This window comes from Typha latifolia, chromosome 3 (genome assembly GCF_019914945.1).
Source record: "Typha latifolia isolate L0001 chromosome 3, TyphaL0001v2, whole genome shotgun sequence".
Classification (NCBI taxonomy): Eukaryota; Viridiplantae; Streptophyta; class Magnoliopsida; order Poales; family Typhaceae; genus Typha; species Typha latifolia.
The window spans coordinates 9,269,449-9,325,090 of record NC_133088.1 but is presented as its reverse complement, the minus strand read 5'-3'; the positions used below and the strand labels follow the sequence as shown (position 1 = coordinate 9,325,090).

The window sequence follows — 55,642 nt, the reverse complement described above, 5'->3', positions numbered from 1 at the left end:
AAATAAAATATAATAAAAGGCTAAATACTAAATAAATAAATATATATATATAATTATAATTATAAATAAACATTTAAATATAGATAAAAATCTAATTATAACTAAGTTGTGGTTCTCACTCTATCCTAATTAATTAAGGATTATGTAGTCTTTACTTTATAAAATAATAAATAAATAAGCCTAGTATTTCATAAGTTACAAAAAAATGTATAATAAATTATTAGAATTGCATTAAATGTATATCATATGAATATTAGTATACGTCTATAAATCTAATAATTATAATTTACGAATCTATCTATAAATCTAATATAAACATAAATAAATAAATAAAGATAATATTACCTATATTTATGTTTAATAGCTTGTAAAATAATTAATCATTAATTATACTAATTATAATTAATAAAAATCATATTGATGAATATATATTATTAAAATAATATATTGCATTAAATAAGAAAAGAGATAGCTAAATAAAATAAAAAATATAAAGAAGACCACTACGGCCCATCACTACCACACGGCTAGCCTCGGCTCAGCACTAACAGCTATAGTGTTAGGCCTAGCCCAGCACTATAGCAGTTAGAGGGAGAAGAATCCAGGAAGAAAAAGAAAAGACGAAGAAAGAGAAGAGAGGAAGAGAAGAAGAGAAGAGAAAGATGAGGGGAGGGAAGGAGGAGCCAGGCCAGCGGGGGGGCTCGGCAGTCAGCGACCGACCTCTCGCCGACAGCTCAATTCTGGCGAACCCAAGAGAGAGAGAGAGAGAGAGAGAGAGAGAGAGAGAGAGAGAGAGAGAGAGAGAGAGAGCTCACCTTGGTGGTGATTGCAAGAAGGGAAGAGAGAGGAGACTAAGAGAGAGAAAGAGACCAAAGAGAGAAAAATTGAGAGAGAGATAAAGAGAGAGAGAGAGAGGCGTTAGGGAGGGAGCTACGGCTACGGTGGGGTACGCTGCGTGGTGCCCCCATAGCCTACCATGGCAGGTGAGAAAATTTTCGCACATGCTAGGCTTTGGCTTGGGCACTAAACCGGCCACAACGTGGCTAGTCGCATCGTGCTCAAAATACAATTTTTTTTAGGGCTAGGTTGTTTCAGTATTATAGTAATTCTTTCCATCATTTCATTCACTTTATATCACATTAAAAATAATTGTTACACTATTATTCTAGAATACAAGTAAACATAGGAATAATTCCTAGAATACAACCATCATTTTAGTAATAACAAATTTGTTTTTGCAATCTCTATTCCTCCCTATTCCTCCATATTCTCGATGTCAACAAGGTGGAATAAGGGTGGAAGAAGCATAACTATTCTAATTTTAATACCAGAAGAAATGAGCTAATACAACTATATGTTATTCTAATATGTAGTTCAATACTGTTATAAGGAGTAATAATTATATTTAATGTAACGCTACCGCACGGCACGGGCACATGCACGCCCACGTGCCCACACGGCTCACGCGATAGGACAGGCGGGGCTCGTCATGTACAGATACACTCCTGTGCACATATAATCATGACATCATAAAATAATATCTGCTAACATATCCATGCTCACATAATCCAACACCAAATAAATCATACTATTAACCAAATAAACCTGTTAACATATGAATATTCATGTCCACAATAATATACACTAGCTCACAATAATATACAAACCATCAAGATACTACTAAACAACTGATACACGAATACACTATAATTTGACATATATTATATAAATTATTATCTAATACAATAAAGTACAAATATAATAAATAACGATACAACTCAATTTCTATACAAATTATCATCTATACTGTCTCGTATCTATAACTCACATCATCAATCTAAAATATCTTCTCAGGATATCTCAAGTCGCTATCACGTACCACATATCTGAGAGGGTTAGAAAATAAATAGAGTCAGGAACAAAAGGCTCAGTGAATAAACCTTACCCCGAATTAGTGATGCCAAACAAAGAGTAAATTATATACTAGATAATATGAATCAGAATGAGCATCATGTTATAAATGAGTATATGAATGTATCCTCAATAATATATAAATGAAAAGAAGATAACATATCATAACTAATAAAAGTATATAATCCTCGATAATGAATAAATAAATCATCATATCATACTATCATCATAACTCTCTCTCAAATATAACACATGATGCATGCCAACCATGACCATGCTATTGTACCAAATGCAACCATATATGATGTATATTGACCACTCGATAATCAGGTAATCAGATGATAATGAAATCATATGTATTTCTCAACATCCCAATCATCAATATCAGCTCTATATGCCATCAGATAATAATGAAATCCACGAGGCCTCAAATTAGGGGATTGAGAGTCTGAAAATGTTTAAGTAACATAAAGTTAGTTATTTATCCGATTATAATCCATTCGAGTATAATATGATATTTTATTAGGTTTAAAATTGATTAGATTCATAGGATAAATTTAATTGTGATAATATTAATATGCTATTACCATAATTCATATTTATTTAATAAAAATCCTAGTTTGCTAATTATAGAATACCAAATAAGTATATAGTAATTTATCTCTTTTTTGTAAATAACCAAAGACGACTATATATATGACTTAATAAAGATATAATTAAAAAAATATTATTATTAATGCTTATTTTGTAATACCTACTCTTATTTAATTAATCATAAATTATACGCAAAATAGTTATTATCCTATTATACAAAAATAATATGCAAGTCTAGTATTTCATTTTATACAAACTATTAGACAACAATAATATACTAAAAATAGTTATATAAAATATAAATATAAATGTAAGATTATAATCAACAAGACTACATATATTAATCTAATAAATAATAAATAAACTATAAATAAATTTATAGGCAATATTTATAATTATAGTTAATAAATTATTATACTAAAAATACTTAGTAAAATTATATTAGTGAGTGTAAATTATCAAAATAATTAATTATCTAAATAGACTAATTTACCTAATATTAGAAAATAATTATATAATTAATATTAAAAAACAATAATCCTCTTTGCTATAGTGATGGGCCAAGCCCAGCACAGTTGCAGCAAGAGGAGGGACCGAGAATGGAGAAGAAGAAGAAAGGAAGGAGAAAGAAAGAAAGAAAGAAAGAAGAAGAAAGGAAAAGAAGAGTAGAGAAGAAGAAAAGAAAGGGAGGAGGACTTGGCGCTGGCGAGAAGGGCACCGGCTACTGGTTGCCAGCTAGCGGCCGACCTCTCGCCAGCGGCTCAGCTCCGACGAGCCCGAGCCCAAGAGTGCAAGCGCGCATGCGCAAGAGAGAGAGAGAGAGAGAGAGAGAGAGAGAGAGAGAGAGAGAGAGAGAGAGAGAGAGAGGGAGGAAGCTCATCGCTTTAGTGGCGACTACAGACCGACGTCAGCACGAGGGGAGAGAGAGAGATTGAAAAAGAGAGAAAGAGAAAGAGAGATTTAGAGGGAAAGAGAGGTGGTGGCGGCTGCGGCAGCCCTGGGGCCCACCGCAGCCAGTTGGCCGTAGACGCTAAGGAGTGCATGGCACCCAAATGCCGCACCCATTTGCATGGCACCCCAATGATCTGGACATAAGAAAATTGTGAAAATCTATGTGGTGGTAGCCACATAAGTTAGGGTTCTAATAACTCTAATTTCATATGAATATGACATTAGGATGAAAAGTTAAAGAAAAGAGTGGATGAAGGTCAGAATGTGCAGACTAGTAAATATCTAATGTTGCAGCAGTCATTGAAGGGTGGCAGGTGGCCAAAGGTGGTGGTGAACGACTGTAAGATAAGGTGGCTACTGAAGATGGTGGCCAGGGTTTGGAAGATTATAAGGCTTCTATGGTTACGATCTACTTTTAGAAAGATAAGGACGCTTTAATTGCTAATATGAAAAGATAAATACAAGCCAACTTATACCATCTAATCGCCACGCCCTCTAAGTGGAATGAAGCTAACTAGACCTTCTTGTGGTTGGGCGTGCCATAGTGCGTGAAAAACTGCTCCACTAGATAGGCCCAGTCAACAAGTCTCCTCTAGAAAATTTTGGAAAATCAAGCTTGACAGTCTGAGCTTGAATTTTAAAATATGGTATCAAGGGCCAAGTGACCTCGTGGTCGAGGCTGGTCAGGTGGGTCATAGGCCCACAGGTCCAGCTCATGCACTCAGGCTGCATGCGGGTTCGATTTAGCCCGATGGTGTGGGCCCACTAGGTCGTTCTAGTAGCCATCTAGCTCATACGCGGGTTTGGGGTCATACACATCGGTCCCAAACTGGTTTGCATGAGGAAGTCAAACTAGTTCGTGAAAATCTAGTCTGCCTAAAAAATAGTACACTTTATCATCCCATGTAAGTGTCGTAGTTCCAACCCTAAGGCTAAAGTTTGATTTTGGCCTAGGAGCACTACCACAGGTCGCTGTAGCCTTGGTGGCAGCTGGGCAAGGTGGTTGGTCGTTGACAATCGCCATTCGGTGGGTCTTCATGACAGCAAATAACAATGGAAGGCCGAAATAAAGCTCGAGCCCATGCTAGTTCCATAGCGGCCAGCGCATCGTCGACGGGTCCACCGGCTCCCAACTACTGCAAAAGGGACCCATGGCCCCACTATAGGGGAGCAATGGCGGAAGGAAGCCCCGACGAAGCCACCCCAACATTAGGGTAGCTTCCTATGGTGGTGGCTGTTGGATTTGACCACCCGACGATTGCTAGTGACTATAGTGGGCACTATAGGCTGGCAATCGACTTGAGGAAGCTAGCCATGGCTATCATTGGAAGTGGGAGTATTAGACTCACGACCACCAGCCGTAAGTTGGCTGCAGTAGTAGTGGCTATCGACGACGGTCTTCCGACCGCCTCCTGTTGCTAACCTAGCTCTAGTGTGTGGGTCCCATGGAAGGGACTGCATGTTGAAATCGCCGTCGATGGAGGCTGGATCGCTGTTAGTGGAAAGCACTAGGGTTTTCGCCCCTATCTTCTAGTGCAGGTGGGGAAGGCAACCACATCCCTTTTGGTGGCAGTTGTTCTGACATGACAACGACAGTTGTGAGGCTCTACTATGGTGGAGGGACTCCACCACGATCGGAGAACGGATTGAGGCTGCGAATTGGACCGACTCTTCCTCTCTTTCAAGGCTTCGATTTTCTTACTGCAAGAGGGCTTGCTTCGTGGTGGCCGGTGATGTTGGCGACGCGAGTTGGCTGTGCTGTGCTGGGCTGGGAGAACCACCGTCAAAGGCTTAGATCGAATCCTTGATTATAGTTTGGATCTCCTTCGATGATTCTCTCAACGAGTCAATGAACTCTATCAATATCTTCACCCATGCTGGTGGCTCATTGCTGGTAGTTACAGATGGTGGTGGTGTCGCTAGGCAGTTTTTGGTCCTCTATAGTTGCACCTTCCTCGTGCATCTTCTTCAATCTCGTGCTAATTATTGGCCAAGGAACCGTTATGGATCAGATTTGAAACATAAAAAAATTGTAAAAATTTATGTGGTGGTAGCTTCGTGAGTTAAAGTTCTAATGGCTCTAATTTCACATGAATCCAACATTAGGATGAAAAGTTAAAAAAAAAGAGTGGATGAAAATCGAGACGAGGCAAATTAATAAATATCCAATGTTATGACGGTCATCAAAGGGCGGCAAACAACCAAGGGTGATGGTGGACAGCCGTAAAGTAAGGTGGCTAGTGGAAGAAGATGGTGGCTAAGGTTTAAAAGATCAGAAGGCTATATGAAAAGATAAAACAAAAAAATTAATTTGGCTAAATTTAGATCCATTCAATGATTCTAATCAACACATGTCTACTGCTATTTACAAGAGTAAAAACCCTAGTGGATTGAATCACATGTGGATTTTTTATTTATTTAAAATTTAAAGTAATAAGTAACTATTCTAACTAACTTGACTCGACTTAATCCACGAAGTCGAATCATAACATCTACCTTATCCGATTTGAACGTCCCAATCCAATACCTCTCTATGTTGTTCCATTGCAACACGATACGTTCTAGTTCATTTGATTACAACATAATATCTCTCAAATTTTATCTAATTCCAACTTATTAAGCATGTTTTTACTTCTAGAATAAAAGTGAAATAGGTGTAACTATTCTAATTTTTAATACCAAAAGAAAAAAGTTAATACTAATATGTGCTATTCTAATATTTAGTTCAATACTAGCAATAAGAAGTAATAATTATATTTGATGTGACATAAAATTAATATTAAAATATTAAAAAATAAAAAAAATTGTATTGGAAATTTGTAATGTTTTAAACCAAATGACAAAAATATCCTTAAGTATCTGTTAAATAGTAATAGTAAATACTATTTTTTGAAATAATATTATTTTATTATAATTGTGGATTTAAAATACTCTATATACCCCCACTATGAGAAAATAACATACACTGGGGGGTAATACGAGGTTAAAAGTCTGCATTACCCTATAGCACTTCTTTATATCATCTAGTGCATGATTATTTTACATAGAGTGTGAGGTTATAAGTGCACATTCTATGTAAAATAATTATGTATTAGAGAAAATAAAAAGGCATTGGAGGATAACGCGGAGTTATAAGCTTGCACTTTATATAAAGTAATTATACACTAGAAGATATACAGAGGCACTATGAGAGTAATGCGAGATTATAAGCTCGCACTCTATGTTAAATACCTATATACTAAAAGATATAAATGGGCACTATGAGGTAACCCACATTCTATGTAAAATAATTAGACACTATAGGACATAATAAGACATTGTCGAATAATACGGGGTTATAACCCCACATTATATAAAATAATTATACACTAGAGGATATAAAATGGCACTACAAGATAATATGGGTTATTAAGCTCGCACTCTATATAAAATAGTTATACACTAGAGAAAATAAAATGACATTGCTAGGTAAAACAAAGTTATAAGCCTGCACTCCATATTAAATATCCATGTTATAAAGAAAATAAAGAGGAATTACAGAGTAATACAATATTATAAGCGGAATTATAAACTCACACCACGGAAAAGTGTGCAAGCTTAATACTTTTAATTTTAACAAAATTTACTAGCAAAAAAACAAAGATAGAATCTCAATTGTAGGTGAGATAACTAATGTTTAAAAGAAGAGATAGATGAGATATTAAATCTAAATTATAACTGAGATGACTAATATTTAAGAGAAGAGATAGTAGAGAAAGAGAATCTTAACTATAACTAAGGCAATGTGTAATTAAATATTGTCTAATCAAAATACAAAATAATAATTATAAGTTATTATAATATAAAAAATTTAAGTTGTATAAAATAAGATGAGAGTGTATATTGAATTATTATACCAGAATAATGTAAGTTATTGTTTGTTACTTACACTAGAATAAGGATTATTCTAGAATAAACTTATTCTCATTCCACAAATGGACAAGACTGAGCATTGATTCTGCCAGTGTTCATTAGCACTTCACATCTAACGTAAGAGTTAGCATCTTACGTCTTAAAACGTAACATATTTGAGCAGTAAGTTTGGGGGTCGACCTACTCAAGTATTTTAGTTCATAAGGAGGCCACTTTAAAGAGGCCTAGTTTGGTCATAAACTCTGTATTGAAGATAGTCAAGATACCTGAATGTGAAATTTAACCATATGAGTACAAGTTACCACTTTTTGACGGTGCATACTGTTACACTGCTATACTTGTGATATCCATTTTCAACTATGCATACATTTTACAACTTACTATAATATAAATTGTACATCCAGAAAAGAATTCTTCAGCATTATACTATGAATTTAACTCGCAGCTTGCTTGTCATGCAACTTGGGAGGTGAAATGCATCACTATGAACATGTCTGTTCTGTTGTCATTATTCTGTGACAGTAACAGCCTGTTGGGGAATTCATCTTATGACAATGTACAAATAGAAGCAGAAGTTTTGCTTTTGGAATGCCCTCCAAGTTGGAGTATTAAGGATAAGAATTATTCCCAATGGAAGGATCAACCAGTGCACTCATGAACAAATCAATATGATTTTGCAAGCTATCATAACTTAGTTTCACATGCGCAAATTTTTTGATGTATGTGGGCTTTTAGTTGTTAGGTTGGCTTCATCATCAGTAATATGCTCATCTTAGAGGAATAACCTACGAGATCTCACCACACTACTCCATATGGTGCTAGTTTAGGTTCTCAGCAACTGAACCATTTCCAACACTAGTGGAGGAGCTCTCCAGCCCACCACTGGAAGAACACCCGCATGAACTGCTCGGATCTGTAAAACTGCTCTCTTTCTTTTGTTGTGACCATTGCTTTTCTTTCTTCCTGGTTGATGAAGAATCCTGAAATTATGATACGATGATATGTTAGTTTCTTCATTGTTCTCTGATCTATTGGTGGACTTGTTCTGTTGCAAGATTATCAGAGCCACAACTCTATTTGAGTAGGAATGGCACTAATGTCTGAAGTTAAAGAAGTACATCTTTAAGTCTTTTAACCTTTCTTCTCATGTGGGTCTTAAGTTTATGCAATCAAGAATATGAGTGCCAGGTGACCTTCATATCCTATACACAAGTGAAATTTGTACCTTATCATGTACTACTTTTGAATGAGAAGAGACCATAGATCCAGGAGTCTTTAGTTCCAATTCCGTTGCAACATCACCATAATCCTCGCATCTCTCTCCTAAGGTTGGCAGCTGATGAGTAGATGTATTGCTTCTCGAATCTTGTACACTAGCAGGGTGAGACATATTGCTGCTTGGACATAGCAGTGGATTGTGTTGGGTAAATGGCTGATCAAGATTGCAAGGCTGAGAATATGGCATATAAGTAGAACACTGGCTGGGAATGGACCCAGATCTCTGATTTTGGAAGAAAGGGTAAGGACGAAGATGTATAGGGACCGGACCTGAGGGAATCTGAACTGGTACTGGAAATGGATATGCAGGAGGTGGAGCCATTAGCACTGAAGGTTCCACCGCAGCCCAAGGGTACAACACCCTAAGCCTTTGCTGATATTGGACATTCAAATTGTCAATCTCAGATTTTATAGAGGCTTTCTCCTCTCTGAGCTCGTTCTTCTCTTGTGTCAACTACATGGTTACAGATTATTTGTAAGAATTGTGTTATCAAAATTTTTAAGAACTTATGCAGCTTAGAAGTATTCTAAGCTTAAGATGAGTTAACCTCGTGTGATTCCCCAGAAAGTGTAGCATATTCAGCTTTTAATCTGTTCACTTGACTAGTCAAGTCTTTGAGCATATGGACAGTATCAGCAAGGATGGTTGCTTTGTCATTCTTGGGTCTCTCTGGATCTGTTTCATTTCAGAAGTATAGCAAACTACGTTAGCTCATAATACAAAGGTATTTTTTTATGCAGTATTATTAAATTGACATATTGAAAAACAATGCAATACAACATTTAAAAATAGGGAATAGTATGTACAAGTGAGAATTTCCATAAGTTTTGGTAATCAATATAAATTAACAGTAATGAGCAGGAAGTCAGGAAGACAAAGATACCAACATTACACTAAGATTGAGATTTTAATTGTAATGCACTTCTTCAATTCACTAATAAAAATCTCTCCAACCTATTCATATATTTAGAATGCACATAAACAAGTGTCCTAGATAAATGAGAAAGTAAAATGAACTTATGGACATCATCAAGTTCATAAAGAACAATAAAAATGCAATCCTTTCCATCTATTTAGCTCCATATAATAAAAGATTTTATGTTAAATAAAGTATTAACATTTGGTTTAGTACTATTTCTGTGCCACATTTGGTATTTCTCTCCCTCTTTAAGGAACCTTCTTCAATAAGGTAGTTCATCCTTGGTTTCCTTTGAACTTATCTGAAGTAACTCAAATTGATTCTTATGTAACTTGCCATCTACAGATGCTACATCTAATATGTGCAGGATATACTCAATTCATTATTCTATATATTCTAGTAACCCCACTCATCCATCCCATTCTCTGGACTCACAGCTGCTGCATTTTCTTTTTTTCCTTAGTTGCTAAATATTCTTGTACTTTTCATGGTTTTCTTTCAATCTACATAAACCAACCTCACATCCCTCAGTTTTTAATGGGAAGAAAGAAGATATAAGATTTTACTTAAGTTGGTTTTCACTTAATACTATAGATGGTACATCTAGAAACACATGAAAGCAAATGGACCTTGGTGCATTAAAATAAGATCATTTACCTGTTCTTCCCAATATAGAAGACCATGTAAGCACAAAACTAGATCCATACTCATCATTGTCCAGACATTAACTTCCAAAATATAAGGTCACTAGATCGCAACTCTGACATTAATGCTCCAAAAAACAGAATTTTTTGACTGACCGTCAACCTTATATCAAGCTTGCAGATATTGGCTTTAGCTAAAGGTTGGTTGGCAATATAGTAGCTACTTCTTGATTGTGGGGTTTAGGTCCATGCAACAGAGGAAAAGCTGTACATAAAGTTCTTTAGATATGGCGTTGCAGAATGAATTGCATTAATTAAGGATTGCCATGCCAATACGCTATCAGCATGGCATGTGTCTGTTGGCATGCCTCAATGTGCCCACTGGGACACTGCCACATCTCTAGATAAGTTCCTTCATATTTTTATACATATTGTAGATTCTAATATATGCATTAAAAACTACCTTAGAGTTTTTATCGCTAGATAATATTGTAAAAGACCTATTTTTTAAAAGTATAGCAATAGTCATGTGGAAATAGATTTAACATTCATTAATTGATAATAGTTTATTACTTAAAAACAAAAGCTAGAGCAAACTGGGGTTCAAATTGAATCATGTGGAGTTAATTTAATAGGTTTCTACACCAAATTTGACCCAATTTGCATAAATTTGACATAATAATTTTAATTTTTTTTTAAATTTAGGGAAAACAATATTATCAAATAATTTCTAATAATGCTAAGATTTGAGCTCAAAATTATAACATTTGAGTTCAAATTAACTCATATGTTGTTAATCTAATGCTTTGGTACTTCCTACACCAATTTTGACCCAACTCCTAAAACCTCTAATTTAGGTTCCCTAGATAATTGAAAATGACCATTATTATGTGCTAAGCTACATCTAAACCTTTCGTTTAACTATATGGTGGGGATATCACTTTTCGTCACATTTATTCTCGTAGGCACAAAAGGGCTACACCCGTGGCCCCTTAACTTAACGAGAGTTATAACTAGCCACCTTCTAAGGCTATTTTTTTTTTGTCTTTTACTTTATTTTACCTATATAAAGGCTTGTGTAATCATCTTTTACTAATTAATGAACATTTTCAGAGTTTTCACATATTGAGTATTTGTTGGTGGATTCCAACATCGGTGGATTCTGAATACCCCGTTGGTGAATTCCCCGGGTTTAATTATTTTTCTGATACATTTAGTTAGGATCATTTCTTATTGCATTAGGTGTTTATTTTCATTAAAATAAAATTCATGTAGGTTGCGTTCGAACACAGGTGGAGTCGCGTTCGAACGCCATTGTGAACGCCCATGTTCGAACGTCTTGTGAACACTCGCGTTCAAACGCCTGTGTCGCGTTCGCAAATCCAGAGAAGGGGCTTTTTGAGTGCATTCGAACACGATCAGCCGCGTTCAAACGCGATCGGGCGCATTCAAACACGATCGGGCGCGTTCAAACGCGATTGACGGGAATCCTCTAGAATTAGGGTTTCATATTGTTTTAGAACATGTTGACTAGCCTCTATAAATATGTGGATGCCAACTTCATTATGCTATTGGATTCTTGATTTCTTGCCTCCTATCTTCTCTCTAGACTCCTCTCTCCTCCCTCTTCACCGTCCTTCCACATCTACCGTTGGCAAGGTTTCTCCTCACTTCTAATCTCCCTCGATTGTCGAGCCACCCTTCTTCTTTGGGATCTCGACCACTTCATTCCCTTCGTTTACTTCTCTTAATCACTTTCACAATCCACCTTCATCTCTATACCCATCCATAACCCTAACATCCACTCCACCCGTCACCACCACCATCACCATGTTATTCCATGTTTTCGTCTATGCTATAATTCGAATCTAATCTCCCTCGATTGTCGAGCCACCCCTCTTCTTTGGGATCTCGACCACTTCGTTCCCTTCGTCTACTTCTCTTAATCACTTTCACAATCCACCCTCATCTCTATACCCATCCATAACCCTAACATTCACTCCACCCGTCACCACCACCATCACCATGTTATTCCATGTTTTCGTCTATGCTATAATTCGAATCTGCGAAGGGCTTAAATACGAAAGTTGTAGTTCAGGAAGTTATGGATCCAACCCAATTGGTTTAGTAATGTTCTGACTACCAAAGAATATTTGACAAATATTTGACGAATATTTTTCCACGATTGCGCGGACTGAATCCTATAATAAATTCAAATCTTGAAGGAATCTTAGCGTAGCCCATCTTTGGTTTCAGATCCTTTCAATTTGGTATTAGAGCCTATCAATTAGTATCAGAGCTTATCATTTGATACCGGAGCCTATCAAATTGGTATCAGAGCCTATCATTTTCCTACTTCTTCTCAAATCTGCAATCGAGACGTTGTCCTATATTAGCCTTGGTATTAGAGCAGATCGTTTCTCGGTTTATGGACACTCCACTGCTTGGATTCTATGTCGCGCCACATCTTTTCTTTGTTAGATCAATCGCCCCACGAACACTGGATCGCTACGATATCCGTTGCCTAACAACATCAAGATTCGGATTCGAGTTACACGAGGAAATCACCCTCAACGAGGAAAACAAGAAACCATTACCATCACCAAATCTCCGCATGAAGTTATTATTTTCGTCCTTATCTTTTATCTAGCCGTTAGATAGCTATATCTTTCTAGGAGTAGATCATAACCGTAGAAACATCCAACTTTTCAAACCCTAGCCACCTCCTACCTCCAAGGCCACCCTACAATACGGCCATCTGTTAAGGACCGGACCGATATGGGGATGGGTTGGTTATTTGGATTGAAGGGAGATCTTAATGGTGGTGGAAAGGAAGGAGAAGATGATATGTGGATAGGATTATTGGCGAATAGAAATGGGAATAGGATGAAGGAAAAGAAGAGGTCGCTCCTAGAAGAAGTAGGGCCGCGACAGACGAGGAGGAAGGTCTAACCAATGAAGGTTAGGGGACGATGAGAAGTTAGGGCAAAAGGGATGAAGGGAAAGAGAGAGATATGAGAAGAAAATATGATTTCATAATATAACTCAATTAGGGTGCACTCAACAATACTTAGAGGCTAACCTTTGGACTCAAACAATAGAAATGAAATCCTAAAAACAAAGTGTTCTCGTCGCGGTGCATTCAAACGCGCTCGAGGCCATTCGAATGCGGATATTCTGTTCTCTGTAATTGCAAACATGTGCAAGCGTTCGAACGGGCTCGAGGTCATTCGAACACACAATTCTCGTTCTTTGTATTTGTGAACGCCTGTAGGTGTTTGCACAGTGCATTCGAACGTAGTCCTCGGCGTTCGAACGCCCCCTGACGAAAACTTATTTTTCTTCCAAAGCAACTTTATTTCTTTTGATACAACCTGATCCAGCTCTAGTTGTATCAATCCACCACACTTCTGTCACCTTAACCTCAATGTGAGAAATCCGGAAAGTGTTCCATGATGTCCTCCTCAGACTCCCATGTCGCCTCGTTGGAATGCCGTCTAAGCCACTCCACCAAGATCTCAATCTCTAGTCGACCTTCTCGATGGCGCCTCCGTCTTGCCGACACACGTATCGGCTCGTATGCGTGTATCTCCTACACTGGATCGGGTATCTGTGTGCTCATTATCTGATCCACCCCTACTCTCGCCCGCAGTAGCGATACATGAAATACAGGATGAACCCAAGATCCCTCCGGCAGCTCCAATCTGTACGCAACAAGTCCCACTCACTCCAACACGTGGAATTGTCCAAAATACAGATGCGCTAACTTGGGGTTGCGTATAGGTCGTAGGGTAACTTGCCAGTATGGCTAGGCTTATACAAATACAAGGTCCTCGACCTCAAACTCCAACTCCCGATGCCGGCGATCATATACTTGCTTCATGTGGTTCTGGACCGTTGTCATGTGCTCCCGTAACCTCCGTAGAACCACATCCCAATCTGCTAGTTCCATCTTTGTCTCTGTCCTCACAGCTGATACCTCGAGGTTATATGTCCTCAAGGTAGGTGATGATCTTGATGCGGACATCACTGATAGGACTCGATGGCATGTGTACCAGTGCAGGAGGCGCCGACAGTTGATAATCTCTCCTATAGGAATTTGGTTATGATTCTGATTTATTTAGGGTGTCTTTTGTTAATTTCCTATATAGGGTGTTTTGTGCTTAATCCCATTGTAAGTCTATATATAGACCCGTTATATTTTCTTTAGAAGTTAATGAAAGTTTATGTGATTTTGCTCTTTAGAGAATTTTGGTGTGAAACACCATTCCTTCCCTTCTTATTTTCCTCTCCCAACTTTCTCCACCATGTTTTGCATCATTTTGGTATCATAGCGAAGGATCCTAGTTTATGGACGTCTCTCCTCTTGGGTTCTACGCCGCTCCACATTTGTTCTTCGCACAACCAATCGCTCCACGAACATCGGTACGTCAAGAAATTCGACGCACGACGAGCAAGGAAATTACCGTCGATGAGGAATAAAAAGGGTGTTGTCATAGCGGAATCACCACCACGTAAGATTCCAAGTCCTTTGATATGAACCGGACCAGATCGAATCACATCAAAGGGAGATTAGGCTCAATGGATTGAGTCTAATTATCTTATTTGGTTATTTGGTTTAGTTAGAGTCTTAGTAGGTTAGGATTTTATTTAATTAGCCAAATCCAGCTCTACGTAGTTTCGGAAAAATATTCGCAGAATATTCTACACATATCCAAATAATATCAAACTAGATGGATAAGGTCATCAACCTCCAGATCTACAACTTTGATATTCATGACTTCTCCAGATTCAGAATCTATCAGCGACAAAACGAAAGCTTAATCCGAGAGTTAATCGAAGAAGATAAGGAAGACTAGTTTAGTTGGTTTGTTAGGGTTTTTAACTTAGTTGTTGATTTGTTAGGATTTGTTAGAGTTGTTTAATTTAGTTAATGAGTCCTTAGGGTGAGCCTCTATATATATATGTGGAGGAAACCCTAATTGAGTATGAAGAAGAATGCTATTGGATTATTAATTTCTTGCCTCCTATTTTCTCTCTAGACTTCTCCCTCCTCCCTCTTCACCATCCTTCCACTCTACCGTTGGTAAGGTTTCTCCTAACTTCTAATCTCCCTCGACTGTCGAGCCCCCCTCTTCTTTGGGATCTCGATCACTTCGTTCCCTTCGTCTATATCCCTTAATCACATCCACCATCCACCTTCATCTCCATACCCATCCATAACCCTAACATCCACTCCACCCGTCACTACCACCATCACCTACGTTATTCCGTGTTTTCATCCCTGTTACAATTCGAATCTGCAAAGGGCATAAATACGAAAGTTGTAGATCAGGAAGTTAATTGGTTTCGTAATTTTCTAACTACCGAAGAATATTTGACGAATATTTTCCCACGATCGCGCAGACTGATTCTTGTAATACATCCAGATCTTAAAGAAATCGTTGCGTAGCCTATCTTTAGTTCAAAAACTCATCATCCTTTAAAAAATTAATTATTGTTGCATTATTCAGTGATCTACTGCCTAGGTCCATCTTTATTTTCATTATATATTGAAAAAAGAATCAAATCAAATTTTCAGCGTTTCAAAATTTTGAAATTTCTATTTTTGGCTCTTAATTTTTGTTAGAATCCCAACCAATTCCTTATTTCCCTAAACTTCCCACCAAATTTTCTTTTTCTTCTCAACAGCCCATCTTTCCTAAACCTCTACCAAACTGTCTTTTTTTTTCTTCTCCCTCCAATATTTCCAATTTTCAAAATTTCCCCTCCCTAACTTGAAACCAACCCTTCAAATCAGCTCCAAGTCCAAACTCATTAGCCACCCAATCCAAACTCACTCAAACCCATTAACCCAAATACTTCCAACCCAACCCAACCCCATTAAACACATCAAACTTTAATCCAAAACCCAAAACCTATTAAACTAACTCCTCAACCTATTAGTCATCATCATCTCAACCCGTTAGCCATCTTCATCTCGAACCTCCCCTTCACCTCACACTGAACCCTAGCCCAATTCCTCGTCGCTGCTACCCCGACGCCGTCAAGTCCCTGACGACGTCGCCCCAATTCTACCCCGCCCCGACGACGCCGCCCCAACACCATCGCTCCACCCAACGACGTCGCCTCGACGCCGACGACGTCGCTAACAGGGCTTCTCGACAGCAACGCCCTCCTTCTCCGCCACCGACAACTACATTCTTCACCGACAACGACGCTTGTGCCTTGATCTCCCGTCACCTTCACTGAGATTGATTGCTACTGCCAAAGGGAGTGATCGCCATGCCTTGTTCCGCACCGTAGCTGACTGTGACCATCACCGTCGGACCGTCCGATCTCTCCACTATCTTAGGCATTGCTGCGACGCGTCGTCGACATTGTTGTTGGCCATTCATTGATGCTGACGGAAGGGACCTGCACCACAAGTAATTGTGGACGAAGAGAGGAGAAAGAAGAAGGGTGAAAAGAAAATTAATTAAATTCCAATTTTTTTCAAGATGGTCGGTACACGCTCTTTCCATCGTATTAAATACTTTTGGGCCATTCTTTTCTAGTATCATCTCTAAACTTTTATCAGTTCCTGCTGTCCACATATAGTGAGGGAGAGATTATATAAAAAACCTTATATGCTTTAGTCTAGATATTAAAAGCTAAACTGTGCCGAATAGAATATTAGTATTATGTTAATATTTGGAAAGAAATTTGAAGGGTTTGGCATTTATTAAATGTGACTTTTGTATAAAAACTATTAAATCTTGACATTAGTCTTTGAATCTCCTGATTAGAAATCTAAATTCAATTAAGTATTCACTTTTAAGATTTTCTTGATTGCATAGCATATCAACTCATATCATTTAGATCAAGACATTTGCATTTGGATTAAATTTGGGAGACGTCTGCATTCCACTAGGTTAGAACACTATTTAATTTTGTTTAAATTAGCAAGCATAAAATAAAATAAAAGCAACACCTAACCTATTCATTGCATATTAGTGTATGCTAACACGTAGAGGTAAGACTTATCTCCTCAGTGATTCTACTGAGTCCAGCAGTAGCATGGATCCCGAGCTTATTAAGAAGCTCGACGATATTATGGATCAACTAGGTACCTTAGCTCAACAAGTTAGAGATACTCAGGATATTTTGCTTGGGTATCAACGAGTGATCGATGAACGACTACATAAGGTAGAAAGACCCCGTGAGCACACCGCTCCTCAAAATAATTACCGCCTTGACCTTGAACATGGTGAATCTCCCACTCCTTTACCTCGTCAACACTTTGGAATAAACGAGATCTTGATGAACGGTACCTTCGAAGCATTAAAGTTGATGCTCCGATGTTTGATGATCGTTTAGATCCGCAATACTTCTTGGACTGGATCAAAGACATGAACCGTTACTTTAAATGGTATGATTTGTCGAAAATAGAAAGGTCAAGTTTGCTGCCATGAAATTGAATGGGCAAGCAAATCAATACTGGACCAACGTTGAGACTCTTCGTGAAATTAGGGGTGAGCTTCCAATTGAAATTTAGGTTGACATGAAAAATGAGCTAAAACGTAAATATCTCCCACCTTATTACCCTTAACTTCTAGACAGATGGAACCGACTTACCCAAGGGTTTAAATCAGCTAAGGATTACGTTGCAGCTTTTGATGAATTGCTAGTTCAGTGTAGCGTGATCAAATCGGAAACTCCTATGCAAATCTTGTCCAGATTTAGGATTGGCCTACGTGAAGATTTGAGAAGTGAACTTTTTGCCTATAACATTGATACTTTGGAAAAAGCTTGCAACTTAGTTCAAGGCTTAGACGAGTCTAGACCTAACCACATCTCAAGAAATTACGAAACAAGACATCAAATTCATAAATTCTCCACAAGTCCTCATCAAGCCAAACCTACCAATCAATCTTTTAATCGATCTACCCTAGCCCTTCACAATCTAAGGTAGAATACATGGGTAAGAGCGTCGAGAAAGACTTTTCTAAGATTAATCCTCAGGTCAAATGCTGTAAGTGTTAAGGCTATGGACATGTTGCTGCAAATTGTGCAAACCCATATAAAATAAGTTTAATTGAGGAACCATTCGAAGAAGACTCTGAACAAGACTTTGATGGATATATTCACCATGTAGATGGTGAAAAAGGAGATTTTGAAGACGAAGAGGAAAAAACTACTCTAGGATGCCTAAGGCAGATAGATTCCACAAGGTTACATGTTGTTAGATGTGCCCTCTCAACCTAAAGTCAATGATGATTGGAGGCGTAGCTCTATTTTCCGCACGTTCACAAAAATTGGAGGCAAAAATTGCAAAGTAATTGTGGATAGTAGGAGCTGCATAAATGTCGTGTCCTCCATTATTTCAAAACTAAACCTGAGAGCGTTTTTCCATCCTAATCCTTATAAGGTTTCGTGGATCAATTCAACCACGCTTAAGATAAAAGAGCGTTGTTTGGTTCCAATTGAATTCACGACTTAGAAAAATAGAATCTAGTGCGATGTATAGACCATGGATGTGGGTCAAATTATTCTTGAAAGGCCTTAGCTATTTGATAATGATGTGCATATTTATGGTCTTCAAATATATGCATGTTTGAACACGAGGGTAAGAAGATCAAAATTCTTCCATCGCAGCCTAGAAGTGGTAAGGTGGAAAAGAAGTCTGATCCCATCCACTCGGACAGTAAAGTCAACTTGATTAATGCGCGAAGCATTGAATGCGAGATGAGTAAAGGAACTCCTATTTTGATTCTTGCTGCTCGAGAAATTCTAAACGAGCCTAATAAATCGATTTCTTTTAAAGCCACTGCTGTGATTGAGGAATCCTTAGATATCTTTCTGGAGGATATCCCGGATAAATTGCCACCAATGAGAGATATTCAACATGTTATCAATTTCGTCTCGGGTGCATCTCTTCCTAACTTGCCTCATTATAGACTTAACCCAACTGAACATGCTGAACTCAAACGGCAAGTTGACAAATTATTGAGAAAAGGCGTTTTGAAGGAAAGCCTAAGTCCTTGCGCAGTTCCCGCATTGGTAACACCAAAGAAAGATAGAATTTGGCACATGTGCGTCGATAGCCGCACCATTAATCGAATAACGGTAAAATACCGTTTTCCCATTCCTCGTTTGGATGGCATGCTGGACATGATAGCAGGGGCCACGATCTTTTCAAAGATAAATTTAAAAAGTGGCTATCACCAAATTCGTATACGCCCTAGCGATGAATGGAAGACTGCGTTTAAAACAAAAGATGGGTTATATGAATGGATGGTTATGCCTTTTGGCTAGACTAATGCTCTGAGTACTTTTATGAGAGTGATACTCAAATATTACGACCTTTTATAGGATAATTTTTAGTCGTATATTTTGATGACATCCTTATCTATAGTCGATCTCGGGAGCAACATATAGATCATCTTCGTCAAATCTGCGCTGTCTTGAGGAGAGAGCAACTGTATGCAAACCTTAAGAAATGTACCTTTCTGACAAACAAAGTTGTTTTCTTGGGTTTCATTGTTTCATTCGAAGGAGTATCTACTGATCCTAATAAGGTCAAAGCTATTAATGAATGGCCTGAACCTCGTACCATAAGAGATGTGAGAAGTTTTCATAGGCTCGCTACCTTCTATCATCGGTTCATCAAGGGGTTTAGTACCATTATGGCTCCGATAACATAATGCCTCAAGAAAGATGAATTTGAGTGGTCAACAAGTGCCACTAAAGCTTTCACTGAAATCAAAGAAAACTATTGTATCAGATAGGGATGTGAAATTCACTAGCTATTTTTGGAAAACCCTATGGCATAAGATGGGAACCAAGCTTCAATATTCAACTGCTTTCCACCCACAAACTGACAGGCAAATTGAAGTAGTCAATAGGAGTAGGAGTTTAGGTAACCTTCTGAGAACTCTTGTTGGCGAGAATCTAAGAGACTGGGATCAAAAACTGCCATTTGCTGAATTTGCATTGCATATAATAATTATGTTAATAGATCAATAGGTCTAAGTCTAACTGAGGTAGTATATGGTTACAAACCTAGACAACCTATAGATCTCATTCCTATGTCCCATTATCATAGATTGTCTGAGTCTCATCTGCATTCGCATCACATATTCATGACTTGCATAAAGAAATTAGTAATAGAATTGCCCAAAATAATACTAATTATAAACTTCGAGCTGATTTAAGGAGATCCAAAGAATTTAATGTTGGAGACTTTGTGATGGTCCGGATACGTCCGGAACGGTTCTCATCTGGAACTGTCAAAAAGTTGCATGCACAAAGTGCCGAACCTTTTAAAATTCTCAAGAAAATTAATGATAATGCTTATGTTCTAGACCTCCCCAATGATTTCGGTATCAGTTCTACTTTTAATATTGAGGATCTAGTAGCTTTATAGTTCCAGATTTTACCCCAGATAACCCACTAGATACTGAGCCTACCAATGAGCCTATTTACGAGAGACCCTTTTTACCTCCACTTCCCAATATTCTACCTAACACAACAGACGAAATTGATAAAATTTGTGATGATGAGATTATTTCAACTAGAGAAGGTGGAACCCAACGGTATTTAGTACGTTGGAAAGGACGACCTACATCTGATGACACGTGGCTTGATCGCTATGATTTAAAGGTGCATCACCCTGATACCTTAGAGCAGTATGAGAGCTGCAGAGCAGCACACTCAACGGAATCGAATTCTCTTCCACCCCGGGAGAATGATGCGGACATCACTGATAAGACTCGATAGCATGTGTACCAGCGCAGGAGGCACCAACAGTTGATCCCTCATATAGGGATTTGGTTATGATTTTAATTTATTTAGGGTGTCTTTTGTTTATTTCCTATGTAGGGTGTTTTGTGCTTAATTTCATTGTAGGTCTATATATAGACCCGTATTTTCTTTGGAAGTTAATGAAAGTTTATGTGATTTTGCTCTCTAGAGAATTTTGGTGTGAAACCGTTTCTTAGGGTGGTGTGAAACCCCATGGCCGTCATTGTAGCCCCTCGAGCTCGAGCTCGATAATTGGCTTCCTCCGCCACTCATCACCATTCCACCGCCACGAGGACCAGCCAAGGGTTGACTGCTGACAACCCACGACCGAACCCAGCCGCCTCCCATGCAACCTGCGGCGACGCACCTAGGCTGAATTCCAAATTCAGCCCTAGAGTTAGGGTTAGGTTGGAGATGAAGCGCACAATTTTCAAGGCAGGCCAAATTTTCGCGAACCGGTTCGACCTTGTGCGAACCAGTTTGGAATCCATGAATATGACCCCGAGCATGAGTACGAACCTGAGGATGAATGGTGGAATGATCTGGTGGGCCCGCGTCATCAGACTAAACCGAACCTACATGCAGCCCAGGGTCGACATGAGTCGAACCTGTGGGCCTATGACCCACGAGACCAGCCTCGACCCCGAGGTCACTTCGCCCGCGATGATAGACCACATTTTGGGATCCAAGCTCGGACCGTCAAGCTTGATTTCCCAAAATTCTCAAGAGGAGATGTGCTAGACTTGACCTATCTAGCGAAGCAATTTTTCACATACCATGGCATTCCCGACCATCAGAAGGTCCAACTAACCTCATTCCACTTGGAGGGCGTGGCGATTAGATGGTACCAGTCAGCTGAGTGGACTCAACCATTCGAGTCTTGGTAAGACTTTGTGAATGCAACTTGTGCTCGGTTCGGTCTGACCCAGTACGAGGACTTTTAGGCCATGTTGACTAAGCTGACTCAGTCAACAACAATTCGAGCTTACTGGGAGGAGTTCGAGCGGATATGCAACCGAGTCACTAATTGGTCTGACTCAGCCCTAAAGAGTACCTTCATTAGTGAGCTCAGGCCTAAGCCCACAGCCCACTAGATACGACATCTGCCCCGACTCAGCCTACACCAACAGCTCAACCTAACTGGCAGATGATCACGCACCGCTTTGTGCCCAATGACTTGGAAAAATGGCGAAAAAAATGCTTGTGTTTTTCACTGTGATAACCGATTTACCCTCAGTAATAAATTCAAGCGACAGCCAGCCAACGTCATGTTCCTAGGCAGACTCGAGAAAGACGAACCTGAATCCACTGATTGGCACAAGTTGTATGAGTACAAGGACTAGTCACCTTGAGCACAAGTTGTATGAGTACAAGGACTAGTCACCTTGTATGAGCACAAGTTGTATAAGCACTAGTCACCTTGAGGACAAAGTGTCGTAAGCGTGATGGATTGTTACGAATTGTTACGATCCGACACATGGGTTAAGTCGAGTCAATTCAAGTAGAGTCAAGTTAATTACTTAGCTTTATCTTATTGTTTTGAATTTTAAATAAATTGAATAATCCGTATGTGGATCCGATTCGCTATGGATTTTACTCCTATAAATAGAGGTGGACATGTGTTGATAATTATTAATAGAAGAAATTTGAGTTTAGTCATGTTATTATTTTCGTCCTTATATTTTATCTAGCCGTTAGATCACTATATCTTTCTAAGAGTAGATCATAGCCGTAGAAACATCTTAACTTTCCAAACCCTAGCCACATCCTACCTCCAGCAGCCACCCTACAATACGGCCACCACCATCTTTGGCCGTCCGCCACCCTCCGACGACTGACGCAATGTCAGATATTTACTGTTCTGCCCTATCTGACCTTGTTCCACTGTTTTATTTTTAACTTTTCATCCCAACCTCCAATTTAGGTGAAATTAGAGTCATTAGAACCCGAACTCACGAGGCTACTACCTCTTAAAATTTCATAAATTTCTTACGTCCGGATCAGTCCAGATCTGGTTGGTAACACAAAGAGTTGGTGGCCAGAGAAGTTAATGACCTCAACACCGCCATCTCTATTGCTGAAAAACTTTCTGAGTATGAGTGGAAAAGCGATCATGTTGCCAAGCCAAAACCGCTGACATTTGGCAATGGCAATAGCCACGGCAATGGCAATGGCCACGGCAATGACAATGGCCACGGCAATGGCAATAGCCACGACAATGGCAGCCAAGAAGTCCGCAAAGAAGGTGCCAAGAAGACCTTCAAGGAATGGAACCAAGGGTCGACATACCAACCCCAAAATGCAAATATTTCATGCTATGTTTGCAGAGATAACCATTGGGCACACAACTGACCTAATTGAAAGAAATTGCACGCTATCTGACTCGCGGAGGAAGAGGATAGCGACGATGACAAGATGATTAGAGCCATTCAACTCATCAATGTCATCCAATGACAGACTTGGGATGGCAAGCCCCTTAAGGAGAAGGATCTAATGTGCATTGATATAAAGGTAAACAGTGAAGCCACTCAAGTGATGATCGACAACTACTCAATCCACAACTTCATGCCACTCGCGGAGGCCAAACAACTTGGCCTCAAGCTAGAGAAGTAAAATAACCAAGTAAAGGCTATAAACTCTAAGTCTTGCTCGATCTTAGGCATCCAAAGACGTCGAAATCCAACTTGGCGCATGGAGAGGGCAGACTAACATAACAGTGACAAACCTTGATGACTTCCAATTCATCGTCGATTTGGAGTTCCTTATTGCTACCAAAGTCATGCCAATGCCACATCTTGGAGCGGTGAGGATTTTGAACAAAGTTATGTCATGTGTCAGGCGAAACAACGAATGCCAAATTGCACAATACATTAATGGCAAGAAGCAACGAGGGTGTAGCTAAAGAACTACGAGCGCGCGACCAAGGCGGTCGCATATTAGGTGGGGGAGAATGTGATGCCCCATCAAAATTTTAGTTGAAACTAAAGTACTATGGCAATTCAAGGGCATCAGCAATGCAGTAGCAAAACCTGACTCAAAGAACACTACAGTATTTTGGTCAAACTCGATCTTATCCACTGCTAGACAGGCCTCAAACTTATCCATTGTCGGATCGATAAGGGCAAAAGATGACACCTTTTTGATCTTATCAATTTCCTTCTAAATATTTAGGAAAGATATTTGTTATGATAACTTAGTAACTAAGTTTTCTTTCCTATATAAAGGGCTTAAACGCGCTACTTGTATTTCATCTAAATTTTGAGTAAATAAAAAAAAGTGAGACTTCATCAAGATTAAGGGCATAAACGAGCCGAGCCTGAGCAAGCCGGCTCCAACTCAGGCTCAACTCGAAGTTAATTTTGAGCCTTATAATTCTGCTCAGGCTCGGCTTAGCTCAATTCAAGCCGAGCTCGACCTAAGCCTAACCAAGCCCGAGCCAAGCCCAAGCCGAGCCCGAGCAGAGCTTGAGCTTGATTAGAGGATGAGGCGGTGGCGGCGTGGACGGCGGCTTGCCGAAGGAGTAGAAGAAGGATGGAGTAGGAGGTGACGGCGAGGAAATGGTCAATGGAGGAGGAAACCGACAGAGTGGAGGAAGAAGAGGAGACCAATGCCGAGGAGATGATCGATGGAGGAGGAGCCGTGACGGTGACTTGCCGATGGAGGCCGACGGAGCAGGAGGTGTGGCGCGTAGGGTGAGGCTATGGGTGGTGGTCTGATGGATGAGGGTGAGGGTGAGGGTAGGGTAGGTGAGGGTGATGGGTAAGGGTAGGGAGGGTGAGGGTGGGGTTGGTGAAGGTGATGGGTGAGGGTGGGGTGGGTGAAGGTGATGGGTGAGGGTGGGGTGGGTGAGGGTTGTGATGGGTGGGTGAGGGTGATGGGTGGGTGACGGGTGATGGGTGAGAGTGGGGTGGGGTGGGGGACACGTGTCAATATATTCCTTTATGCCACGTGTCTTTAGTTGTAGTTAGTCAGGCTATCGAGCCTATCGAGCCGAGCCTGAGTGAGCCGGCTCTAGCTTAAGGCTCGGCTCGATATTAATTTTGAGCCAATTTCAACGGCTCGGGCTTAACTTGGCTCTGACTGAGCCGAGCCGGACTCGAATTTCAGCCGAGCCGAGCCCAAGCTGCTCGTCAAGCTTGACAACCCTAATCAAGATACCTCTTCTCTAAGTGTTAATAAAGGCTTTCTCTCTTTCTTTCTTCTATGCTGACTTTAATTCGAGGTGCAAAGAAATTAGAGTGTCATGCGAACTTGCCAAAACGCTCAAAAACGTTAAGTCTGTGAGAATAGGTAGAGTTTGAAACTATCAATCCACAATGGATGTCTGACAATATACCAAGATAAAGCTAAGTAGCCTATTTACAAAAAGTTAATCTTTTTAATGTTCTAGTGCATGTAAAGTATTCCACTTTATTCTTTTGTAGGACTGTAAATTGCAATACCTAGTGCCTTTCCCAACTCAACAAACTGTTCATTGAGTCGATCCCTCCTCATTTTTTCACGATCAGCTTTCTGAATCTTCCGAGCAGCAATGGAGTTCCATGGTTGGCATTCCACCCTTTGGCTAGAAAAGTTAGAAGTAAAGAAACAACAATGCTAAAGGGTTAAACCAAAAGTGAAGTACAAAATGGAAACAATATCCATTCAGATCAGCAAATAAAAGATAACAAAGAAACAACCATAATAATTTTCCTTTTTGGTTCCTCCATATGTAGGAAAGAATTCAAAGTAGAAATAACAAATATATGCTGATTGTTTAAATAAGAAAAGAAGCCTTATGCAGTGTTATCCAGCGCTGAGTAAGCCCCATTAGCATCTACCCTGTACTTTTGGAGGGTGACATGGGAAAATACATTTTACCCTGTTTTAGTTAGGTCGTCCAAATTGTCTCCCTAAATATTCATTTATGTCACTTGAACCCACTTAAATAACCTATGTGCAACCATTAATTTTTTCCAGCCAAATTTAATGGTGAAGATAATTTTTGTTAAAACTATCAAACTTTTAACCATTTTGCCCTTTATATTATCTCAGTTTGGAATATTTGCAATGTCCAATGTAAAAGTAAAGTGAATGTCTGGAATGGAAGAAGAATATGACAAGGACTTCCACCCAAAAAAAGTTTCCAACTAATTGTTGTAAAACAAGAAGGGTATTTTGGTCTTTTAATATTAAAATTACCATCTCTGAGGCGGTTGCATATAGGTTAAAGCTACAAAGGGTTTATATGGCACAAACAAAAGTTCAAATAGGCACTCTGAATTTTGGTCTAACCAGTGTAAGTTGTATTCCCCCCTAATAATATAAAATACTAATAGAGGTCAGCAGGGTAGATGCAACCTAAAGTGTAACATTAGATCAATGTTAAGCGGTAGTCAAGCTATGTATAGTGCATATGCAGTAGGTGGGGATATGTATACAGGCAAATATGCATCTCATATAGGTACATAAGTTCATAACTATATGTGAGGAAACTCAAGTAAATGAACAACTTCAAAGAACATGGAAGATAGATATTTGGATGTATTTGGTGACCAACTATTATGCAGTATAAGAGATTTTCCTAGAAAATGCAACCCTGTGAGGTTTGGCACTATGCGGATAGCCAAGTGATTACACAGGCACATGCAAACATAGATTGCATTACAAAATAGAGTCCCAAATTAGTTTGCAATTCTTGGTTTCTTAGTCTATAAGATGCAAAAAGAAATTGGAATAAATTCAAGAAATTAATTTTGGTTTTCGCACACTTTGTATCGACAGATAATAAACACAAAAATATATCAGTTGTTGCATTATATACCAGGAGAGGACCCTCTACTATCCATTGCTTGCCCTCTACCTTGTTTCATTCACCGACCAACATCATTAGCCCAACCTACTTTTGTCTACCAAACACAGTTAAATGGAAAGGAAGCTCATGATATCTAGCACAATTGAAAAGGGAGGGCAATTAGGACTTCTGATGTGATCATCACTTCTCATTAGACTGATAAGTTTCTTCGGTTATAAACAATTATTAATTACCCCAGCCTAAGATGCAGAGGTTACCATCACCATTTTGTATTCACACCAATTTGCTAGGATGTTAGATCGATTATTAACTTAATCAATCAATTCAACCTAAATTTGCTAGAGAAAGATCCTATCATGACTTGACTGAGTGTTTTTAGAACCCTTGTTGTTCTTGGTCAGATGAAGCTCCAGGTAGAACTGGCTCAACCTGATATGGTCCATAAAATTTGTATCATTCTTATCTTCTTAGGTTGGAGGTTTCAAACTTCAACTCTAGTACAAGCAAAAGGTTGCAAAACAATATTGGAGAACACATGATTGATCAGGTAGACTAAATAGCAGTGTAGCAATGCAATCAATTGAAGCACTAAACAATCACATTGTATTCTATTCAACAGTAAGCATGATAGAACCAAAGTTATTTTGAATTTGTTTAACCAGTAAATCTGTACTTTTTCAGTTGTAAAATGAGGCTAAGCTTGTTGGACTTTCAATGAAGAATGTGCCAAATATATTCCCGAGCTTCGAGAAAAAATGCTTTTGGTTGCAGAGATTTCAAGAATATCAAAAGAATTAATAGAAAACAGTGGGAAAGTTATGTTGGATCCTACCGATGTGATGGATAGTGTCTTAGCTTTTAGCCTTGCTTTCTTATTCAACTCAGACACCAATAGCTTTCTTTCTAATGCAGGAATGATGTTTGACAAGACAACAACAAATACTTGGAAATAAGGTGGAGGGAAAAAAACCAACTGTCTTCTCTCTCACTCACTGATCTCTCTCGTTTCTCTCTCGCTGCACACCGGCAAACCCTAGAACTTTCCTTCCACAGCCGAAAGCAGCGAAGGTGGCGACCAGTCTTTCCAACAGTGAAGCGGCAAACAACTGACGCCACTCTCTCTCTCTCTCCCTCTCTCTCTCTCTCTCCCGAGCTTAAATGTTCCCGATTTTCCCTAGCTTAATTTTTCAATTATATCTGCTACAGTATGCAGCTATAGGAATTAATTAAAAATTTAGAGTTAATTGCTACTGAATTAACATTACTGATTTTTATAAATTTTTTCTCAGTCTTGTATTATTAATTGGGGAATTACTAATTTCCTGCTCATTAAGTATATAATTTCTCATTAGAGGATTTTAAAATGTGATTCTAATTCATGTGAATAAACTAGAGTTATCACTAATCAGCAATTACTATTTCTATCGATTACTCTCTCCCTATTCAATGCAGTAAGTCAGTAATATTAGTTTTTAAAATGTGAGTAATTACTAATTAGTTATTAATGGAAGAAGTAAAAGTGTAAATTGTAGAACAGTAATTACCAATTACTAATTAGTTACTGATTATTGTCTTAGTGTTTTACTGTTCTTTACTTTTTAGTTTTACTAGAGGACTGAGGAACTGATTCTATACAGTAATTTTAGTTTTTTAAATGCGAGTTAAATAAAGGAATTAAAAAACAACATCTATGACTGAGTCAACATCATCTGAGTTTTTTGTGCCTATTAACTCTAATAATCCAAGGTGGCAATATGATACATTTAGTTAGGGTCTTTTCTTATTGCATTAGTTGTTTATTTTTATTAAAATAAAATTTATGTAGGTCGAGTTCGAATGCGGAAGAGGTCGCATTCAAACGCCCTTGCGAACGTCTGCATCAGGTTCGCAAAAACAGAGAACGCAAAAGGTGCGTTCAAATGCGGTCGGGTGCGTTTGAACGCCTGCATCGCATTCGCACATACAGAAAACGTCTTTTGGGCGTTCGAACGTGATCGGCGAGAATCTTTTAAAATTAGGGTTAATAATTATATTTTGGCTTATTAGCTAGCCTCTATAAAGGTATGAATGGCAGCCAAAATCATTATACTATTGGATTATTGATTTTTTGCCTCCTATCTTCTCTCTATTCTCTCTACCCTGATCTCCCTCCTCCTTCTTCACCAACCTACCACCTCTATCGTTGGCAAAGTCTCTCCTAACTTCTAATCTCCCTCGTCTGTCGAGTCCTCCCTCTTTTTTGGGATCTTGACCACTTTTTCCCCTTCGTCTTTATCTCTTAACAATATCAGCCATCCACCCTCATCTTCATTATCATCCATAACCCTAACATTCACTACACCCGTCCCCACCACCATCATCCGCACTATATCGAGTTTTCGTCCCAGTTGCAGTTCGAATCTGCGAAAGGCGTAAATACTAAAATCGTAGATCAGGGAGTTACGGATTGATTCCACTTAGTTTTATAATTTTCTAACTATAGGAGAATATTTGGTGAATATTTTCCCTCAGTTGCGCGGACTGGTTCCTGCAATAAATCCAGATCTTCAAGGAATTATTCCATAGCCTTATCATTTGGTATCAGAGTCAGGCGAACCTCAGACCTCCATTAATGGTTGAAACAAGAAAAATGACATCGACAAGGAGACCAATGGAGAGCACACCGACAAGGGAAGACTCAACCCACGGTAACCCTAACCGTGAGGCTGATTCTTTTGGAATGAGCACGGCAGGACCGAGTCAACCAACGTCCATGGGTGTGAATATGAGCTTAGCGGATAAACTTAGGGACATGTTCCAAACATTGCTCCATAGAATTAACGCAATGCAGAATGATCATAATGCTTTAAAGAAATATGTCATAAACCGATCGGCTTCGTCATCTCCTCAACGACGATCGATGCCTCAAGAAGGACCAACGGTGGGACCACATCGAACCGACACTCCACAGGTCTAGGTTCGACATGTTAGTGTCAATGATCATCTTTTACTTATGCCTACACATCATCCCCCACCTCCGTAACAAAACCCAAGACCTACCGTGGTGGAACCCGAGAGGCAAGCGACACCAATACGCTTCGTCGAAGAGAAGGATTGGCACTTTGAGGATGCGGTTGATCCCTTCAGAGATAGTGATGGACGTGCTCGAGGATTTAGAGAAGGAGATCAACATACACAAAGGTTCAGACCTGAACCAAGAATCTTTCGCGAACTCGACAATATTATTCGGGGGAGAACCACACACTTGGACTTTCCAAAATTCCAAGACGGTCATCCAACGGATTGGGTGTTTCAAGTTAAATAATACTTTGATTGTCAAAGGACAGCGGAGGACGCAAAGGTCCAGATGGCAAACTTTCACCTCCAAGGAATGGCATTACATTGGTATAGATCGATTATTCGTGGTAAAGAATTTACCGGTTGGGCTTACTTTTGTAGAAGGATTACACGCAGATTTGGGACAGCGGCATATGAAGATTTTACTACCACATTAAGCAAAATGATTCAGGAAACGATCGTATTGGAGTACCAAACTGAATTTGAAAGAGTTGGTAATCGTTGTGAGCCACCTTGGCTCGAACCGACATTAATGAGCACATTCATTTCAAGGCTGCGAGATGAGATACAGGCGGATGTTCGTGCTCTTTGTCCTACCACTCTTGAAGAGGTTTTTGAGAAGATTGTGAGAATGGAGCAAAAATAAAAGGCTCTTAAGATGGCAGCAAAAACAAGTTGGGCCAACCGAGATGGGCGGTTTGCGCCTAGAATGCCGGCTGAAAATTTTGCAGGTTCAAAAACAGCGGCTGCGAGTACTAGACCACGACCACCTTTGAGACCTTCCGATGATAGAGGAGGTACAAGACTCCTCGTTCGAACTCTCACGCCTGCCCAAGTGGAGGAGCAAAAAGCGAAAGGCTTTTGCTTTTGATGCAATGAACGTTTCACCCCCCGATCACCGATGTTCCAAACCAATCGAGAGTGTGATGCTCATCGACGGTCTCGAGAAGGATGATGAGGTTGATGATGTTGGAGAGTGTTTAGAGGAGATCCATGAGGAGGCCGTTGAGGAGGGCGCGGAGAAAGATATTCAAGGACCGGTATTGGTGCGAAAAAAGGACGGGACATGGCATTTTTATGTCAACTATTGGGCACTAAACGCTATTACGTCAAGGACCGGACGAGCTTGTAGGGGCAATTATATTCAGCAAGCTTGACTTGAGGGCCAGGTATCATCAAATTAGAGTTCACCCGGTGGATGTGCATAAGACTGCATTTCAGACTCCTGATGGGCATTACGAGCTCAGGGTGACGCCTTTTGGTCTCACCAATGCTCCAGCTATATTTCAAAGCCTCATGAATGATATATTTTGGCATCTATTGCAAAGATATGTTTTAATATTCTTTGAGGACATTTTGGTGTATAGCAGGACTGAATTGGAGCATTGGCAGCATTTGGAGGATGTGCTAAATTTATTGAAGTAAAACCAGCTGAAGATCAAAAAATCCAAGTGCCTATGGGGAGTACCACAAGTAAAGTATTTAGGCCACATCATCTCAGCGGAAAGTATGGCGATGGATCCTTAAAAAGTAGCATGCATGTATGACCGCTTGGCCGATTCCTATTACCACTACAGGATTGCAAGGATTTTTGGGACTAACCGAATATTATTGTCGTTTTATCGTCAGATATAGCAAGATCGTTGCTCTTCTCACTTCTTTGTTAAAGGACCCTTTTAGATGGACAAATGAAGCCACTACAGCCTTTGAAAAACTAAAAACAGCAATGATGACGGCGCCCGTTTTAGCGCTACCGGACTTCACCAAAGAGCTGTACTAATGTAAGGAGGATGTCCCATAGCCTTTCTTAGTAAGACTTTATTACAAAAATCTCAGCAATTATCGACTTACGAGAGAGAGATGTTGGCAATTCTACATGCGGTGACAAAGTGAAAGCCTTATTTGATCGGTAGGCGATTCATTATCCGAACCGATCAAAAGAGTCTTCCATATTTTACGGGACAACGTATACACACTCCGCCACAGCAGAGATGGGTCACAAAATTGTTGAGATATGTTTATGAGATTCATTATATGAAAGGAACGGAAAATAGTGCGGCGGATGCATTATCACGCCAACCCGATACCGCCGAGCTTGCAGCCTACTCTTCTCCCACTTTTCCTTTTCTTAATGAGCTGAGGTATGCATGTACATCTGATCCAGATGTTTTGAGATTGTTACAGTAGGTGTTAGATGATCCGGAGCGCCATCTAGAGTTGGAGAATCAAGGCGGTTTGCTGCTGGACCGCGGATGCATTTGAGTGCCCGCAAATGATAGATTACGATAGAAATTATTAGAGCACTTCCACCAAACTCTAGAGGCTAGTCGTGAGAGTGTCTTAAGGATTTATAGGAGGATATCTTAGAGTTGCACGTGGACAGGATTGAGGCTGGATGTGAGGAGTTTTGTTCGTGCTTGCGAAGTCTTTCAAAGGGCTAAGGCAACCACATTGAAACCAGCCGAATTACTATAGCCTTTACCTATACCGGACCGTGTTTGAGAATATTTCTATGGATTTCATAGAGGGTCTTCCGCTGGTATGTGGATATTCAGTTATTTTTATGGTCGTTGACAGATTGAATAAGTATGCACACTTTTCAACATTATCATATCCATTTTCAGCCAAGTCAGTGGCTAAAATTTTTATGAGAGATGTTGCTCGGTTACATGGCATACCACGCACGATTGTCTCGGATCGTGATCATGTATTTATGAGCGACTTTTGGACGAAGCTTTTCAGATTACAGGGGACTCGATTGAACTTCAGTTTGGCCAAACTGAGATGGTCAATCAAGACATTGAGCAGTACTTGAGGTGCTTTGTTAGAGAGATGCCGAGACGATGGTTGAGGTCTTACCGTGGGCGGAGTGGTCTTACAACACCGCCTACTATAGCAATATTGGCATGACTCCATTAGAGGTAGTGTATGGGCACATGGCTCCGACATTACGCACTTATAATCCAGTGGCATCTACAAATCGAACAGAGGTGGACTTAGCTTTGATGGATAGAGACGCCACATTGAAGAGGTTGCGTGCCTATCTTAAACTTGCTCAAAACCACATGAAGCAAGTTTATGATCGCAGCCATAGGGAGGAGTTCGATATCAGCAGTTAGGTGTTTATGAGGGTGCAACGGTATCGACAAGTGACCTTGCGTCCGATTTGAAACCAGAAGTTAATATATCGCTACTTCGGTTCGTTTCGGGTGTTAGAGTATATTGGTCCGGTTGCATATCGTTTAGAGTTGTTGAATGGGTCGAGAGTGTATCCTATTTTCTATGTTTTATTGCTGAGGGAGCGGATTAGAGATCATGAGGTCGTTGGATCAATTCTATCGGAGTCATTAGAAGAGACAGAGATCATAGAGTCAGTTCGTGTACTTGCTAGAAGTCGACGACGACATAGTACTAGATTAGATATGGAGATTCTAGTCAAGTGGCTTGGCAAGCCATCCGATGAGACAACATGGGAGTTGGAGACTGATATTTTGGAGTGTTTCCCTGACTTTTCACCTTGAGGACAAGGTAGGGAAAGCGTGGTGGGCTGATACATTTAGTTATGATCTTTTCTTATTGCATTAGTTGTTTATTTTTATTAAAATAAAATTACTATAGGTCGCATTCAAACGCGAAAGGGGTCGCGTTCGAACGCCCTTGCGAACGCCTGTATCAGGTTCGCAAAAACAGAGAACGCAAAATGTGCGTTCGAACGTGGTCGGGTGCATTTGAATGCCGCGTTTGAACGCCTGCATCCCGTTCGCACATACAGAGAACACATTTTGTGCGTTTGAACGCGATCGATGAGAATCTTCTAGAATTAGGGTTAATAATTATATTTTGGCTTGTTGGCTAGCCTCTATAAAGGTGTGGATGGTAGCCAAAATTATTATGTTATTAGATTATTAATTTTTTACCTCCTATCTTCTCTCTATTCTCTTTACCCTGATCTCCCTCCTCCCTCTTCACCAATCTATCACCTCTACCATTGGCAAAGTCTCTCCTAACTTTTAATCTCCCTCATCTGTCGAGTCCTCCCTCTTCTTTGGGATCTTGACCACTTCTTCCCCTTCGTCTTTATCCCTTAACAACATCAATCATCCACCCTCATCTCTATTATCATCCATAACCCTAACATCTACTCCACCCGTCACCACCACCATCATCCGCACTATATCGTGTTTTCGTCCCAGTTGCAGTTTGAATCTGCAAAAGATGTAAATATGAAAATCGTAGATCAGGAAGTTACGGATCGATTCCACTTGGTTTCATAATTTTCTGACTACATGAGAATATTTGGTGAATATTTTCCCTCGGTTGTGCGGACTAATTCCTACAATAAATCTAGATCTTGAAGAAATCGTTGCGTAGCCTCATCACAATACGCCACCTTCCAAATAAAAATGATGCTAACACGATGAAATGCAGATTTTGTGGAAAGGTCACAAAGAAAGGAATTAGTAGATTTAAAATGCATATTGCATATATTAGAGGCAATGTTGCGCCTTGTCCAAAAGCTACTGATGAAGCAAAAAAGGTTATTAAAGAGCATATGAAGGGAACAAAAAGAGAAAGGAGGATAAATCAAAAGAGAAAGCAGAATTGAAGACATAAGTAAACATACCTAGAGAAAGGGAAGATCAAGATATTTTAGATGTTAGAAGTAAAAGACTAAGTAGAGGGCCTTTAGACAAATATACCTCTATTGATCTAGAAGTTGCAACTAGAGAACGGGAGAAGATGATACAGACAAGTATAAAAGATACTTTTGCAAAAGAACAAATAGATGGAGTGTTAATGTACTTAACTCATTGGGTTTATAAATGTGGCATTCTCTTTAATGCTGTCATTGATAAATCATTTCATGTATTGATAGAAACAATTGGTCGGTATGGTCCGGAGTTTAAGCTGGCATCTATGTATGAGTTACATGAGCCACTTTTGAAGAAGCAAGTGGCTAAAACAAATAATGATTGAAAGAACTATAGAGATGCATGAAAGAAAAATAGTTGCTCCATTTTGACTGACGCTTGGATATATAAAAAGGAAGAAACATTATGAATTTATGTATCAATTGTGAGTTGGGAATTAGTTTTCTATATTTAGTTGATTGTTCTAAAGATTCACATACAGGTGAATATATCCATAATATTGTTGTTGAGGGTATTAAAAAATGGGAGAGGAAAATGTGCTTCAAGTTGTGACTGATAATATTGTTGCTAATTTAGCAGTTGCACGATTATCAAAGCAAAAATATCTCCACATATACTGAACATCTTGTGCCGCCTACTATATAGATTTAATGTTGCGGATGATATCAAACGAAAAAATGATTAAATGTTCAATTGAACGTGGGAGGAAAGTCACTGTCTTCATTTATGGACATCAAAAGACAGAGTTTAATACATCAGTTTATACAAAAAAAAAAATCGTGAAACCTGAGATTACAAGATTTGCCACTTTATTTCTTATATCGCAATCATTTAGAGAAGAAAGAAAACTTAAGGCTTATGTTTACTTCTGATGAATATTTAACATGCAAATGATTAAAAATTGCTAAGAGAAAGAAAGTTTACTCTATTTTTTTCAATAATCCATTTTGGAGGCACATGTCATTAGCAGTTAAAATTTTCACTCCCTTGGTGAAGTTGCTTCGAGTTGTTATGGTGAAAGAAAGCCACCAATGGAATTTATATATGGTGAGTTAAAAATGGTATGAAAGAAATTAAGAATATTTTTAGTAATAATGGGACTTCTTTCGAGCCTTTCCTAGATGCAATTAATCATTACACGAATGGAAAGCTTGATACATATCTCCATACTGCTACATACTATTTAATTCATACTACTTTTATAAAGATTGATGAAGTAGAGAGTGATTTAAATGTAATGGATAGTATTCTTGGTTGTGTTAGAGAACTACCACTCTATCTATTCAAGTGCACATTACAAATGTGGAGATGAAATCATATAAAAATAGGCATCAGAAATATTTTGAAAGGTTATCAACACACAAAGGTGGTGGAGCATGCTGAATAAATCCATTCTCTAGAAATCCCTCATAAGAGGCCAGTCTCTTCAGGTTCAAAAACTCGTTCTTTGAACAGTCTTAGTTTATCCAATATTTCAGTTTTAAAGCTTTTGCATATTGCTGAGATATTGGGGTAGAGTTGGGTGCTTCTGAATAAGAGAAAAAAGAGAATCTGGGTATTTTGATAGCTTTAGGTAAGGAGAAGATTGTTGCCTTTCTGTTTTTGCTGTCCATTGATGGTAAGAAAGAAGTCAGTGGTCTCATTTCCCTGAACGAAGGGTCTATTTTGGAATGTCAGATGTCTGGGTAAAGATGAAAAAAAAAGACATCTTTATGATATGATTTAGAAAGAACATTTAGATTTTTAGGAAACTAAATAGGAGGGACTCTCAAATAATATCCTCAATTTTCTTGGGGGTGGTAGATTGGTTGGATTTTATTGCCTGATCAGGAGCCATCTGGTGGTACTTGGTTGGATTTAGTGATTCTTTGCAAGTATTCAGTTTTTATAACTTTTAAAGATAGAAGTGGTGGATCTGACTAGATGCTCTCTTCAGTTTAGTCGTATGGACCGGAGTGAGAAGTCTATTTTCTAGGATGAGTTGAGGGGTCTCTGGACTAGCCCTTGGTTGATTGGTAAGGATTTTAATTCCACTAGATCGGTCTTAGACAAAAAAGGCAGAATGAGAAGCAATAGGGAAAGAAGGCTTTTCAATGAAGTGTTGCATACGCTGGAGTTAATGGAGATTAGGATGGTAGGGAGAAAATTTACTTGGTGCAATATGTGAAAGATTCCTGTGTTAACTCTGTCAGATAAAGGTATTGATTGGGAGGGTTTATTTCCTCTTTCTATAGTGAAAATGTTACGATCGCTTTTGGTGAAGATGATTTTCTATTCAATTTGATAATCTGGACAGAATTCAGCATGAAACTTGTGAAGGCAACTAGGATCGATCTAACCGTTGGATTGTTCTGAGATTTGGATATATTATTCCTTTATGAGTTAAGAATCCAATGTCATTGGAATCATGACAATCGGATGAGTAATTCGAAAGTTACGTATGAAATAAAAGGAGTGTAATCGAGCCGAGACTGAGCGAGCCGGCTACGGCTCAGGCTCGGCTCGAAATTAATTTCAAGCCTTAGAATTGGTCTCAAGCTCAGCTCAACTCGAGCTGAGCCCGAGCCAAGCCAGACCAAACTCGAGCCAAGCTCGAGCCTGAAATGAGCCTATCATCAAGCCTCATTCAAGCCGAGCCAAATCGAGCTGGATTAAGCTAGATCAAGCCCAAGCAAAGCCGAAGAAGAAGAAGAAGAAAAAGAAGGAGGAGGAGGAGGCGAGGCACCGCGGCTGCTTGCCGCTGCTGAAGGAGAAGGCGGCGGCACTACGACAGCTTGTCGCTGCTGAAGAAGAAGAAAGAGAAGGAGGACGAGGTGGGGCACCGCGGTGACTTGCTGCTGCCAAAGGAGAAGGAGGCGGCACCGTGACGGCTTGCCACTACCAAAGGAGGAAGAGGAAGAGGAAGAGGAAGAGGAGGAGAAGGCGGCGGAGGATGAGGCGGCACCGGCAGAAGACGGCTTGCCGAGCCTGAGCAAGCCGGCTCTAGCTCAGGCTCGACTCGATTTCGAGCCGGTTTTAGCGACTCAGGCTCAGCTCTGACCAAGCCGAGCCTGAACCAAGCCCAAGTCGCTCATCGAGCTTGACAGCCTTATGAAATAATGACCGATGGTTAGGAGATAGCATGATGGACGTGGATTACGTGGTTAGATTATAAAAAATGATTATGGTACGGTGGATGAATTAAAACATGGAACTAGATGAGAGGATGGAAGAGAGCTTCCAAGTATAGCTGATTGCTAGAGAGAAGATGGAGAAACGACGAAGGATAAACCTCGGGCGTAGACGAGAACTCGAGTTGGATACTAAGGGGAGAGGAAGAAGGAGAAAGAAAACAGCTCAAGTCTAGATTAAAACCAATTCCAATATTCAATAATCAATAATCCAAAAAGGCTGCGTTTCCACATATATAGAGACTAGCCAAACATCCAAAAACCCTAAACAAATCCTATTACAATTCAACTTTCCTATTGTGCATTCGAATGCACCCCGATCTGTATGTGCAAACACGAGATGAGGCATTCGAACGGCCAAAATGCATTCTTTGTATATGAGAACGTGAATTAGGCATTTAAACATCCACGTTTGAACGCCATCCATTTGCGTTCAAATGCACCTGCCAGAAATTATTTTATTTTTCTCAAACATAAATAGAAATTTATACAAATTGAAGCAGTTTAATCATGTTCACTATGCATCTAAACCAAGAACAGCAACAAAAAACTTTGACTAGGTATAGCTCTGCTCACATAACTTTAGTTCTGGATGTCGGGAATAGAAAGGAATTGCCTTGTCCCCTTTTCAAACTTGAGAATTCCTGGATTCAAAAAGGGGACTGAAATTGCAAAGGTGGACTCAGTTTATAATTGGGTGACAAAGATAAAAATCATGAGAAGAAAACTCACAGGGTGGATCAAAAATCAGAAGAAAAAAGATATGGATGATAAAAAAAAAGATTTATGGATACCATTGCATTGTATGATGATCTTTTAGAAGAGAGTGCTGACGGAAGATGAGATCATGTCGAGAGGGAAAGCATACATAATGTTGGACAAATTGTACAAGGAAGAGGATACTACTTAGTGGAGGCAAAAATCTAGGATCCAATAGCTTAAAGAAGGTGATAGAAATACGGATTTCTTTCATAAAATTGCAAATGGCAGGAGAAGGAAAAGCAAAATTCTTTCTGTGAAGATTGAGGATGTAATGGAAGCCGACCAGTTAAAAATTAAAAGCCATGTGACATAGTTCGATAAGAAACTTTTTGGAAGTGTTGGAGTTGGAGGATCCACATTAAAAATGATGTTTGAAGTCTTTGTAATAACTTGTCTGAAGAGGAAGCTTTTGGTTGCAAGTGCATTTTACTGAAGATGAAATTAGAGGTGTTGTTTTTCAGATAGGAGCTCATAAAGCTACTGGACCAGATGGTTTCTCAATGAGATTTAACTAACATTTTTGGGAGTTAATAAAAAGTTATTTCCTGAATTTATTTGTGGATTGGTACCAGGAAAATTTTAAGTTTTACAGCCTGGACTATGCTATAATTTGCTTTTTGCCTAAGAAGTCTGGGGCTGAGGTTGTAGGGGGATTATAGGCCGATAAGTCTGATTAATTGCAGCTTCAAAATTCTGAAATTGGCAGTCACAGGATAAGCATAAAAATGCTTTCATCAAAAGTTGATGCATTTTGGATTATCCAAAATGACTAGTGCACACGAATTGTTGTCTCAACTCAAGAAAAAGAAAGAAAATTAGTTGATGCTTAAGTTTGACATTGAAAAAGCTTATGATAACATGTGTGGGACTATTTAGAGGATGTAATGAGGTAAAAAGGATTTGGTAAGAAGTGGGATCAGTTGGGTCAAGATGGCAGTTAATTCTAGTTCAATTTCTTTTAGTTTTAATGGATCTCTTGGTAATTATTTCAAGAGTAAGATAGGATTGTGGCAGGGAGATCCTTTGGTCCATTTCCTTTTAGTAATTGTTGTAGATAGGCTGAATAGACCATTGGAATAGGCAAAAGTGCAAGGTCTGATTTTCGGTCTAAGTGCTGATATCATCAACGGTTGGGTGATTAACTTGCAATATGCTGATGAGCTTTGGATTTTCTCAAGGCAGATGATAAGGACTGGCTATTTTGAAGTTCCTTTTGTACTGTCTTGAGAGCATTACAGGGTTGAAAATTAATTTCGGTAAGAGTTATCTGGTTTATCTTGGAAGTGATGAAGGGAATGATAAGAGGTTTGCAAGCATGCTTAATTATAAATTGAAGAATTTACCGGTGGAGTATCTATGGTTACCACTGCACAACAAAAATCTGAGAAAGTAGGAGTGGTTTCTAGTGATTGAAAAAGTGAAGTCCGCTGGATAGAAAGGGAAACTTCTTTCATTAGGGGCAGATTAACATCACTTAATGTTGTCCTTTGCTCGATTCCATTATAGTATTTGTCCCTTTCTACCATAAGTAAGTAGGTGATTAAAAGGATAGACTAGCTGAGTAAATTCTGCAGAAAGGTGCTGGTGAGACTACTCATAGGTATTATCTAGCCAATTGAAGAGGGTATGTAAGAAGAGGGAGTTCGGTGGCTTGGGGGTTATTGATCTTAACGAGATGAATATGGCTTTAGCCAGGTGGTGGTGGAAATTGTTAGCCACCATCAACTAGAACTGGGCAGACAATATCTGCCAAGGATATTACAGAAGGACCAGAAGAGATGACTTCAAATTGATGAGCTCTAATAGAATCTCACCCTTTTAAAAATGTTGTTTGCTTTTTTTCCTGTTGTTTTGTTCATTTCGTAATAGTTGTGAGATAATACAATTCCTCACTTTTGTATACTTGCTTTGTTGAGGGTGTATAGGGTTTGTATATGCTGTACATTTTTGGGCGGCTGCTTAGTGAAACTGAGCCAGGTTTTGGCTTTGGTCAAAGGGAAAAGGAAAAGAAAAAATTTTCAAGAATTGTCGAAGCAAAAAATTTCCTTTTGAAATTCCACTTGATTAAGTCCATGACTCAAACTATGCCAAAAAAGACCACATTGAATCGGTTCATCTTGTTGAAAATTTTATTAGAACAGAGATTAATATTGCACGAACCTCGAATTAGGGCACGAACTCTGCGACAGGTTGGAGATATCAGCAGAGGACTGATGGGTCTGGAAGAAGCCCTCCGGGGGCTTCCATTGATCCATACAAGGAAGAGAGAGAATGTGAGGGATGAAGAGCCTTGGCTTCGCAGCGCGTATTGCTTCCTTTGAGAACCGAAAGGCAACGGAGACGGAGTTCGCCGAGAATCTAGAGCTTTCTGTCAGGATACGCCGACGAAGAAGAGCCAAACCAGAGAAGGGAAAGAAGCTGGTGCATTATACGCGGTGGCTAGAAGTAGAAGAAAATCTTCTGCAGGAATAAGTGCAGTAATTTCCTACAGGCTATGTATTGGCATGTCTCAAGAGGCTCGTATAAATTAAAATTTTAGTTGTGAATAGAGTACCAATTAGACGTGCCCAAAGCCCGATGCAAGAAATTCCTACATTATGAAATTCAACGAATCCTGTGGTACGAGGGATAGTGCTGCTATGCGAGAACTCGAATGACCCAGGAAGGATGTTACTGAGTTCAATAGAAATTATTTGGTAGTTGATGGTTTGGTGGCTTGAATGGCGACACAAATGACTTCAAGCCTAGAGTAAACAGTTAAAAGCTCGGTGGGGCCTAAAGGAGGGTTAGCCCTTTGTCTAACCCATATCTAGCTATAATGCCCCCGCTCGGCACGGGCACGTGCACGCCCACGCGCCCACACGGTACGCACGGCGCACGCGATAGTACGGGCGGGACCCGTCACGCACAGATACTCTCATGTACACATACAATCATGACATTATCAAATACTACTTGCTAGCATATCCATAATCACATAACCTATCACTAATTAAATCATATTATTAACCAAATAAATCTATTAACATATGAATATCCCAGTCCACAATAATATACATTAAACCGCTACATAATCTGGCAGAACCCACACAGGCCATAACAAACCATCAAGATACAACTAAAACGACTAATATAAGAGTACACTATGATTTGACTTATATTATACAATTCATCGTCTAATACAACAGAGTACAAATATCAAATACTGGTACAACTCAATTCCTATATAAATTATCATCTATACCGTCTCGCATCTATAGCTCACTTCATCATCGCTCTAAAATATCTTCTCAAGATATCTCAAGTCACTATCACATACGACGTATCTAAGGGAGTTAGAAAAGGAATAAAGAGAGTCATGAGCAAAAGGCTCAATGAATAGACCTTACCCCGAATTAGTGATGCCAAACAGAAAGTAAATCATGTACTGGATAATATGAATCAGAAAGAGCATTATGTTATGAATGAGTATATAAATATTCCTCAATAATACATAACTGAAAAATAGATAACATATCATGTCATAACTGGTAGAATATATAATCATTGACAATGTATAAATAAATCTTCATGTCATACCATCATCATAACTCTCTCTCAAATATGACACATTATGCATGCCGACCATGACCATGCTATGATATCAAATGCAACCATATATAATGCATATTGATCACTCGATAATCAAGTAACCAAATAATAATAAAATCATATGCATTTCTCAACATCACAATTATCATCGACATCTCGGTATAATATCATCATACTAGACCACTGTGCACCGTCAACACCCGGTACTCGGTCTCAACATCATGCCTGAAGGCTCAGAGCATACTCTGTCATCCGCAAGGAGTATCTCAAAAATAATCATACCCTGCCATCCGCTAAGGGTATCAACATCCATCCAGACCGGGCACACTTCTAGCTGATAAAAATCTCGTGAGGATAACTCGCCACATATATCCTAGCGAACGACATGTATCCGAATGTCTGCTGCGCACACAGACTAACAACCTCAGACGTAAGGCCAACAGAATCGCGACTATGTCGAGCGATCAATCATCCACCAAGCGCGTCCTAACTATAACAACCCAATCCCAAAAAAAAAAATTCTTTACATGGGCACGACGTGGTCGGCCATAGTGTGGCCGGCCCCGTGCCCATGCATTGGGGCAGCGTGGGGGAGGAGCCACGCACCCCCCCTCGCGTCGCCGCAGCCAACCGGCTGCGGCCAGCTAGCTGCGGTGGGCCCCAGTGCTGCCGCAGCCACCGCCAACCCCCCACCCACCGCCTTCTCTCTCTTTAAATCTCTCTCTCTCTCTCCCCCCCCCCACTACCGAACCGCCGCCGCTATCGTCGTGCTACCGTAGGTGAGCCTCCTCCTCCTTCCTCCTCCTCCTTCCTCCTCCTCCTCCTCCTCCTTCCTCCTCCTCCTCCTCCTCCTCTCTCTCTATCACTATCTCTCTCTCTCTCTCTCTCTCTCTTTCCTTCTTTGGACTCGGGCTCGTCGGAGCCGAGCCGTCGGTGAGAGGCCGGCAGCTGGCTGGCCACCAGCTGCCGGTGCCCTCCCCGCAGGCCAGGTCCGCACCTCCCTCCCCTCCTCCCTTCTTTTTCTTCTTCCTTTCTTTCTTTCTTTTTCTCTTCCCTCCTCAGCTTCCACTTCTTTTTCTACACAGTGTTGGGCTCGGCCCAGCACTGTAGCAGTGTTTTAATTAATTAAATTTATTTATTTGATATTATTTATTTAGGTTTTTCCTTCTTAATTAATGCAAATAGATTATTTAGACATTAATTATTTTAATAATAATATATTCTTCAATATGTTTAGTATTAATTGTAATTTGTATAATCAATGATTAATTAGGTATAAATATAAGTAATACTCATATTTATTTATTTATATCTCTATTAGATTAATATATAGATTTGTAAATTATAATTATCAAATTTATATACCAATATTTTTATGAGATACATTTTAAATAATTCTAATAATTTATTATACATTATTATTTTGTAACAAATAAGATAATGACTACATAGTCCCTAATTAATCAATATATAATTTAATTATAATTAGGTTTTTATCTATATTTATATTTTATTTATAATTAAAAATCCAGTCAATTATAAAAATAAGTAGAAATTCTAAAATCTAATAAATCATCATATTTTACTCGAACAGATTATATTGGGATAAACAACTAACTTTACGTTACTTAAATATTTTCAAATCCCGAACCCCTTATTTGAGACCCTGTGGACTTTGCTAACGATGAGTGTCACTCGGTTAACTAACGGGTGTGAGAGATGTGTGGTTTGTGTCTTCTGATTAGACTGTGAGTAGTCTTATCCCTTAGACGCCTTTCTCAAATTAGGTTATATTATATATTTATATACATGCATGTTTTGGCCTCCAGCATAATTATATGATTTTATCTAGAGATGATTATAGTCGAGCATATTTTATCATGCATTCGATTATGCTGATTTGGAATATGAGTACATTGGTGATATATATAGAGATGATTAGAGATGATTCTACTGTTATGATTGTTTACCGAGTTGATATGTAGCATGAGTATGCATGTAATAGATAGCATGAGTATGCCTGTGTTGACGATACAGTTGGAGGCTACATTGCATCATTTTCTCTTCATTCCTATTCCACCTAAATTCCTGTTATGCACTGACTTGTTATCGTACTGGATATATGCATTTGATCTGACATTTAGAAAGAAAGCATGAAATGTGATTAATAGGATAGCTGATAGAAAACATGAGGATACCCGAGTAGGCGCCAGGGTTAGGGTGGTGACAGGTGGAGTGAATGTTAGGGTTATGAACGCAACCTACAAAAAATTTATTTTAATGAAAACAAATAACTAATGCAATAAGAAAATACCCTAACTAAATATATCAGCCAAACAAAGAGTAAATCATGTACAAGATAATATGAATTAGAAAGAGTGTCATGTCATGAATAAGTATATAAATGTATCCTTAATAATATATAAATGAAAAGTAGATAACATATTATAACTGATAAAACTATATAATTCTCGACAATGAATAAACAAATCACCATGTCATACTATCATCATAATTCTCTCTCAAATATGACAAATGATACATGATGACCATGATTATGCTAGGATATCAAATACAACTATATATGATGCATATTGACTACTTAATAATCATGTAATTAGATAATAATGAAATTATATACATTTCTCAACATCTCAGTTATTAATGTCATCTCTATATGTCATCATCATACTAGACTACTGTGCACAATCAACACCCGGTACTCGATCTCAACATCTTGCCCGTTGGCTCAAAGTATACCCTACCATACGCTAAACGTATCTCAGTCATAATCATACCATGCCATATATTAATGGTATATCAAAATTCATCCAAATTGGATACCCCACCAGTTAATAGAAATCACATGAGGGTAATTCACCACACGCATGCCCTGACGAATGGCAGGTGTCCGATTGACTGTGTGCACAGACTCAACTGACCTCGGATGTGGGCCACGAGATATCGCATATCAGCGACTATAATTATTAATTCAGACACCCTTAACTCTGACGCCTATTTGGGTATTTACATGCCTTTTCTATTAACTTTTCTATCAATGAGATTTATGCATTTCCTTCTATATGATAGATCACATGCATATATCTAGTACTATAACAAGTCATGCATATCAATAATTTAAGTGATAAGGAAGTCAAAAAAAAAATGCAAATCAATCTCGAATCATTCATCTATCACATGCATACTCATGCTAAAGATCATCTCGACATAATATCATAATAATATAATCATCTCCAACCATCTCTATATATCACCATCATACTCATATTCCAGATAGGTCTAATCAAATAAATGATAAAATATGCTTGATTGAAATCATCTCTAGATAAAGTTATATAATCATGCCGGAGGCTAAAACATACATATATATATATATATAATTACATAATATATTCTAATTTGAGAAACACGTCTAGAGGATAAGACTACTCACCCCTGATTAGAAGGCGCAAACCATGCATCCCTCACATCCGCTAATCAATTGAGTGATAACTCATCGCTAGCAAGGTCCACGGGGTCTCAAATGAGGGGTTCGGGATCTGAAAATATTTAAGTAGTATGATATTAGCCGTTTATCCAATTAGAATTAATTTATATAAAATATGATGATTTATTAGGTTTAGAATTCCTCTTTTTATATTTTATTAAATATCTAGATTTAATTATAGATATAATTCTGGTTATATAAATATGCTATTATTATAAAATGCTATCTATGGAATAAGAATAAAAGGTTTGTTCTTTTTACATAAAAGTAGTCTAAGTATATAATTATAAAATAATAATAAGAGGCTTATATATATAATTATAAAAATATAAGTATAGATCAAACCTAATTATACTTAATCTTTGCGGTTCTTACTCTTTACTTTAATAATCACTAAATACAGGTAAAATAATTATTATCCGGTCATATAAAAATGATTATCAAAGTTTAGTATTTTATTTTTATACAAAATAGTATATATTAATAAGGTGCTAGAAATACATTATATATATATATATATATATATATATATATATATATATATAATGAAGGTATATTTATAAATCTCATGACTATAATTAATGAAGCTAAGTATTAATCTATTATATGCAAGTAATATTATATGTAAATAATACCATTATGTGTCTATAATATAATAAACTATTAATTCTACTAATTATAATTAGCTAATAATTATATTACTGAATATATATAATTAATTTTCTATTTAAGCTAATTGAATTAACTACATAAAATACTTAGTTAAAAAGGAAAATAAAGCTAAAATAAAACCGCTGACATAGTGCTGGGCTGAAAGGAAGAAGAAGGAGACAGCAATCGAGGTTGGAGGAGAAGAAGAAAGGAAGAAGAAGGAGAAAGGAAAAAGAAGAAAGAAGGAGGGGGGAAGAAGAAGAAGAAGAAGAAGAAGAAGAAGAAGAAGAAGAAGAAGAAGAAGAAGAAGAAGAAGAAGAAGAAAGGAAGGAAGGGGAGGAGGAGCCGGGCCAGCGGGGAGGGGCTTGGCCGCTGTTGGCCAGCTAGCGGCTGGCCTCTCGCCGACGGTTAGGTTTCGGCGAACTCGAGAGAGAAAGAGAAAGAAGGGGGCGGGGGGGGAGGAGAAAGAGGCTCACCAACATTAGTGGAGGTGGCGGTGGTAGTAGAGAGAGAGAAAGAGTGTTTGAGAGAGAGAGAGAGAGAGAGAGAGGATAGAAATAAAAAAGAGAGAGGCGGTGGGAAGGGAGGCTACGACGGGGCTCAGCCCGGCCAGGTTGGCTGGGCTGGCGGCTGGGCGCGTGGCGCCCTCCCCTCATGCCACTACATGGCACGATGCCGCCACATCGTGCCATGCAATAAATTAAGTTATTTTTTTAAGGTTGGGTTGTTACACGCATGCCCTCACGTGTGCCTTGACATCCTTCTTCATTATGGCTTAGGTACAACTATAAGATAGCCTCTTGTAAGTCCTTAAAACACCTTCATGACCCGCTTTCGAAGTGTTGTGGAAGTGTTCTAGCAGTTTGGACTACAATGACGCATTCGCGTGCACAGGGATGCGCCCGTGGTCAAGCAATAACCCGTCTCTGTCCTCCATCTCGGGATGGTTCTCCAGATCCGCTCTAATCTCCTGCAATAACCCTCTTATGCATGGGATAGCGACACTTATTCTCCTCAACTCCTTGAGGAAAGGAAAAGAAGGCATGGAAAAGGCCGCCAATTCAGCTCTAATCGGTTGGCATGAAAGAGCATTCGTCGCTCGATTCTTTGTTTCCTTTTCTATATTGCATCTCATAGTCGTACCCCAAAAGCTTTGTCACCCACCACTGCTGTGCTAGTGTGTGTATCCGCTGGCTCATAAAATATGGCAAACTCTTTTGTTCAGTGCAGATGATGAAGTGGAGTCCCACAAAATATGACCTCCACTTTGTCACGGCATGAAAAATTGCCAACATCTCTCTCTCATAAGTTGAAATCTGTTGTGATATATTTGACAAAGCTTTTACTCAAGAATGCTATAGGTCTTCCCTCTTGCATTAGGACAACACCTATTCTCACTCCGGATGCGTCATATTCAACGATCAAACTTATTTTGAAAATTTGGCAATGCCAAAATTGGAGCTCAAATCATAGCAAATTTTAATTCTTCAAAGGTTGCTGTCGCTCCACACAAATGCCAAAATTGGAGCTCAAATCATAGCAAATTTTAATTCTTCAAAGGTTGCTGTCGCTCCACACAAAAGAATCCTTCCTCAAAAGGGCGATAAGTGGTGCTGTAATTTTGCCATATCCAGCAACAAATCTACGGTAGTAGCTTGTAAACCGAAGCAGCTCGCGGACCATCCTCGGAATTGGCCAATCGGTCATACTCTTCACCTTGTTTGGATCGGCCGCTACACCTTCTACTAAAATGATATGCCCCAAATATTTCATCTTTCTCTCACACTACAAACATTTAGACATCTTGACTTTCAAAGAATGTTCTTCAAGCAGCTTAGCACTTCATGTAAATCTTTCAAATGATCTTCAAAACTTCTACTATATACCAAAATATCATCGAAGAACACCAACACATATTGGTGCAAGAGTGGCCTAAATATGTCATTCATTAATCTTTGAAATGCTGCCGGAGCATTGGTCAATCCAAAAGGCATGACTCGGAATTCATAATGGTCGTCATGAGTTCGAAAAGCGGTCTTGTGCACGTCTTCGGGGTGAACTCGGATTTGGTGATATTCATATCACTGCTAGGGGTTAAATATGGTTGAATCTCAGTGGAAGGGTAAAATACGGTGGTAATGGTGGAGATGAAATGGACGTGGGATATGATAGGGATTGCTCGAGGGCTGTAGGGTGAAGGAAGAGGAGGGAGACATGAGTCAGTGTCCAAAGGAGGAGGGAGAGTTCGATAGAAGAGGGGCGCTAGGGGTAACCGGTGTTGATGGTGCATAGTTAGGACTTAGCGAGGGGGGATAAGTTTTCAGTCTAGAAGAGAGAAGAAAGGATAACTTGATAATTTCATTCATAATCCCTAATGAGGCTGCCATCCACATTATGTATTGGTGGCTAGGCTAGCAAAAACAACCTAATAATCTCATCCTAATACAAGCACCCTCGTCGAGTGTGTTCGAACGCGCTCGAGAGGCGTTTGAACACACTTTGAGCAGTCTTTGTATTTGCAAATGCATCTAGGAGTTCAAACGCAGTTTGAGCGGTCTTTATTTAATTAGTCAGGTAGCACAAGTACCTACTACTGCTTAATTAAATAACCCTACTGACGTTCGATATAGGCTCAGGTAGGTCTATTTAAGAATTTTTCTATTTAATTAGTCAGGTAGAACTGACATAGCTGTACTAAGACCTGGCACATTATTAAATATAATTAAAATAATTTACCTCAAATTATCATTCATATCATTATATCAATTTACAGTAAATAATATAGCCAACATTTAAGTAATTAGTTTCATTAAACAAGGCAATTTGCTTACCACTATTTCTCTACATCGATATGTATTAATTCTCCGATAGGATTAATTAATACAAATATACTCGGACCATCGACTTGTGTGATGTTACGATTGGGACTGAGCTGGGTCGATTTAAAGGATGGGCCATAGGCCAAATTGGTCTACTCAAAGGGTACTGGGCTGGGCTCAATACAGTTATCCACTCTATTTGCTTATATACTTATTGCATTTGCTTTAGTTTAATCCTACATTGGATAATAGACTAAACCCACTTGTATCTCTCTCCTATAAATAGGAGGGCTGGTCTTCACTTGTAGGCATCATAGATGAATTATTATGAAATTTCTAGCTTGAGTCCACTTCTCCCCCTTTTATCAATCTAGGATTTGACTTATTGTGGTTATGTCCATCGCTCCCGTATTCAATTAGTCGTTCCCTCTCGACCCTAAGAGCCTCCTCCTTCCTCCCTTATCTTCTTTGCCTTGCGTAGCACCCCGATCTAGCCCACACCATCTCATTCACCTCCTCCACGTCGTAAGGTCTTCCCCACACCCATAGGCCTTCCACCATCTATTGACGACCTCCATCCCGTCGATCCTTCAGTTCCGCTTTCACGTTCATCTCGCAACCGTCGATCCTTAGGTTCTACTTTTACGTCCATCTAACGTTCGTTCAATATTATAGGATAAATCTAGATTTACTCATCCGATCGACTTGATTTGGATTGCGTTGGATCCTTGCCTTCCAAGGAAATAACCTATTAGAATATCAAATCTTTTGGACTGTTAGATCGATCCAAATTTATCTCGAAATATCCACCTCCTAATTTGTTCAAATCTAACGTAGTATTTGGTAAAACCTTAAAATATGGAAATCCACATATTGCCCTAGAACCCACGACTCCATTCTAGAAAGATGGCTTAGAGATCTATCTTTAGTCCTAATCTGATAAGTATCCAATAGTCGGATCATTGATAAATCAGCCCAGAAGGTACAACTATATTGAGATCCAAATCAAATCTCAATCTTCATCTATTTCGAATTATTTCCCATATTTTCTTAATTATCCTTCCATATCTACCTTATTCCCTTTCATCGGATTCTATCTACCATCCATAGCCATTCTATCTCCACCATTCATCCCTAATCCTCCATAATCATCTTCCATCTAGCCACTCATCCACCATATCCCAGGAGCCGACCATTGGATTCGATACATTTTACGAATGCCTCGAACCGTGATCGTAACGTGAGAAAATTGATTTAACCCAAAATTATACTCAGCCATGATAAACTCCAATTAGAGTTAATTCTCTATTAAATTAAACTATTAAAATTAAATAGTAGTGGTACTCTTATACCGTTGCATCATTTATTAATAATGGTTTATGGTACTTATCGTTACAAATAAAACCACTCTCTATTGATAATTATTATTATTAAGGCTCAAGTTTGATAGTGACAATTAAATAAAAAGATAAAAAAATTTGATCTCTATCCATTCATGCAGTTTTGAGCAAGTTTAAGATAGGCACGCAACCTCATCAACATGACATCTGTATCCATTAAGGCTAATTCCACCTCCGTCCGATCTGCAGATGCCACTGGATCATAAATGTGTAATGTCCGAGTCATGTGTCCATACACCACCTCAAACGGAGTCATGCCAATACTGCTATAGTACGTGGTGTTGTAAGACCACTCCGCCCACAGTAAGAACTCCAACCATCGTTTCGACATCTCTCCAACAAAGTATCTCAAATACTGCTCAATACCTCTATTGACCACCTTGGTTTGGCTGTCCGTCTGTGGATGGTAGGTCGAACTGAAGTTCAATCTAGTCCCCTATAATCTGAAAAACTTCATCCAAAAATTGCTCATAAATACATGATCACGATCCGAGACAATCGTGTGTGGCATGCCATGTAACCGAGCAACATCTCTCATAAAAATTTTAGCTACTAACTTGGCTGAAAATAGATGTGATAATGTCAAAAAGTTCGCATACTTGCTTAGTCTGTCAACCACCACAAAGATAACAAAATAACCACGTACCCACGGAAGACTCTCTATGAAGTCCATAGAAATATCTTCCCAAACACGGTCCGGTATAGATAAAGGCTGTAGTAATTCAACCGGTTTTAATGTGGTTACTTTAGCCCTTTGACAGACTTCGCAAGCACGGACGAGTTCAATGTGACGATTGGAGACGGCACCACATTGCGAGCAAATTTTATTTGTGGAGGAGTGGAGTTGAAGGTGCAAGGCCAAATTTTCACATTAGATCTTTATCCGTTGGCCTTGCGAGGTGCAGATATTATCTTAGAGACTCAATGGCTTCGAAGCTTGGGGCCTGTGACATTTGACTTTACAAACCTCAGATTGAAATTTTGGAGGAATGATCGGAGAGTGCTGCTGGATGGAAATCAACCGCTGATTGACCTCCCAAGCGTAGGGGACGCAAGTGAGCTTGTTTCTTTCTTAGTACCCACTTTTCCTTTTTTTCTCAGATTTGCGGAGAGCCAGTGCAGAGGATAGTGATCTGGCCTGACTCATGGAGGAGCCAAGAGAGAACCCATCAAGCCACCCTGAGCACGAGGAGCGCGATGGGTTGGTACTCGAGCGCGGGCGGATCAAGGTACCCGCGGACGAAGAGCTACGGAGACTATTGATGGCACACTTCCATGATACTCCTACAGCAGGCCATGAAGTCGGACGTGAAGAAATATGAGCGTGAATGTCAAATCTACCAATGAGTCAAATCAGAGATGCTCAAGCCTAGCGGGCTATTGCAACCATTGCCTATACCAGTGTATATTTGGGAGGACATCTCCATGGACTTCATCGAGGGGCTACTGGAGGTTCGAGGATAATCAGTGGTGTTTGTTGTGGTGGATAGGCTGAGCAAATATGCCACATTGAGGCCGATTTTGAACTAGAAGCTAGGTCACAAGTACTACGGGCCATATCAAATGCTTCAACGAATCGGACCGGTAGCTTATCGGTTGGACCTACCTGAGGGAACCCAGATCCATCCGGTTTCCATGTATCGACATTGAAGGCCTATATCGGGCCTAACCATGTGGTGGGTTCAGCCTTGCCCGAACTAATGGAGGAAGATAGCCCAGCTGAAACGGTTTGAGTCTTAGGCTGTAGGAGAAGACGCCATGGATCCAAGTTGGAGACAGAAGTGTTGATCGAGTGGCTAAGCAAGCCCACTGACGAGTCTACCCGGGAGTTAGAGTCAAATATCATGGATCGCTTCCCAAATTTCACACCTTGAGGACAAGGTTGCGGAGGCGTGGTGGATTGATATGATTCGGGCTTCACCGATGTTGTTTCGAGCATGAATACACTTTAGGGGTGTCTTTTATTCTTGTTTGAGTGTTTATTTTATAGAAAAATAAGTTTTTTGTATGTCGCGTTCGAATGTGGGTTGAGTGCGTTTGAACGCGCTTGCGAACGCCTACATTAGGTTCGCAAATACAGAGAATGCAAAATGTGCATTCAACCGCGCTTGCCAACGCCTGCATCAGGTTCACACATGCAGAACGCAAAATGTGTGTTCGAACGCAATCGGGCGCATTCGAACGCGGTTGACGAAAATCTATTATTTTTAGGGTTAATAATTGCTATTTTTGAATTGTTTGGTTAGTCTCTAAAGGTGTGGATGGCAACCATGGTATCATTATTGAATGAATTGAATTTTGCCCTAGTCTCCTTCATCTTCTTCTCTCTTGTTCTCTCGTTCCCCGGCGTCGCCACTTCCCTTAGCGCCCACTCCTCCCCTTTCTTCCAATCTATCTATCACCTTGCCCTAACCCTTCCATCATCCATCATCCTTCCATCATCTATCATCCTTCCATCATCCATAATCCTTCCATCATCCATAATCCTTCCATCTCCACTTACTCATCGGTGCCACCTAGGGGTGAAAACGGATCGGATACGGATCGGATAGTGCTCAACCCATATCCGGATCCTTATTTTTAGTTCAGATACGGATTCAGATACGGATATTAGACGGATAGTAAAATTTAAAACCATATCCTAACTAAACGGATACAGATAATTTTCGGATAAAAGATCGGATCTTAAACGAATATTGATTAAATTTAAAATAATTATAATATTTTATTTAAATATAATTAACACAAAATTATTAAGAGTTTTATAACAAATAATTTTTTTGTATGTCAAATATATAAAATTAGAGAAATTAATCTCTATAAATAATATATAACGTATTATTAGTAATAATATTAATACTTACTATTTAAATAAGCAAACTAAAAACTGTAAATCATTTAAAAAAATATGCGGATAAACGGATATCCGATATCCGTATCCGAATCCGAAAAATATATCTGACCCGTATTCGAATCCGTATCCGAATTTTTTTCAAAAATTCTATCCGTATCCGAATCCGAATTCGAATCGGATAGAAATTTTCTATCCGAATCCGATCCGAGTCGGGTCGGATAGCGGGTCGGGTCGGAGTTAATCCGACCCGTTTTCACCCCTAGTGCCACCCCATTATCGCTGGTCCACCACCATCTATCTTCATCTAGGATCTCATGCCTCTATCCATAGATTCATAGATAGACTCATTGATATTAGTCTACTTCTCGGAGGGTGGGGTTAGAAAAGAAATAAAAAGAGTCATTTGCAAAAGGCTTAGTAAATAGATCTTACCCCAAATCAGTGATGCTAAACAAAGAGTAAATCATGTACTGAATAATATGAATCACATAGGAGCATTATGTCATCAATGAGTATATGAATGTATCCTCAATGTTATATAAATGAAAGTTGATATCTAGTGAACGGCATGTGTCTGAATGTCTATTGCGCACACAGACTAACGACATCGGACGTAAGGCTACAGGATCACGACTGTGTCGAGCGATTAATCATCTACCAAGCGTGTCCTAACTCTTGTGCTCACTCGGGTATCCTCACGCTTTCTATTAACTATCATATTAATCAGATTTCATAATTTCCTTCTAAATGACAAATCATATATATATTTTATTCAGTACTATAACAAGTCATGCATATTAGAAATTTAGGTGGAAGAGGAGTCAAAAGAAGTATATGATGTGATGAAATCTCCAATAGTACATGTATCACATGCATACTTATGGTAGTATATCACATGCATACTCATGCTAAAGATCATCTTGAATCATAAACTCATAACAATGTAGTCATCTTCGGTCATCTCTATATATCACCAATATACTCATATGATAGGATCTAGAACCAAAGATAGGCTACGCTACGATTCCTTCAAGATCTGAATGTATTACAAGAATCAGTCCGTGCAATAGTGGAAAAATATTTATCAGATATTCTCCAGTAGTCATAAAATTACAAAACAAATTGGGTTAGGTTCGCAACTTCCTGATCTATAACTTTTGTATTTATGCCCTTCACAAATTCGAACTGTAGCAGGGTCCGAAAACACGAATAACGTGGGTGATGGTGGTGGTGACGGGTGAAGTGGATGTTAGGGTTATGGATAGGTATGGAGATGAGGGTGGATTGTGGATGTGATTAAGAAAAGTAGACAAAGGGAATGAAGTGGTCGAGACCCAAAGAATAGGGTGGCTCGATAGTTGAGGGAGATTAGAAGTTAGGAGAAACCTTGCCAACTGTAAAGGTGGAAGGATGGTGAAGAGGGAGAATGGAGAAGTCTAGAGAGAAGATAGGAGACAAAAAATTAATAATCCAATTGCATAATGAAGTTGGCTGCCATCCACATATTTATAGAGGTTAGCCAACAAGTTCTAAAACAATATGAAACCCTAATTCTATAGGATTCCCGTCGATCGCATTTGAACGTGCTCGATTGCGTTCGAACGCACTCAAAAAGCTCCATCTCTAGATGTACACACAATATGCGTTCTCTGTATTTGCGAACCTGATGCAGGTGTTCGCAAGGGCGTTCGAATGCGACCCCTCCTGCGTTCGAATGCGACTTACAGGAATTTTATTTTAAAATAAAATAAAAACCTAATACAATAAGAAAAAATCCTAACTATGTGTATCAGCCCACCATGTTTCCCCCACCTTGCCCTCAAGGTGAAAAGTCAAGGAAACGCTCCAAGATATCAGTCTCTAACTCTTATGTCGCTTCATCAGATGGCTTGCTAAGCCACTAAACTAGAATCTCCATCTCCAATCTAGTACGATGTCGTCGTCGGCATCTAGCAAGTACTCGAACTGGCTCTACGATCTCTATCTCCTCCAATGACTCCGGTAGAACCGATCCAACGACCTCGTGATCTCCAATCCGCTCTCTCAACAATGGAACATGAAAGATAGGATGCACTTTTGACCTCTCTGACAGCTCCAAACGATATGCAACCAGACCAATATGCTCCAACACCCGAAACGGACCAAAGTAGCGATGTGCTAATTTTTTGATTACGCATCGGACGCAAGGTCACCTGTCGATACGGTTGCACACTCACAAACACCCAATTGCCGATGTCGAACTCCTGCTCCCTATGACTACGATCATAAATTTGCTTCATGTGATTTTGAGCAAGTTTAAGATGAGCACGCAACCTCCTCAATGTGGTGTCTCTATCCATCAACGCTAAGTTCACCTCCGTCCGATCTGCAGATGCCACTGGATCATAAA

At 39.3% G+C, this 55,642-nt stretch overlaps 1 protein-coding gene across 1 annotated transcript; it reads right to left on the bottom strand.

Annotated features, from left to right (window-relative positions):
• Nucleotides 1-7,596: 7,596 nt before the first annotated feature.
• Nucleotides 7,597-40,900, bottom strand: LOC140784828 (transcription factor bHLH121). Its single transcript, XM_073132411.1, has 5 exons — nucleotides 40,591-40,900; nucleotides 25,438-25,559; nucleotides 9,195-9,322; nucleotides 8,594-9,100; nucleotides 7,597-8,348 (listed from the first exon to the last, which is right to left on the bottom strand). The coding sequence occupies exons 1-5, from the start codon at nucleotides 40,683-40,685 to the stop codon at nucleotides 8,187-8,189; spliced, it is 1,014 nt and encodes a 337-aa protein (XP_072988512.1). The 5' UTR covers nucleotides 40,686-40,900; the 3' UTR covers nucleotides 7,597-8,186.
• Nucleotides 40,901-55,642: the final 14,742 nt, after the last annotated feature.

Excerpts from the sequence above, each read along its gene's own strand:
- LOC140784828 (XM_073132411.1), bottom strand. The coding sequence starts at position 40,685 with ATGGATCAATGGAAGCCCCCGGAGGGCTTCTTCCAGACCCATCAGTCC. Across the intron at positions 25,560-40,590 it reads AGTTCGTGCCCTAATTCGAG|CCAAAGGGTGGAATGCCAAC; the intron begins GTTCGTGCAATA and ends TAACTTTTCTAG. Across the intron at positions 9,101-9,194 it reads TTTCTGGGGAATCACACGAG|TTGACACAAGAGAAGAACGA; the intron begins GTTAACTCATCT and ends GTAACCATGTAG.